The sequence below is a fragment of the Theropithecus gelada genome, chromosome 2 (genome assembly GCF_003255815.1).
Source record: "Theropithecus gelada isolate Dixy chromosome 2, Tgel_1.0, whole genome shotgun sequence".
NCBI classification, from domain to species: domain Eukaryota; kingdom Metazoa; phylum Chordata; class Mammalia; order Primates; family Cercopithecidae; genus Theropithecus; species Theropithecus gelada.
Window position 1 is genome coordinate 40,286,055 of NC_037669.1, and position 72,089 is coordinate 40,358,143.

General features: G+C 43.7%; 1 protein-coding gene across 2 annotated transcripts; it reads right to left on the reverse strand.

Moving 5' to 3' along the window:
• Window positions 1-894: 894 nt before the first annotated feature.
• FSTL1 (follistatin like 1) lies at window positions 895-56,554 on the reverse strand. Of its 2 annotated transcripts, XM_025375891.1 has the most exons (11): window positions 55,854-56,554; window positions 55,642-55,704; window positions 20,316-20,420; window positions 17,670-17,799; window positions 16,782-16,814; window positions 15,386-15,516; window positions 11,556-11,674; window positions 10,100-10,212; window positions 9,666-9,776; window positions 6,466-6,542; window positions 895-3,602 (listed from the first exon to the last, which is right to left on the reverse strand). In XM_025375891.1, the coding sequence occupies exons 2-11, from the start codon at window positions 55,702-55,704 to the stop codon at window positions 3,558-3,560; spliced, it is 927 nt and encodes a 308-aa protein (XP_025231676.1). In that variant the 5' UTR covers window positions 55,854-56,554; the 3' UTR covers window positions 895-3,557. The 2 variants fall into 2 exon arrangements, with proteins under 2 accessions (XP_025231676.1, XP_025231677.1); XM_025375892.1 differs by lacking the exon at window positions 20,316-20,420.
• Between the last annotated feature and the right edge of the window lie 15,535 nt (window positions 56,555-72,089).

Below are 72,089 nucleotides of genomic sequence, written 5' to 3' on the forward strand. Positions count from 1 at the left end.
AAATGGCAGGTTGGAAAACATTAGTCATGTGTCCCCAAGATGGAGCAGAAGAGGTTTTAACCAGCCAACATTCAGCCCACTTGGAAATGTTTATCCCCATGGAATGTGTGTATCAAGGAAGTGCCATTAAGGTTATTTAGCCTGTGCCTGGCAATGATTCCATGTTCCCTGTACTACCTTCCCATGTTTATTTGCCTTCTCACAGGCCACTGCAGTCAGCCTCACAGGATGCCATTTAGTGTCCTAAATCATATGGGGGATTTGGAAGTCATTTAATTTAACATCTTCCCAATACAGGAATGCACCCTGCTATGGTTTGAATGTTTATGTCCCCCCAAAATTCATGATAACATTGAATCCCCCAAAGCAATGGTATTGAGAGGTGAGGCTCTTGGGAGATGATTAGGTCATCAAAAGTTTAACCCTCGTGCCCTTATAAAAGAGGCCTAAGGGAGTTTGTTCACCCTTTCCACCATGTGGGGATGGATCAAGAAGGTGCATTCTTTGAAGCAGACAAGCTTCAACAAGCCCTCATCAGACATTCAATCTGTTGGCACCTTAATCTTAGGATTCCCAGCCTTCAGAACTGTGAGCAATACATTTCTGTTGTCTATAATTACCCAGTCTGAGGCATTTTGTTATAGCAACCTGAAGGGACTAAGACACTCTCTGACTTGTCATCACCTTCTACTCCAGACTCACTATCCATGATCCTTTCAAAGAAACTTGTTCTGCCAGTCCCCGAGTAAACTTCCCATCCAAGCTGCAGTCCCAGGAGAAACTCTTCAGTCCTTTGTAAGGCTCCTGAAACTTCAATCCACTCTTAGGAAGTAAATGGGTAACGTTCTCACAACTTTATTTGGCCTTAATTGGGGGAAAGGAAACCAATAAAACTATCACTTTAATTTCTTTATTCATCAATAGTATCCGAAAAGAAAGAATCAGGAGTTACAAAAACAAGTTAAATGCAATATGGAAGCCTACTAAATACAAGTTCACAAACACATATGCAACAGAAACTTGTTTAGATTGTTTCTTGAAGTTTGACTATTTAAAAACATAGGTGTAAAGGAAAGACATTCAGACTGGTCCACGTGGGCTTGTTAGCAGGCAGAGGAACCCTGCTTTCAAAAACTGAGAGTCCAGAGTCACGGCATGTGGAAAGGTTTCCATGGACACTGGATCTTAACAGATGCTATAGTGTTTACAAAACTACACACAGAGAAAGCCCAAGGAAGCCTGCAGGCTAAGCCCTATGCCTTTAGAGGGCTGAAGGAACCAAACCTGATTTAATCCTGTTTGCTTCATGCAAAACTTTATGCAAGACTTCCCAGACTAGGCTATTTAGCAGCTTTCCATGAATGGTCCTCAGATCATGTGACTCTATGGCATAGACAACAGCTGCCCTATTTACACAGAAGCAGAGGAATGTGGATTTGCTCTTGAGAGTTCATTGTTGCAGGATAGAGTAGTCTTGGATGGTAACCACTGTTCTAAATATGACTAGTGAAGAGACACTGTGGTTTTCTTGCTTTTAACAAACTGATACTCTTGCCCTCCTCCCATAGTGTCCAAGGGCTGGCAAAACTTTTGATTAAGGCATGCTGCTGTGAGTTCTCCAAGGCACTTGGACAGGGAGCTGCATTTCAGACTGAACAAGTGGAGTTTGAAGAGAGTTTTTAGATGGGATTGATACACAAAAGCTTAAAATGCTGAACAAAGTGGAATTTTCTCCTTTCAAATAAGAACAAGGAAAACTAGAAGGAATTATATTTTTGGCACAACGGTTTCTCACAGTTGCTTGTGCATTACAACCTAAATAATTTCCTTCTGATGGTCTTTAATCTACTTTCTACAAATGAGATCTTATGTCAAGGCTTTCATCTTTGGTATTCCAAATGCATCTTAAACAGGGTAGTGAGTGGGGTTAACTATCACAGAAGTCGAAAGACACAAGACTAACTGTAAATGACTGACCTCCCCAAGTCACAGTTTTAGGATTAAATCTCCATTTTCTTCCCCCTGTTGAATTACAAACTTTCTTTTATCCTCATCGCTAAGGGAATGCTTTCTATTTCCAGCCGGAGGTTAAACATGAAATGCAAATATGAAGACAGAGTGGGGTGGTTCTCTTTCCCACTCTCTTCCTGCTTTACCCATGAGGACTCTGTATCACAGTACAACCTGTAGCGTCATCAGGCTGAGATCAAATTTGGTCATCTTGTTTTTGGCCATCTGACATTTCTTGTTCTAACAACGAGATTTCATTTATTCTACAGAGAAGAAGGAAAAATCACAGGAACCTATCTCCCCTCTGGACCAATGTTCAGAACCACAGAATTTATAACTTATCAAATCAAAAGGCTAGTGCATTCTTACCAGCTCACTGAGGAAACTGAGGTCCAGAAAAAAGAAGAGAGACAGGGCCAACTCACTCTCCTAGTTAGTTGTAGGCCAATGAGCATATTGGTAGGCTGGGATATCCTAAGCCTGCTTGGCTGTACTTATCTCCATCCTTGGGAATACCGATTTGCCTGAACTTCTCAGAATAAATAAAAACAAATTAATGTTGGGATCTTGAAAGTTTTTTATGAAGATGCTTCCTCCCCTGGCTTCAGTCTAAGGCACCCCTTGCTCCTCTGGCAGATAGTAGACTGCTGGAAGCTGGGGGGTCAACTATGGGCTGCATCTAGTATGTGGCAGGGTGGGGGCATCTGGGTTATTTGAGCCCCTGCACCAGGAAGAACCCCAGACTCCTTCCACCTATGAAGTGGTGGGACTACTGAAAAATAATAAAAAAAAGCTTAATACCTAGTCAAGAAAATAAAATATTAAAAAACAATAATATAATGATAATAATTGAAGAATAAAGTCAACTTGCCAAAAAAAAAGTGTTTTACAGAGAAATAGCACCTTTGGTAAAAAGTATTTTTAAAATTTGGTTAGGTTGCCAAGGGCCTCAAAGTATACAAGTATCTGCATCATTTGGGTGTACTCTCCCAGAAACTCCATCTAAGTCTGAGGGACACTGGGTTAACTAGCAGGATGGCTATGTATCTAGAGGCAGTAATTGGGACCAAGAGATGCGTGGATGCTGGAGGTCTGTCATGCTGACGGCAATGGAAAGAGGCTGGAAGCAGAGAGCGTTCCTCTCTGTGGAACTTCCCAAACCTCTCCTCCAGGGACACCCTGCTAAGTCCTCTCTGGCATTGTGTGCACTCCCTGTAACCTGCTGACAGATGCAGTAAACTCAAAAGAGGTTCAGATTTGGGTTTGTTCCTCTTTCAATCGTGATGCAGTTTCCTTACTAAACGGCCCCAGAGCACCGTTTACAGTTTCTCTTAAAGCACTCCTAGAAATGAAGGCTGTGGCCCTTCCCCTCCTTGCCAGCCACCTTCATCTCCTTTATTGCAAAACAAATAAACAAAATAAAACTCATTGCTATATAAGCAAATACTGGTGATTTGGCGACTGTAGCAGACACTTGTGTATACTGGACTCAGCGCTGAAGTGGAAGAGAAGATGCTGGGCTCCAGACACTATCCTGTGCCGCCTCATTAGATCTCTTTGGTGCTCACTCTCTTGGTCTTTTCAGCTGTTTCCTTTGAGATGTAAGAGAAAATAGGCGTCATGGAAATATTAAACAACTGTTGGCATTTATTCTTCAAGACTATATAACATTGGCATTTACAAGCTTATGCTGAATTTTAGTTGTTTACTTGTCTAGCTCCTCCGTGGACAATGAACAACTTGAGAACAAGAACTATGGCCTATTCATGATATGGTCATGCAGGGGCTGTCTACTGAATTAAGCTGACGCCATTTGGACTCCTATGAAACAAGCAGATCAGACATTATGGTTCCCATTTTAAGAATGAAGAAAATGATGTTAAATGGAAATGCTACAAGATGTTCTGAATCCAACAAGTCCAAAGAAGTGTTAATAAAGTACAACAGGTTCTGGAGGCAGACTGCCTGAGCTTCAACGGGCTGTGCTACTTTTTGGGTGACCTTGGACATATTGTGAAATCTTCTGTGTCTCAATGTCTTCAACTGCAAAACCACAGTAATAAAGTACCATCTCTTACAACAGTGCCTGGCACAAAATGGCCAATAAGGACATACGAAGATGCTCAACAACATCATTAATCACGTGGGAAATGCAAATCAAAACCACTTCACACCTGCTAGGACAGCTAAAATAAAAAATAACAGTAATAAAACCATTGGTGAGTATGTGAAGAAATTGGAACTCTATGGTGAAGATGTATAATGGTGCAGTAGCTTTGGAAACCAGTTTGGCCATTTCTCCAAAGGTTAAACATGGAGTCACCGTATGACCCAGCAATTCCACTCCTAGGTAAATACCCAAGAGAGCTGACAACATGTATCCACACAAAAACTTGTGCGAAAATGTTCCTAACAGCTTTATTTATCAGGGCCCCCAAATTGAAACAACCTAAATATTCATTAAATGATGAATGGGTAACACAACATGTGGTATATCCATATAATGGAATGTTACTCAGCCATAAATAGGAAAAAAGTACTGATTCATACTGTAAGAATGAACCTTGAAAACATTATGCTAAGTCAAAGACCAAAAAGGCTATACTGTTGTATGATACTACTGTAATATGTCCACAACAGGAAAATCTATAGTTAGAAAGTAGATTAGTGGTTGCAAAGGGCTGGAGGAAGATGAGAATGGAGGGTTACTTCTAATGGGTATGGGATTTCTTTCTGGGATAATGAAAATGTTCTGGAATTAAGATAGTAGTGAGATGACTGACAATCTTAGGAATATACACTTTAAAGGGGTGAATTTTATGCTATGTGAATCATATTTCAATTAAAGAAATAAATTTTAAAAAACCTGACAACAGTGGCTGATATCTAGCAGACACTGCTGGGGTTCTATCCATAGCCCCTTTGTGTTTAATGTTTCGGTGTACACTGGCATGACTTCCTACCTATTGCCAGCACCTGCATCTCTGCCTGACGCCTTTCTCTGGCTGCTGTAGCCTACTCTGTCCACACACACTGGTAGGCCACAAATGCCAGGGAATTATTGTTTCCCAGTAGAAGCCCTCAGCCAGTGGCTGATGGGAGTTCTTGTAGAAACAGCCCAGCTTCATCCCTACTCAGGCACTGTTACTCCATTCCCAGAGATCCCCAAGAGCATTAAGAGCCACTTGTTAACAGTGGTAACATGCCTGAATACACACTCTTTATTACTTCCTTCCCTTCCTGGACTCATTTCCCAAATCTCCCCCTGGTGTTTCCTGGCATTGCTTCCCAAATAAACTATGTGTACTTGCATCCTTGCCTCAGTATCAGATCTGAGGGGACTCACATCAAACACAGAAACTTAAACATATTAGCTATTATAATTCACTCCGTACTGTCTGATAACTACTCTATCCTAGACGAAAGTAATTCCTATGAAGTTTTTTTCTCCTTCATGGGATTGAACTCATTTGGAGACTCAAGACTGGTGAAATCTGAAAAAGCAAAAGTCTAGAAGCTTTTGCTTCTGCTTAAACAACTGACATGAGATTTCTATACTATCAGTAACAATGATGACAAAATGCACATCGAGAATGATTAATAGATATGAGCAATTACTATTAATAGTAATAGTTCTGTTTGCTCATGTCAAATATTTCATATCAACAGTTTAGCAGTTCTTATGACCATTACATTCCTTAAAAACTTCTATGTCAGAGAGAAGGCTAATACTACTACATTTGGTCTACAGACAGGTAATGGAAGGTGCAATATCCTGTATTAAGACTACATAATAAGCCAGTAGGAGGATGGGCCAGGAGTTCAGCAGTTCCACAATATGTCAGAGGATCACTATTCTGCTAAGAACTCTTTCCCCAAGGAAGCCTTTAACTTAATGACATAGAACCTGAACAATGTTCTTATTATCTTCTTGAGTCTCTGGGAAGGAGACTCTTTGTTAACCCCAGGCTATTTTCTAGCTAGACTGATGTTGAACTTAAATCCTTTCTGCTGTGGCCCCAATCCACTACTTTCATACTCACTGAGTGCTGACTACATACCAGGCCCTGTGAGACTGCGAGGGTACAATGATGAGCAAGTTATAGAGCCTGCTTTCAGGAGCTCACAGTCCTTGGGTCTGGACACTGGTCATGACAGGATACACACTTCCTTAAACCATGCTCATTTGCAAATGACCACCTGCCTGATTTTGCCTTATGTAGCCACTCACTGAGCTGTAACCTATACCTGTCGAGACCTACTGGGCCCTGTGAGGACTTCATCAGGAAACTGTCTGTATCAGTTTGATAGTACAGGTGATGGGGTATCACTCAAGATCTACTGTATTGAACAGAGCGTGCCTCCTTGGTCTCCTGGGGCACTGGGCAGTGTTTGAGTGGTATAGGGCCTGATGGCAACAGCAACACCTGAACCAGCATGGAGGCTACCATTCACCTGATGCTTCTGGAGCTCCTGGACGTATCTGGTCATCTCCTCCTCTGTCTGAGTCTGGGCCCCCTTCTGATTCTTTCCTGCAAGAAGAACCAAAGCTCAGAGCAGTAGCAGCTGTGGTAAGCCAGTGAGGAATCCGCCAAGATCTACCTAGAGGCTCTCAATTCATCTCCCATTTAACCTGCGGAAGGAGAGGTGAATTACCCACATTTTCTAAGTATGAAGGCATGAAGGGGCCCTGTGTAATTGATACCTCCAAGGTAACACACTGTAACAAAGCAATCTATCCCAACTGCTCTCTGGCTTTTGTTCCTTTAACTGCTTAGCACATCCCTGCCAGAAGCTGGCCCTGCAAAAAAAGTTATGGTGAAAACCTGGATCCTGACACAGGAGATTCCTCTGAGACAATGACTCTCAGCCATTCACATACCATCAAAATGTCCTGGAGAACATTTGAAAAGATAGCTGTCTAGTTCCACCTTCAGAGATTCCGATTTAATTGATGTGAGGTGGGACCTGGACACCAGTACTTTTTTTACAAGTCTTTCTGGTTGGTTCTAATGTGCAGCCAGGGTTGACAACCATTTCATCTAGCAATGTTTCTCAAACTTGCAGTGATAAACAGAAACGAAAACTACACAGGTTCCCAAGCTGCTCTTTTGCAAATGCTGATTCACTATGTTTAGGATGAAATCTCTATGCTTATCAAGAAGAATGTTGACCATTAGGAAACACTGCTAGGACGTATCTTCCAAACATTGCTATCAACCTTCCCCTCACAGCAGTTTCCCTTGGCTCTGCCTCCACCTGGCTTCACATCTTGATGCCCCTTTTTGCCCGTCCCATTTTGATTTGTGATCTAAGATCAGACTGCTCTCAGGTACTAACCTGAAAATGCCCCAGAATGCTGGCTCCACAAACTCCTCTCAGATCCATGGCCTACACATCCATACATGCTTAGACCCCTGGGGCACCACCATCTAACATGGATTGCTCCATGTTATACCCACACAGAGTTCTGGACTTGGTCATCCAGGGAGGATGAGCAGCCCACAGCTGAGTGGCTGTGGAAATGGGCAGTGTCCCATGGGGCTGATCATTTGAATTTTGTCTGATGCATGTGATAGAGATTATTAGCCAAATGACCACGCTTATTCTGTAAGCCAACTGCATACCAACTGCCTGCACCTTAGAAATGGAGGGCTACCTTTACAAAGCCAGAACAGCAGCAGTTAGAAGTGGAGAGGTACTGAATGGAGTTTAGGGAAGACAAGTATAGGATGCTTCATGGTTGAGGCAGGCTAGGCCACTGACTGTTTTGAGATGTTTTTTGTTGGTTTCAGTAGCAACTCTGTGTTTCTTCTGGAGATCCTGGCTTGGTCTTGACTTCCAGGAACTTGTAGGAATTTCTAGTCTCTAAATAGCCTCTTCCTGTTCTTTCACCTGTGCCTGGAGTTACATTGGTTTCCTGTCTTTCCACACCGAAAACAGACTTGGTCCTGGGCAGTGGTAGGCCAGTGATACCTTAGACAGTACTGGACCATTTATACTGTTGGTGTTCTCTAGGATCCTTGTCTAGAAGAGCCTCCTAGTTACCATTTAACCTGATCTTCCTGAACATGATCCTAGGTTCCAGCCAGTTCTTGACACAGTTAACTTTTTTTTTTTTTTTTTTTTGAGACGGAGTCTCGCTCTGTTGCCCAGGCTGGAGTGCAGTGGCGCAATCTCGGCTCACTGCAAGCTCCGCCTCCCGGGTTCACGCCATTCTCCTGCCTCAGCCTCCCGAGTAGCTGGGACTACAGGCGCCCACCACTACACCTGACTAATTTTTTGTATTTTTAGTAGAGACAGGGTTTCACTGCGTTAGCCAGGATGGTCTTGATCTCCTGACCTTGTGAGCTGCCCATCTTGGCCTCCCAAAGTGCTGGGATTACAGACGTGAGCCACCACACCCGGCCGACACAGTTAACTTCTTCAACTTTTTTTTTTTTTTTTTTTTTTTTAAAAAGACAGTCTTGCTCTGTTGTCCAGGCTAGAATGCAGTGGTGTGACTACGGCTCATGGCAGCCTCAACCTCCTAGGCTCAGGCAATTCTTGCACTTCAGCCTCCCAAGTAGCTGGACTACAGGCATATGCTATCACACCTGGCTAATTTTCACATTTTTGTAGAGATACGGTCTCGCTATGTTGGCAAGGCTGGTCTTGAACTCCTGGGCTTCCCACCTTGGCCTCCCAAAGTGTTGGGATTATAGGCATAAGCCACTGCCCCTGGCTGATATAACTTTAGGTTTACCCTAGCTGGTGAAACTTTTGGGCCTGGTTCCAACTGACCTTAAGGCAACTCTCTGTCGCAGACCTAGCTTCGACACCCTTCTCTGTCTTGCCTCCACTCTGAATGTCCCTGGTTCTTTGCTAGGGCTCGGCTTTAAGAGTCCCTCTTGATCTCTGGCATCACTGTAGCCCAGGACCCAGATGGGACTCCAGTGGTTCCAACATAACCTGTAGCCTTACACTGCCCCCCAAACTCTCAGATTTCTCTGTCTCCCCAGACCACCCTGCACACATCTCAACTAGCTCAACTTTCTCTTTTTAAAAAAGATTACCCATCTCTGTTAGTTGAAGAGGGTCTACAAACATTTTTTCTTTTTCTGCTGGGTGTGGCAAGGAGAAGTCATTTTGTCTTTCAACCACCGGAGTCTTTTGCTATTTCCTAAGGTGTTATAAGGATCAATGGGTTAATATGTAAAATGCTTAGAAGAGAGCCTGGCAAATGGTTCTTGCTGAGTAAGTATTTGCTTTCACTGTTACTATTCCATTATTATTATTTTTAATTATTATTAAATAATTATTTTTATTTTAACATTTTAATTATTAATTATTATTTTAAATTATTATTCCATTATTACTATTTCCATAATTTTACTATTCCATTATCATTTACTTTTGCTCTGGGTCTTGGTCCTCTCTTATTCCAAGCCTCTGGAGTGACTTTCAAACTGAATGCCTATAGGATAAGTGCTCTGCCCTCAAAGCTCCCCACTTGGGGCTCCAACCTTACAGGTATGGGTCTGCCAGTTGCTCCCTGGGTTCCTTGCTCCCAGCCACCACCCTCTTCTCCATCATCCCCACCCCAACTTCTCTCATGCTGATTTCATGAAGCTCTCTCCTTGCTGTTTTTTCTTTCTTTCTGAAGCACAGCTCACCGTCACAGGTCATGGCTGTACAGACCCAGTTTCCACAGGCACAGACACAGCGGTTACAGTCCACCTCAGTCTCAGCTCCATCTGCATACGTTTCATCCTCCAGGGCACACTCTGTTGGGCCAGAAATGTGGGGCAACAGTTTAGTTGTGAGGGTAGAACAGGGCATCTTTGCTACAGTCTGTGCACCTTACCCTTTTTTCCCAGGCAAGACCTGCCTGTCACTCAGAAGCACTGTATCTGAGCAAATGCCACCATCAACCTAAAGAATGTGGGGTCCTAACTTCACCATGGGAATAATGGGCTGGGGCCCAGTTTAGAATCATGGGAGGGCATTTTCTCAGCTAGCTCTAGAGAGTTCCACCAATCCTCTCTATCTTGGCTCCTACAAAATGCCTCCATTCCCTACAGCTCTCTATGTCTTAGGTTAGGCATACTCTTCTCAGGAGGGTTGAAAGATGGGTTGAGGCACTTGAGAAACTCTTGGAAGCTGAGTTTCCAATCAGCATTTTCATCAGACAGTTCAATGAGAGCATCAACACAGAGTCCCCTGAAACAAAACACAGGATAAATGTGTTACCAAGACCTTAGCTTCACTCAGAAGAAGGGAAGTAAGCATCAAGACCACATACACCCAGGGCTTCCATAGGAGGCCAAGAAGATGAATGCTAACTGTAACAGCCTCTCTCTACACTGACCCAATACAACTATTATCCATCCTCACCAGTGCAGGCATCTAACCTTTAGTTTGTTATACTGAATGTCAGATCACTCCGGCTGTTCAAATGTTCCCCTTAAGATGACTAAAGTTTCGTGAACGGTTTTGTCTACTTTGATTGACAAATGTTTTCACTGCCTGCACACCTTCCACTAGCAATTGCCTTTCCCCATGGTATACACATGTCAAGTCAACCAAACTAGGAAAATCAAAACAGAAGAGATATGACAGATGATATGAAAAGAATATAGGATTTGAAAGAATATGAAGTTCAAGCAAGAGTCACCATTATCATCATTCTAGAAAGAGATTTTCAGAAAAGCTTCTAGAACTCAGCTCCATTAATTCTTCCTTGGGCTGGATTTGAGGCCTGGCTCAATCACTTACTACTCAAATGAACTTGGGCTAGTTATTCAACTTTTCTGAGCCTGTCTTCCCATCCGTAAAAGGAGGTCAAGAAGCCCTCCTTCACTGAGATATCATGAGGCTCAAACGTTGAAATTGTAAAACATTATGTAATTTCAGATTATCAAAATGTGAAGGATTTACAGAACCTATACTTTAAGGTCATAGACTATTATTAAAGAAGAATCCTTCTAGAAACTGTGCAATGTACTTCTTTTGAAAAAAAGAGATGCTTTTCCTATTTTTAATTCTTACTGATGCTGAAACCACATCAAAAGTTTCTTAGCAGTTAGTTTTTATTAATATTTATTCTGGAATAATACCATAAAAGTAGATGGGCATATATCTGTAACAGTCAGGGCAATCGACATGACATAGCACTAATTACCTAAAAATCAGAACAAAGCTACTTTGGACCTACAGTTAAATAATAGATTAATGTAATTCCTTCAGAAAATTAATCAGTAAAACATCACCCACAACATTCAGAAACAACTTGCCCTGATGTGCCCTTGGCAATTTATTTTAAAATTATATTCTTCTATTCCTTGCAAGTTCTGACCAAAAACAATAACTATTTGATTAGATATCAGTGGTACTCAATATATTAATTCATACTTTCATAGAATAGAACAGGACAGAATTCTCATTTTGCTTTTTACATGACATTCTCTCACTGGTAGCTCTTTTGCAGGTGGGAAAGGGTTTAAGTCCCCTCTCCTAGGCAGTCTTCCCTTGTGGATCATTCTCTGACCCCTTGTTCCTCTCACCTAAGCAACTTGTTGTTCTCCTGGTCTGGATACGTGGTAATATTGATGGCAGTTTCATTCTGTTCCACAAACTTCAGGAATTCGCTGGAGTCCAGGCGAGAGTCACCATTATCAAAGTTCTAGAAAGGGCATGACGAGATCATTCCGTAATGTTTTGCAGAACCCCTGTTCCATCATTGCTCCACTCAGCTGACCCGCCTCTGATTCATCTTATTCTTAATACATTCCAACCCTGCCCTGGCCTCAGAGGGTCATGGCAACAAATGCTCTAATCCGTGGGACATGCAGAGAAGGTACCTGTGCCCAAGATGAAAGAGGAGAAGTGCCTGGGGGGAGGAGGCAACCTGAACAGAGGCCCCTGGGGTCCCTAAGCACACTGTGTGGCCCTATCTCTGACACTGCCCTGTAGACACTTTTGACTGTACCTTTGGGTACAGACCAACCTCCACATCATGTTCTCAAACCCTGACGAACATGTAACAAGAGTTTAAAGTTGCAAGCTGTGAATCAGAATCTCTGTAGCAGGTCCCAGAACATGTTTCTAATGAACTGGTCAGGAACAGCAATGCAGATAACCCTCTGAGCTCACTTCGGACTTATAAGATCATTTCTTGTTGCTTGATTCCAGCCTCCTTGTCCTGTTCTCGGTGCTTAACTTTCACCTTGGTGCCCGTAACTGATCACATCAGTGAGAACTCAGGCAAAGCCCTCAAAGCAATAAGCTACAGACAGGGGTCATCATGCAAAGTTCCTGCTCCTCTGCCCTGTGGGGCCCACTGCAGATGTGTGCACAGGTCCTCAGATCACCCAGCTCAGGCTGTCCTCATGACCCAGCTGGCATCCCACGAGCACAAAGTGAGGGGTGCAGTGAGCTCACACATTGTTCTCTATGGCAAGATGCTAAACTGAGACCTCAGCCATCTGGGACCATTCAAGATACCTAGGCACTAGCTGCAGGAGGGTGTCAAAATCAAGACTGATCAAATTCCAAGTTGCATACTGCTGCTCTCCTAACAAGTTTCGATAGCATTTTCCCCTTCCCTCCCAAATCCTTTCCCTAGGCTGCCTCATGCTGCTGCCCTGGGAAAGGATTAGCTTCCCCATATTACTTTCAAATTGGCTCCCCAGATGGTGCAAGGGATTCTGGAAGAAACATCTGTCCAAATTTCTAGATAGAAGGGCAAGATGTAGCTAGCAACTCTCTCCCGACTGCCACGTGTCACAGGTGTTCCACTCTAATGTTGTATAATGAAGGTGTGCATGAAACAACTATTAGGCCTATGCTTAGTACGTACTTACTATTCTTGTCCTAATTCCCAGGAACAGGTCTCTGATGTCCTTTATTCACTATACAATTTTCCCTGAGAAAATTCCCTAAGTGTTTACCTTGTGAGGTCTTGATTAAGTAATCGAAAATAATTAAATAAGTTTGGCTGGGGGCCACTGTTAGTAGCACAGGACTTTCTTGAGTTCAAATGCTGCATGTACTGGGCAAATGGGAGCAACCCTCAAAGACCCCAGTGTTGTCAGGGCCTGATGATGGAATGAGTGTAGGGAGGGGAACCATCCAGCACTAGCTGCAGACCCAGTGCCACATGGCCCAAGTGGGCACCATGAACCTGGCAACCACAGTCCAGCTCTCAAAAGGCAGTGCTGTGTACACACACTTCAGTAGGACTAGAATCAGGCCTGCAGCTGGGGGAAGGTCCAGCCCATGTGCTTTCTCAACTCATGAGGGCCCAGGGCTCAACTCCCCAGGCCAGAGCTGTATATAGAATCCACAGAACACAGAATTCTGGTGCCTGCCCCAGAAATAGCCTGGAATGCCTGGGGGGTCTGCCTGTGAGGTCCTCCTAATCATGGACCATGAACCAACCTAATTCATTCAGCCTCTCTTCAGTCAGTCAGTTACAAAGACCTAGTATCTCTCTGTGCCTGTAAGACCTCTCACCAACAGGCAGCTGCTGACCTAGGAGGAGGCAGTCTTCCTTTGAAGACAGCAGCACATAAGACTCTGATAATCGTCAAAAAGTAGAAAATGAAACCTGTTTTCTCCTGGAAGACACTGCCAGAGTGTCTGGGAAGAGGGGATTTTATGTCTGTCAGTCATGATCAAGCTTTCTTAGATGCTCGGGTGTGAGAATGCCCTAGAGAAGAGCTACTTTCTCAAAGGGCCTTACAGCTTTCAGAAGGGAGCCTGTAAAAGTGAGTTGCTGCTGGAGGAGATGGAGATGTGTTGAGGGGAATGTGGTCTAGGTTTTTGGGAATCAAATCTAATAGCAGGTGTCAGTGATGCCCGAGGCGGAGTGCCATCGAAGGGCCACTAAAAAATGCTTACAAGGTCCCAAGTGGCCCTTGGAAAGGAGTGTCCTGGGTCCCATACCTCCTATGCTGTAATTGTAGGGCAAAGTCACTGCTCACAGCAGGCCCTGCAGGTACCTTTGCCATTCACTCAGCTTTTGAACAGTCACTTTCTTTACATTACTTTTTGTTCCTGTCCAACTCTCCTGGCTCAGCACTATGATGTGTTTTTCTGTAGAAGAGGAACCATTCTTGCCCTAAGGGCTCCGTAATGTGGGAGTGGTTGAGACAGAGGACAGAGCAAGAAAGGCTGTGCTTTTTCATCTGGGTATGATCTCAAAAACTTGAAATCCAGAGACTTAATATCTGCCATAGAGGAGAGAAATCTCTATATAAAAATAGTAACACAAGTGAAGTCTTAACCAAATATCCATTTGAAGCCAACACAGTACTTCTTCATCTGTAGGTTCTATAGTGTCAGAAAGAGAAATCCACAGACTATACTGGCATTGGCCACGTTAGGTGGCCTCAGAGCAGCCAAAAAGTCCCTCATGTGTCTGAAGTTGCTCCCAAGTCCCAACTGGGTTGGGCCCTGGAGGTATGTGAGGGAGTAGATGGCTGGGGCATCTACCTAGATGTCTGTAAGTGAAGAGGGCTTTGGTGCTTGCATGGAAATGTGGGTATCTGAATATGTCTGCGTGTAGGATGTGTCTCCGTGTGGCATGTGAGTCTCTGTATGTGGTGTGTGTGTGTGCGTGTCTGCATGTTTGAGTTTGAGTGTGTCTTTGTGCTTCTGAGTGTGATGCGCCTGTGTGTGTCTGTGTTCTTGTCAATCAGCTGTAAGAATGCCCTTAATTGCTGCTTCTAACTCTCAAGTTCTGTGAAAGATCTGCATGCCATGATAGCCCGAGCCATCACTAAATATTATAACCTCCTTAATTTCTCTTTGTGAAAATAGCATCTCTCCTGCTCCCAAGTGGAACACTCTGTCTCTTCAACTAATCATGATAGGGAACAGCAATATCTTTAAGTTCAGGAAGAATCTCTGGACCCATGAAATGCCAGTCCATTGATTCTTCTCAGATGAAGAATCTCTCCAGGCCATGGGCAGTCAAGGTAATGACTTAGAGAAATGTCAAACTAGGCAGGAAAGAGGCTGAAGTGGTCCCGGTCTGGGTGCAATCAGAGGGTATTTTGTATTAACAGCCAGCTCCATAAGGTGTCATGGGGAGTAGGGGACAGAGCTTGGCCCTAACTGACAGGTTCTCCAAGACCTTTGTGGCTTTAACTGCCTGAAGGCAGCAGCACATGTGTGTTAGATCCCAAAGACTCCACTGCTTACTCCCACTAATAAAGCTGGTGAGAAGGCAACTTTCATGGCTTCATCAATGATCTATGATGAGGAAACTCAGGGAGTCTATACAGGTTTACATTTCCTGTGGTATGGGAAGATGTGGGGATCAGGCAATGGGAGAAGGAAGCTTCCCTTTCTATGGGCCTGAATAGTCTTCCTCCTACCTCTGGATTACCTTAAAATACTTGTCTAGGATTTCACTGTAGTTGCTGCCTTTAGAGAACCAGCCATCTGGAATGATCTCAGCTTCCAGCCACTGGATGATGCGACGTCGGAGCTCATCACGGTTGGACTGATAGCAAACAACTGCAGGAAAGTGGAGGATGTCAGCTGGAGCAGTCAGGGGAGGACCCCAATGATATCTGGTACCCACTGTGTGGGAGGATCAGTGCCCACGGAGACAGGATTAGCACATCCAGGGTACACAACTGGAAAAAGTCTAGCCCAGGATTCAAGCTCCCATCTCTAAAATATTTGTAAAGATTGAGAATATTGAAACAGAGAGATTTTGCTGCTTATGTGAGAAATAACTAGAGCAGAAAAATAAAGGATACTTTCATTAACTTTAGGAAGCTGAAGGGGAAAAAAATCAATAAAGCAGCTCTCTTGACTCAAAGATGAGCTGAAATACATGAATAAATGAGAATATTACAGTTTTTTATGCCACTAGATTTCTGATTTTCTCCAGTTTCTCCCTTTCTCACCAACTGGGTCCATCCAAACTTTCCCCCACTTACAACTGTATACCACCTACATCGTCCTTTATTATGAACAAGAGAATGTGAAGCCCAGCGAGGGCCATGTCGAAGCCATGCTCTGGACAGCTGTTTTCCACTGGAAATAACAGGGGGTGCTGACAGTTGAGTGGATGGGGAAGCAGAGGAGAAAAAGCTTTGGCAAAAGAGAATTCCTGGAAGACAACACATGTTGCGGGTGAAAAGGGCACTGGGCCAGGGGAATGAAAATCTGGGAGTCCTTCCCTAGTCTGCCAATTACCAGCTGTGTGATACAGAAAACTCACTTAGCCTCTTCCAGCCTCAATTTCCTCATCTATATAGTAATTACAGTACAATCTACTTCACAAAGGCTACTATGAGAATCTAAGGAAAGTATGCGCAAAAAAGTTCTGTAACTATAAATCATGATAAAATTTTAGTGATCACTAATAGAAAACCACAGAAGTCTTACAGGCACTTCCAGTTATCTATCCCCTTTCAAAAAGAGTTGTGCCTTCTATTTGCTAGTCCCATAACATGAGCATGTCTTACAGGATGTTGAAAAACGAACTCAGTGGCTGTCCTGTTCATGCAGTTCAATCACTACTCAGGAAAAATGGGAAAACACAGTCAACATTCTGACCCAACCAGCTGCTTCAATTGGCAAACACACACACACACACAAATGTAGTTTTGCAGCTTTTCTGAGCTGTGTTGAGGAGTGGCCAGTTCTAGGACACAATTCTGATGCACAGAAGATCTTATGAGCTTGGTAGGGATTGTGGAACACAGTATTTCTATCATGAAAAGAATGTCCTCCCCGAGATGCACACAGTAGAAAAAATAGGCACTCACCTGGGCTGGCAGATGGACTTACGGATTTCTTCTCTGCAAGACAAAAAAAAGAAAATGTGTAATGCAAAGTGAAGAAAAAAAGAAAATTTTTCTGTATTTCTAGGATTACAGCTGCTCCACATGTAGAGGACTATTTGTAACCTTTTCATCATTTTGTATTGAATCCTTTCCTTCTTCTAGGGCCCAGGTATGAGGATCTTCTGTTTCCTGCTTTGTCTGACAATTTAGGGCCACTGAGTTACCCTTCTGGTCTCACACCTCCTCCTGTTGCATTGAGGGGTCACTGGGATTTTGAGAATTCAAATGGAGAATCATTCTGGATAGGGAATGGAGTGGAGACAATCGCCTGGGAAACAGCTTCTTGTTTCTTCAAGGAAGGGCAAGGCTGAGAGCGGCTGGGCAGGGCTATGGCTTGGCAGGGGGCTGGTATCTAATTAGCAACAAGTGTGGGACTTCCTTCTTATTCTAATGGCAATGGTTTCAGCGCAAAATAGAGGAAATAATACTGAGAGGTGCCCAAATTAAAAAGCATGAGGAAAGTGAAACTTACGTGCTTTCTAAAAAGGTACATAATTCATTTAAGGAACTTCATTATTGTTACTGAGTACTGATGGGGTCCACCGTATTTACTATCCAGCTGTAGAAAGTGCTGAAAACCCCCCTGGGGATCTGATACAGCAAACCCCGGGAAGAGGCCTGGGCCATCCAGGGCAAACCCAGCAGGCTCATGAGTGACAAGAGGATGCAACTCCAACCAACTGGGTGCTTTCCACAGCTCTGAGAGGCTGTGGTCATGGTAGAAAGACCATGTGGTCAGCCAGGCCACATTGCTCTGTTCCTCGGCTCCCATGGCTGAAGCTGCCTTGCAGTGGTGAGAACACACCTTACCTTTGCAGTGTCCATCGTAATCAACCTGGATTTTGGATCCAGTGAGGCAGGCATCTCGATGCAGTTCACAGTGGTTGAGGTAGGTCTTGCCGTTACTGCCACATACAGGCCTCTTGTGAGGTTTGCATTGCTGAAACAGACCCAAAAGAGAATGTTTGTGCAGTTATGGATATCGACACACAGACACACACACACAGAGCCATTTTGTAAGGGGACTCTCCACCACCAGAGATGGTGCTTCTATCCTACCAGGGCACAGGCAGTTACAGTTCTGGCCAACTGACCCTGTCTCAGTTGCCTATGGCCCTTAGTGCCTATCCCGGTCCAGGGTCATCTCTTCTATTCAGTGAAGAAAGAGACACCCTCTATGGTTTGAATGTTTGTGATCCCTCCAAAATTCATGTTGCTACTTAATCCACAATGCAAAACTATTAAGAGGTGAGGCCTTTAGGGGGTGATTAGGTCATGAGGGCTCCTCCCTTGTGGATGAGGTTAAGAAGTGAATATATCAGTCTTCCTACAGCATTTGGCCCTTTGGTCCTTCTGCCTTCTGCCATGTGAGGATGCCACATTCAAGGTGCCATCTTGGAAGTTAGAGACCAGGCCCTCACCAGACATCAAATCTGCCTGCGCCTCAATCTTGGACTTCCCAGCCTCTAGAACTGTGAGAATTAAATTCTTTTTATTTATTATTTACCCAATCTCAGATATTTTATTATAGCCACCGAAACAAACAAAGACAACTGCCTTACCACATCAAATTAGCAGAAAAGGCGTTCTATTAAAAATCAGAAATTTGAATTCTCTGTCACTTTGGAAAAAGTCATTTAATGTCTCAGAAGATCTGAGATCCCTTAATATTCCAACATTCAATGACACAAAACAGCCAGAGCTGAGAGCTGGGAATGTGGAAAGACTGATAGGCAGGCAGGCAAACACACACACACACACACACACACACACACACACACACACTCCAATTCTTCCACAGCCTAACTATAAGGATCTCTTGCTTTATATACTATTTGGGGGGCTACTTTGTTTTCCTCCTAATCTCAAGCCTTTGTTGTGAAGCTAGGAGTAAGGTTGTCTGGGTCTTTGTGAAGTACTACAGAGAATCATTATGGACAGGGAAATGGAACAAAGTTCATTTGGAAACTAGCTTATGCTTTGGCTGCTGAAGGTACCAAGATCACAGGCAAACTCAGTTTCTTTGGACTTCTATGGTTTTTAAGGGGGAGAAGTAGGAAGCAAGTTTAGCTCAGATATAATAAAGAAAGGAAGTGAAACAAGAAAGAGCAGATGGTAAAAAGAAGCACAGAGCACTAGAAGTGGATGGCAGCCCAACCTCTCCAGTTTTAGTTGAGAATACCAAAAATACAAATTTCAGTGAACCAATATTTATTATGGAGTGCTCACTATGTGCTGGGAAATGGACAAAACCAAATGTGGTCTCTGTCTTCACAGCATCTCCTGAAACCTTAGGTTTGGTCCCAGCTCACCCACATCTAGTTGTACAATTTTTAGGATAAGGTTTCCAGATCATAAGGCCAGGCTTATGCCACCACACTGTGGCCAGGTACACTGCCAGTGAGGACCTTCCAGAGCTAACGGATCCCCAGCAGGATCTGGCTTTTAGGTTTCTGAGTTAGAAAACTTCCTTTCTGGGGCAACAAATCAGGATCCTTAACCTGGGGACTAAATTGGTTGTATTTAATTTGCAGACAGACGTGTTTCCAGGCTATGAGTTGGTTTGACAGAAAAGAGAATGTCCAGGGTATTTATGTTCACTTTGGTGGCAGAACTTGTCAGAATCTAGCCTACAGAAGAAGTATTTATCAAAGGCTCTCTCTGTTTTTTAAACATCAAAAAAAACCTGCATCTCATCTACTGTTTTTAAAAATTTGCGTATCCTCTGACCTAGCAAGCTCTGGTGTCAATCAATGCTACAGAAATAAAGGCAGTAGCATGTAAGGGTATTTGCACAAGGATGTTATTGGTTATAGCGGTAAACAACCCATAGAACCAACTGAATGTCCATTTATGGGAAAATGATAGAATAAATCTAGTTCTTTTGTATTACTAAATATTATGCCACTACAATGAGTTAAATGAGTTAAAACTACATGTGCTGATCTAGAGTGTTATCCCTGATAATGAGTAAAGAATATAAACTGTATATATCTATATCTGTATCATGATCCCATTTTTGCATAAAATAGGGGGAACCATTATGTCTACAGTACTATATAAACCCTAAGGCTTATAGTAACATAGAAAAGAAAAACATGTGGAACAACATGTACCAAATTGTTAACACTGGTTACTTCAGACTAAGGGATTGAAGGGTTATGGGGGAAGATTATAATTTTACGTCTGTGTAAATGTCTGTACTATTTGACTTATATAAAACAATTCTTATTTTTTAATTAAAAAAATCTTATAAAGCTAAATTTAAAAAAAAGAAAAAATATCCATGCATTAAAAATCAGGAACCTGGAATAAAAATTCCATGTTTCTCAGAGGCATGAGGTATGCTTTTATAAAGAGACTGAAATCATTGGCACTGCCTGCTAATGGGTGGCTCCGCAAGGTAGCCACATTGGCCTTGGCCACTGTTCTCTGGCTCCTGACATTAGGACTTACCTCAATGCAGAGACAGGTGGGTTCCCCTTTCTCTGTGACTGCACATTCCCGGCCAGCTCCACAAAACACATTGGCACAGATCTTGGATTTGCTCCTTAGCTCTTCCTAAAACACACAATCATAAAGGAAACCATGTGACTGAGATGAACCCACTAAGGGATAAGCCCATAATGAGATTATCTTTCAGGCTTGGGCTTTGCTCTGGAATCATGGCTCATGGTCTTAAACAGCTAGATGTTGGGTCTTAAACAGCTAGACGCTGCCTCCAACAGCGAGTGCCCTACTCCCAGACACTGCTTCAGCCCAGGTTCAGGTACTTCTGAGTCCCTAATATGTTTCTCAAAGAGCAAGAGTTCCTTTCTTGCATGCTTCCTTTCTCATAAAAATGCTTATTAAGCACCTATCTTATGCCAACACTACACTAAGGGATGGAGATACAAAGGACAGACCCTGTCCTCAGGAAGCTCCATGACTCTCAGAGGAAACTCACAAAGAAAGAGACATTTGGAAAACAACACAGGAAGTGCAAGAACAGGATCACCAGGGAGCTGGAAGGGAGGGGGAGGGGAGGGGGAGAATTTTTCAGAGGATACTTTCTGAAGATACTAGGCCTTAACTGATTCTTAAAGGATGAGAGGAGTAAGTCAGGCAGAAATGGAAACATTGTGGAGAACTATGACTATGTGAAGGACCCAAACCTGACTGAATGGTGTTCAAGGCATTATCATCTCAAAGGGCAAAAAGAAGGATGGCTAAACCAGTGGAAACGTGGATTTGCTATATTTGCTATGGTCCCATTTAGCCTCTGCCCATGTCTGCCACTGGCTTCAAGATTAAGAGGGCTAAACTGCCTGATAGCAGAACTATTCTCAAATCATTTGCTAGTCAGGCATTTCCCTGTTCAGACATGTGCAGCAGAACTGACAAGGCAGGGAATGGTCTCGGTGTATGCACCTGAGAATGTGGGGGTATTGATAGGCACTGATCTGTTGGTGGCTTATCCCTTCCCTCCCATTCACTGGTGGCAGAAAGCCAGCCCCACCTCATTCACCACTCAACCCAGGGGTAGTGGTGGTTACATGAAGGAGAATGTGATCTCCCCAGCTTCCCATCCTGACTGGCTGGGCAGGCAAAATCATGAAAGACCTCCAGGCCCAAGGCTACTGGGCTAGCACTGGCTGTGACAAAACCAACAAAGACTGCAGGAGGCACAATGGGGTCATCGGGCTGGCTGTGGTGAGGCAGGGATGGAACCCAACAGTCCACCCTCCGGGCCATGTCTACTACATTATGCAGAGAACTCACACCCACAAGTCTTGTAACAGTACAATTCTTATAGTTGGTGAATGTTTCATATTCAAGATTAGGGCAAAAAAGGCAAAAAGAAAGTACAGGCTTTCGAGCTAAGGTGCTGTATGCAATACAGCTAGTCTGCTGCCACCCAGAGGCTGCTCTGCAAACTCCAGGTTATTATTTTCTGTCCCAAGCCTGCTTGTGGGTCATGCAGGGCTCCCATTGGTCTAGAAGCCGTTCTCATGCTCACATTTCATTGGTTCACATGCTGTGGATAAACCAATTCTTTTTTGAATGTTGCTAAGGCGAATTCAAGAAAGCTAGCAGGCGGGGAAGAAAGAGGAAGTAATTCCCAGAAGTCTGCGGGGATTGGAGAGCTGTTGTTTTCCTAAACAGAGAGTGGAGATAAAAATCAAGGATATTCTCCGGGCAGGGCCATCTTGTGGAAACTGCCTGAGAATGTAAGGCAACACGAAAAAGGAAGAGGAAAAGGTTTTTGCTGACGAGTTGTAAAAAACCTCAGATATGTTTACCTTCTCCTCTCCCAAAAAACGACACTGTAGCCAAGGGATACAGACAAATATGCACCCCCCTGTGGGTGTGTCCCATGAGTTATGGACACACAAATGCATAAAAAAGCATGCTCAGACACATGCCTGCACTCAAATACACCCGCACACAGCTCCACAGGCAAACACCCACAAACCTCCACTCACTAGTCTCTGTCCTTAACTAGTAATTTTCATTCTTTAAGCCTCACATGTCCTCATCTATAAAGTAGGGGTAAATGCCAGCCCTGCCCTGTGGACATTCAGTGAGATACATTTGGAAGTACCAACTGTAAATCAAACTGCCTATGAAACCTGTTATTCATGGGAATGCCTTATAGAGCTGTTGCAGAAAAGCCTGTGGCATGTATGGAACCTCCTTTTAACTTATATTGGTGTTTTTAGTAAGTATCAAAAATAGATTGAATTCAATCAAGTCATTTTTCAGGAATAGTTCTCAACAATCCATTTGAAGAAACATAACTTTTGAGTTATAACAACTAATATTTGAAGAGTACAATTAAGATTTACGAAATGTTTTCATACACATGATTTCATCTTACAGGGAAACCCTGCAAGAACAGGTATATTATTATTAACCCTATTCCATAGATGAGGAAATTGAAGACCAGAAAGGTCGGATAACTTGCCCAAGGTTCCAAAGCTAGAAATGAGAGGAGCCAGGATTCCAACTCATATCTTCAACCACTGATAACTAAACTCCCATTTATAAATACCCGGCATCCTACTAAGTTATTTTTATTATATGTGATTTAAGCTCCTCAATAACTCGCTAAGTTAGACATCACTAGCCCCATTTCACAGGTGAGAGGGCTGAGCCTTAAATAACTAGAAAGTGGCAGAGCTAGAATTCTGCCCAATCTAAGGGAAAGTAGTTTATATTTGATTTATTTTCATATCCAGATGACATAAGGAAATTATGACGGGGGTGTGAGTTGCATAATTAGCAAGTGTTGGGAGAATGTGCGTTAAGAGTGCGTCAGAGATTTAGATTTAAATTACCCACATCCCACCTCTATTCCTTACTTGCTGGTCGTGGGCCAGGTGCTCTCTTTAAACCTCAGCTTCCTCAAGTGAAAACTGGGAGTACTGATTCTTAGAGGGTTGTTGTGAGGATTAAATGGGATGTACCGCAGGCAGCACAGTGCCTGCCACACAACTGAAAGTGGCTATTACTACAATGGGCAATTTATTTTCAGACAACTTTCCCACTGAGATGCTGTCACTACCACCTTGGGCTGTCATGTCCCGTTTTTCCCTGTCCTCCCTTGCACTGCAGTGGTAATAGAGAACAGAAGGACTGACTGAATAGAAAAAACAAAAGGCCCGTTTGAAGAGCACACAGGGAAGAGGGGAGCCACTAGTTACACAATCATGCCTCTTTGCAGGTGATACGTCTGTCAATAGGTGGCAATCTCTCTCTTTGTCTTGCACAGCCCAGTGCCGCAATGCAGAAGTGCAGTGTTGGCTCCTGCAGCTCCACCCAGCTCTGTCCTCGGAGCCAGAAGTGGTGCAGGAGGTAGAAGAATAGGGTGGCTGCCCCACAAATACGGGTAGGGTGATCTACCAACGTGGGAGAGGTCTCACTGGCAGCCTCATAGCCCTCCCCAGTGATCCCCATTCACAGGCATGCTTTAATGCAGAAATGAACAATGAAGAAAATTTTCTCCAGAGAGATAGCTTTTGTGCCATTGAAAACCCTTCTCCAAGCCTCATCTTCTCTGGGAGTGGGAGTGTCAGGTGCATCCCTGAGGTGCCTAGAAAGTTGCTTAGGGTGGTGGGTGGTCTTACCCATCTGCTGAGAGACTGATTCGGAGTGGGGGAAAAGAACACCTTGAGAGGGGTTGAACATTCTCATGGGTTGGAGTAATAGCTGCCTGGTGGGGAGGGCTGTGGTGAGGAATAGGGAGATGAACAGGGTGGCAGGTGATGGTGGGGAAAGGGGTGGCGCTCGATGGCTGACCCGGGGGGCTCTCCACAGCAACTATGAGCAGTGAGAACCTTGGAAGGTTTGGGATTGGGTAGGTAACATGATGGATATGGTGATTTGGAATGTTAATTTGTGTCGGGTCCTTTCTGAAATTCTGATTCAAAGTGCGGGGCAGCCTGGATGGAGAGAGGCTGCAAGCAGGAAAACCGGCCAGGTTTAAGACTGTAATCTAGTCGGGGATGACAAGGGCCTAGGACCGAAGGCCAGTGTTAATTTTAGCACCTTCAGCTGAGTGAGGCTCTGCAGATATCTCTGTCCTCACAACCTCTGTGCAGGTCTCTGTATTTTTAGTCCCATGTAACAGATGCAGAGGCATTGGAGAGTCAGAAAAGCTCTGTGATGCATGGAGGCCACATAACTAGTGAGAGCTGAGTCAGGAACAGAACAAAGGCCAGCCGGATTCCAGAGCCTCAAGGTTCCCTCTTGGGGTACAATCAAGGCAGTGAGCTTTGGGGAGGGGGGACAGTTCCAAGGGCTGACACAGGGTGAGGTCACAAGGTACAATGCAGTTCTTGTAAATAGAACTATTTGCTCTACCACTGTAATGATTTTAGGAATGATGTCCCAAATCAGTATGAGGATTTCGTGTATGCACAGATGACCACATTGGCACATGGATGTTCTCTAGGAGTATGAGGTTATGGGCAGGTCCAATATTACAAAAGTATTAACCTATAAGTCTAAATGTACCTGTGAGAATGTAATTGATTTGAGTGGGGGTAGAGGGTGTGTTCTGGAAGTGTGGACACTCAGACATATTGATAAAAATCAACAAAATATCTGCCTGCAATGGAGAAACATCAGATTTCTAGCTTTATCCTTCTGCATCGTCTTCCTGACTAGTCTCCATGTTGTTTTCATTTCGTGTGTTGCAAGCCAAGCTCTGGCAATTTGGTCTCATTAATTTTCACATTGCAAACTCCCTTTGGTAGAACACAGACTGGGAACATTCCCGACTTTTTACTAGGTAGAAAGTATCTGAGCAACCATTGAAATGGCAATAATGATACTTCATACTTGCACAGCAATTTTGGTTAATCTGTAATTTTTACAGATAGGCAGGCAGGGGTTACCTGTGAGGCCCTTCCAGATTTAAGATCCTATGGTGAAAATAAAACTGAGGCTCACAGCTACATGTGACTGGTCCAAGATCTCACAGTTGTAGAGCTGGGGCCTGGCCCTAGGTCTCCAGACTTTAATCCAAGCCTCTTTCCACTAAACCACTCTACCTCTTTACAAATCAAAGCTAGGAAAGGTGTTGTCTTGAATCCAAGGTCTTAAAAAATGGAATTATTTTTGCAATCAAAAAAGATCCTTTGCAAGCAAATGGAGAAAGAAGTTATTTACAAAAGCACCAGTAGCGGTGATCGTGTATCTGAGTCTCTGGGCCAACCAGAATTAAGTCTGAACATAAAACACACGTTGAATGTTTAAAAAGAAGTCTTCTGAAGTAAAACAATTTCTGGAAGAACAGTGTGCTTTGGCAGGGGAGGAAGCTTATAGGCAAAGCCATAAAACTGTCAGCTTAATATACCATCATTTCACTAACATGAAGTGGGTCGGCTCTGTCCCCTCCATACTTTTCCTCTTTCCAACTCTTTTAAAAAAGAACAGCTCTACTTATGCCAAGGTGGAATTTTGGCTCCACTTGCCACTATTCTGTGACAGAGTGGCTTTGTTGACGTGAGAAAAGCTCTCTTTGCTTTGCCAGAATTAGTCATGGAAACTTCACAGGAACACCAGGGCCCCTCAGATATACACAGAGTACCATGGAGCTGGGGACAAAGGAATTCGCAGAACTGGGAAGAGCAGGGGGAGGTCTGCAGTGGGGCGTATGGGGTGAGATGCTGGTTGCTCCCAGGCAGCTCTTCTGGAACCCAGTAGCACAGGCCTGAGAAAAGCAGAGGGAAAGAGCGAAATTGCTTCAGGACCTTGAAATCTTGCTGGAATATCTCATGACCTTGCTCAAGTCTCTCTGATTATTTTTTCTGGAAAGTAATGTGTTGGTACATCCTGCATATGCTATGGACAGACAAGAGGGACTGGTGATTTCTAGCAGTGGTTCTGATGTGTGTGGGAGGGGGCACTGCATGTGTGCAGTCCCTGCTATAAGTGTCCCTTCCTTATATATGTTCACAATCAGTCCCCCATCTCAAGGTTAACGCACCAGGGCCAGATCCAGGTTTTGTGGGGCTTGAAGCTTAAATGGTTTTGGGAGGGCTCTATAAGAAAAAGAACATGCAATTATAAATGCAAATTGGGTACATGGCCTGGCAAGGCCCTTGCAAATAAAAGGTCTGAAATCAAAGCTTAATTAGCTTCATGGTAATCCAAGTCTCCATTTGCCCTATTATTTTCTTCATAAACAAGATCTTTCCAATAATGGCCTTTGGGTCCTTAGTCTATTAGAGACAGTCCTAGTCAATATTTGATGCACATATGGCTTATCTCAAGTAGACTGTAAGAGCCTTGCACACTTCAGCTTCCCACGGACCCACCACAGTGTCCTGCCTGAGAAAATGCTCAACAAATGGTTTGTATATTAAATGCCATTTGGGGGTACAAAGTTCCAGTTATGCAAGATGAGTAATTTTTGGAGATCTAATGTACAGCATGGCAATGGTAGTTAATAATACTGTTTGTATACTTTTAATTTGATAAGAGGATAGATCATAAATTAAATCTTCTCAACATGCACACACACAAAATGGTAACTATGTAGAGGTAGTGAATATGTTAATTAGATTATGGTGAACATTTCACCATATATACGAATATTAAAACATTAAAACATTTGTACACCTTAAATATATGCAATTTTTATATGTCAGTGATATCTCAATAAAGCTGCTTAAAAATAAAGAAAAATTATTTTAAAATGTCATTTGCAGTCTCTTCAGGTTAGTGCAGCAGCCAACAGTGGCACTTAGGATATTTTTGGGTCAGTACGGCTGGACTCCATGACATCCAAATAAGAGATGTATTGCCCAATGAAGATTAGCTTTAAGATTTTAAAAAATCTACTATGAAGCTGTCAGTCAAGAATTTTTTTTTTTTTTTTTTTGAGATGGAGTCTGGCTCTGTCACCCAGGCTGGAGTGCAGTGGCACAATCTCGCCTCACTGTAAGCTCCGCCTCCCGGGTTCACACCATTCTCCTGCCTCAGCCTCCCCGAGTAGCTGGGACTATAGGCACCCGCCACCACGCCCTGCTAATTTTTGTATTTTTAGTAGAGATGGGGTTTCACTGTGTTAGCCAAGATGGTCTCGATCTCCTGACCTCGTGATCCACCCGCCTCAGCCTCCCAAAGTGCTGGGATTACAGGCATGAACCACTGCGCCCGGCCTTTTTTTTTTTTTTTTGAGATGGAGTCTCACTCTGGTGCCAAGGCTGGAGTGCAGTGGTGCGATCTCAGCTTACTGCAACCTCCGCCTCCCGGGTTCAAGCGATTCTCCTGCCTCAGCCTCCCGAGTAGCTGGAATTACAGGCACACACCCCCATGCCTGGCCAATTTTTGTATATTTAGTAGAGATGGGGTTTCACCATGTTGGCCAGACTGGTCTCGAACTCCTGATTGCAAGTGATCCGCCTGCCTCAGCCTTCCAAAGTGCTGGGATTACAAGCCTGAGTCACTGTGCCCCGTCAATCAAGAATTATTTAATTACCCTTTGATTAATTTCTATGATTAGCCTCTATCACAGCTTATGGGATATAACACGTTCCTTTTACTACTCATTGCATATTGTGTGCCTGGAAATTACTACATTCAGATTTCAAATGGGACAGTGCTGTTTACCTCAACCATTTTCTTTATTATTTTACAGATTCTGTCACATTCTCTAAGTATTTGTCTTTTCAGACTGAAGAATCTAGGTTGGCTCAGGCCACCTTCACAAGGAAGCCTCTCCCCTTCGCTGCTGCTCACATGTCATCTCTGGAATGCCTCATGCTGCCTATCCTTAGGGCTTTCTTGAAGTGGCCCAGACATAACATAGCACACTAGATGCTTGGTTTCTAAAGAATGATCAGTTCCTGTGTTCTGCAATGGTCTTTTCTAGTCATAGCAGAAGTATAGCAGTATAGTAAGCACTTACAGAGCTAGAAACATGTTAGGCCTGTTTATATAGGACTGAAAATCATCTCACAAAGATCTATGAGGCTCGGGGATTCATCCCTGTTTGCACTGAGGAGACTGTGACTTCACGAGCTGGGCCATGACTGCGGTAAGAGTCAGACCCAGGTGGCTCCAACTCTGGTACCTGAGAGAGGTGCTTCTGTTCTCACGTCCACAGTGACGAGTTGGAGAGTCTCCCCTGTGACATACCACACCGCCTTCTCAACACAGGAACACTCAGTGACTCCACCGCTACTGACGGGGTCTTTCGGGCTCCCCATTATGAAAGCAACACTCCTCAGAGTGATTCCTGGGAGTTCCCAAGATATCTCGTCACTCTTCCTAAAGACTGTTTTTGTAAGGCTGCCACTAGTTTCACAATTTCACCCTTCAGTTTCTTAGGAAAGCCCAAGTGGAAGTTTCTAATACAGACCATTTATCTGTCCTGAATTAGCTTGTTAGGTTTGAGTATGGTTCTTATTTTCTCCTCTCCAATTGTCTACCTAAGACTTGTCCACTTTGACGGCCAATATGGAGAGTATAAATCCTCCAGTCTTCTTCAGTAACAGCCAAGGAAAATGACTTAAACCCATCAAAATGCATATTTGATGAATGCCTGTAACGGCAAAACATAAAAGAGAATGGTCTGTGATAAGCATGGCGCAAGCTCTGTGGCATAAACCCAAAAGGGAGGCCCGGGTGAGGTGGCTCATGCCTGTCATTCCAGCACTTTGGGAGGATTACTTGAGCTCAGGAGTTCCAGACGAGCTTGGGCAACATGGCAAAACCCTGTCACTACAAAAAATAAGATTAGTTGGGTGTGGTGGCATGTGCGTATAGTCCCAGCTACTCAGGAGGCTGAGATGAGAAGATTGCTTCAGTCCACGAGTTTGAGGCTGCAGTGAGCTAGGATCATGTCACTCCACTCCAGCCTGGGTGACAGAGTGAGACCCTGTCTCTAAAAATAACAACAACAAAAAAACCCAAAAAGGAGCAGAGGATGTGGCTGCCCCTACCACAGGAGTGTCTAACCTAGTTGGGCTGATGAAACAAGAATACAGGCCAATGCAGTCTGAAGTAATGGGGCCAACTCCAGGAGATGGGACTTCATAGAAGAAATGGGACTTGAGCCGAGCTCTTTAAGAAAGGTAGGATCTGGATGGAAAATCTATAGGTTTTTGAGCAGGAGAGTGTTAAGAAGAACACTTGAATAGTGGCACATGGCAAGAAATGGGTAAGGCGGAATTGGGGGCAGAAGGAAATCAGTTGGAAAAGGCCTGGGTGATGAGAGTTGCATCTACACTAGTGATGGATGGCATGGTTACAGAAGGAAGGGATCCAAGAGAAATCTCTACAGAATAACGAGGTCTGGCAACATGCTGAATAGAGAGAGGAAGGAGACAGTCTGGGGGGCTGCCAGATCTTTGGCTGCAAGGGCCGGGAGGGTTGGCGGTGTGTCTCTGTCAGAGATAAAGCCTGGGAAGAGTGTCCCTTGAGGGTGGGGTGGGCAATGATGAGTCAATTATGGACGTGTGTCTCAAGGGACAGTGAAACATCCCACCGACAGCTGCCAATATTGGCTAAAAATGCATTTCTGGGCGCCATCTGTGTAAAGGTGAGAAATGGAGGCAGAGGAACAAATGAGCTCAGGAGGAAGGGGTGGTCATGGAAGGCTGAGGGCGGCTAGGGCGTGGAAGGAAAAGGGGGAACACAGAGAGCAGGAAGAACAGCCCACAAGGGGTCTCTGTGTAAATCAGAAAAGGCACCTTCCTCTCCAGGGAGATGCAGCACACCACCAGGGTATGGGGCTTGGCTAGCAGAGCGCAGCTTGGATTTCAGCCCGTCACCTCCTCATGCAATCAACAGCCTGTACAACGGTATGACAACTCTGACAGCAGAGCAGCCAAGAGAGTAGAGTAGGAGCATTCAGAGAACTGGGAGGAAAACCAGGAAGCCTAGACAGCTCCCAGAAGTGGATGATGAACGCCATGTACGAGAAATCATTTGGCAAATGTTGAGATAAAACAGTCAAGGGAGGCTGAGGCAGGAGAATGGCGTGAACCCGGGAGGCGGAGCTTGCAGTGAGCTGAGATCCGGCCACTGCACTCCAGCCTGGGTGACAGAGCGAGACTCCGTCTCAAAAAAAAAAAAAAAACAAAACAAAAACAGTCAAAAAAAAAAAAAAAAAAAAGCTTTTAAACTTCTGCTGAAACCTGAACTAGTAACCCAGAGTGTAGGCCTGGCAGAGGCAGTGATGTCCTGTGTAAGAAGAATTAATGCAGGAGGACTGAAATGGGCCCTGGACATATCTCTCCCTCTAACATATGGTGTGACATGGGGCAAGGTGCTTGACCTCTCTGGGTCTCAGTTTCCTCAGCTATAAAATGCAGAGGTTATAGGTGATGCCTAAGTCCCTTAAATTGTAAGAATTCTATTAATTAGAAAGCTCAGGAATTTACCACTTCAGATGTCCCTGAATATCAAACTTCACCCACCCAAGGAAGCTAACCTATATGGCCAAACTAAAGAAAGTGGTTATGTATACAGTCACATGAGGGTGTTTCAGGGTTTTTGCTGGGTTCTGAAGGGGGGATTAAAGTTGGCTCTCATAGTCAAAGGATTCTCATAAGCAATGCCTTTTCATTCCCTCCCAGATCATGGCAGAGGGAATCAGGGAAGCAGTAATGGGACCCCAATTGAGTGTTCTGATTTTGTTTCTAGTGAACTGGCTGGAACCCTCTATGCCCCTAGAATGCTACTAATAAAGTTTTTATTCTACTTGCATTTGCCTTGCAAGGAGAAAAGGGAAGAAAAGAAAGGAGAGAAAGGCTAAAGGAAATTCACATGAGATTCACAATTCTTCATTCCTGCCAAGAACCTGTCACTGAAGTATGTCTGGGGCTGCCAGGGCTCACATTTACTCAGCATTCATGCTCTAATTATTTCCACATGTAGTTCAAGGAAAATGGTTGATCAAAAGTTTAAAAAAAAAAAAAATTCCACACACCTAAATCCCAGTACCTTCAACTGAAAGAAGGGAGAAAGCTCTAGGACAGCTGTGGGAAAATTCTCAAGACAGGAAGTTTTAGAAGCATCCCCTGCAGTGCCTGCCACATCTGGGCCAACATCCCTGCACTTTCCCATCCCTCCATCCCATGCAAGCCCACCCTCCACCCACCCCAGCTTCCCAAGCCCTGAACCTATTAGGATTTGCATTCTTTGGAGTTCTAAGTGGAATGCAGGATTTACTTCCCTGATACAGTGGAAGGCAGATGAGATGGATATCGCTTAAGAGGTATCTAGTTCTCCTCTCCACCCGTTTTGCCTTGGGTGCCACTGAATTTAAGTAGTCCCTGGGTGGTTCCTGATACCATGTACCTGCTGGGAATGGAATCCACTGTGGCAGAGAACTTGTGTGCTTCCCTGAGCTGGAACAGTCCCCTCATCACTTCTGTGGCTGCTTTCCATTACCCTAATTTGCACATGATTCCCCCTAAACCTGCAAGCTGAGCCACTATTCTCCAAGGTGGTCCACATTGCCCTGGCACTGAGTTGCATGCCCGACACTATCACCTACTGCCTTCTACCTGGGCACTGTTAACAAAGTCTTTGGCACATGGCACAGCGTGTTTTTCCTTTCTCCTGGGTGACTTCATTGTTCACGTAGCCTCGAGATCCTTGGGCTCCTCACTTCAAGCAACCCTCCACTTCTTAGGGACCCTGGCTACTGAGAGCTTTGGGAAGTGTCTGTGAGCAGAGCAGGTAGCCACAGCAGATTTAAGCTGTAAGTGGACTAAAATTAAAAAAAGGGTCTAGGGCTCCCAAGGCTCTATGTTTTCAAATGAGAACTCATTGGCCGGGCGCGGTGGCTCAAGCCTGTAATCCCAGCACTTTGGGAGGCCGAGATGGGCGGATCACGAGGTCAGGAGATCGAGACCATCCTGGCGAACACAGTGAAACCCCGTCTCTACTAAGAAATACAAAAAATAGCCGGGCGAGATGGCGGGCGCCTGTAGTCCCAGCTACTCGGGAGGCTGAGGCCGGAGAATGGCGTGAACCCGGGAGGCGGAGCCTGCAGTGAGCTGAGATCCGGCCACTGCACTCCAGCCTGGGCTACAGAGCGAGACTCCGTCTCAAAAAAAAAAAAACCAAAAAAAACCAAATGAGAACTCATTAGCCTTTGAAAATGTCAGCATGATGAGGAATTGTTAGATGCTTCTTTAACCTTCAGATGGGCAGAGAATGTCCCATAAGACCACCTAAAAAAATAATGTCACCAGCTGGGAAGTCTGATTTGTTATCTGGCTTGCCCAAATTCTCCCTATCCTTCAAGGCTTGGCTCAAGTTGCACCACTCCATTCTCAGTGAGCTTTTACTTTCTACTGGTATGAATTCCCCCTTCCTTCTCTGAACTTTGATTCCTTTGTATGAACTCATTTTGATCATTTATTTTTTAAGAAATAGAATTGATTGTGTGGATTTTGTCTTTCTGGCTGACCTATAAGCTCCTAGAGGACAAAGATTCTGTTTGTCCATCCTTTTGTAGGACCTAGCATATACCTTGTGCCACTTCATTAACTTTTGTTGAAAGCAAAACAGGATGGATTGAACCACACTGCCCTGGGGACTTGGGATAGGGACAGAGAGGAACAACATTTGTGCCAAATCTTTTCGTGGGGCTGCTGCCTCCCAGAACTGGTCTTTTTTGAGGAAATACCCTAAAGACCCACCCTCCACCACCAGGTCATACATATTCAGCCTGGATAATTAGAGATTGTCTTAGGCCCACAGAAAGACACTAAAGAGTGTGTGCACACGTGTGTGCATGCATATGTGTGTTAATGAGGTAGACAGAAGAGCAACGGAGGTCTAAAATGGCTTTCAGTCATTTCCTTTGTCCACAGTTAATATATAACCTAACTGAGACATGCTGAGAGAAGTAAGAATTTGGTGAAGAGGCACATAAGGTAATGTGGGAATGTGGGGTACGTCAGAGCAAAGCAAAATTGGGTGAGACTTCCGAGTATAGGGCAGGGGCAGCCAAAGAGCTGCCTGATACCTTGGGGGCCTATACTAGGGGGAAGTAGAGATGAAGAGAAGCAAGTGAGAAGAAGGCAGGAGAAACTGCAGAAATGGGATTATCTGAGGCCACTGCTTTTTGCGTGAACCCTTCTGAGGAACCCCACCCTTACACTGTCCTCTGAGGTAGAGGGAGGCAGGCTGGTCAACATTCCTAGACCAGGAAAAATGCTTCTTGCCTTGCTCTACCCCTCCTCCACTCCCAAAATATTCTGGGGATCTCTAACTGTTCCCCTCTGGTTCATCCACTAGGCTGACCTTGCAGTGGGGTGGAATACACTGAAACACGAGTTGCCAGGGGACAGCAAGGCCTTAACTGTGCCCACGTGATTTATCTCCCCTTGGATTGGGCACATTAATAGGAACTGTGATGCTCAACCAAGAGGTGAGATCATCTGATACAATGGTGGAGGCTGGGGGGATAGTAGGGATGTCAGGGTTGACAGAAACAAAATGGAGCTGGGAGATCCAGCATAGCAGAGTAGCACCAGTCTCCACTTTAAAAACAAGGACAGGCCGGGCACAGTGGCTCACACCTGTAATCCCAGCCCTCTGGGAGGCCTGGGCAGGTGGATCACTTGAGGACAGGAGTTTGAGACCAGCCTGGCCAACATGGTGAAACCCCCTCTCCATTAAAAATACAAAAATTAGCTGGGTGTGGTGACTTGCACCTGTAATTCCAGATACTCTAGAGGCTAAGGCACGAGAACTGCTTGAACCTGGAAGGCGGAGGTTGCAATGAGCCTAGATCGCACCACTGTACTCCAGCCTGGGTAACGAAGTGAGACTCTGTCTCAGACAAAAAACAAAACAACAAAATCAACAGGGACAAAGTCCTGGGAATCTCTGGGGGTAGTGTGGCTGCAAAGCAGTTAAGGCTCCAGCACCCTGGCAATTATTCTCTAGCCTAAGGATGCAGACAGGGTTAAAACCCGCAAGAAACTCCAAGCTAAATGAAGTCTCCATATGTGTGGCGCAGTAGGGTTCTAGGAGAAGCAGACAGATGTAATTAGAAGTTCTCAGACATTGTGTTGCCACAGCTACTGCTGGCCAGGAGGAAAGTGGGGGAAACCTGGAGTCCGAGGAATACAGTCTTCCAAGGAAATGCCAGTGGTGTTCATCATGCTTGGGCTTCGGCTTGCCCATGCCCAGGCTCTAGAAGGCCCTCTCCCTCAAATTCCTCCTCATCCCCATCCCCACCCCGGAGCAATTCCAAATGCAAATCAAGGGCTCCCTTCAGAGGGCACCCAAAGGAAGGAATGAGGAACTCTCAGAGGAGAGTTTGTGCAGAAGAGGCTGTTCTTCCGAGTAATCTCTGGTCCCTGGGGCTTTCTGGAGCTGAGTGAGGATCAGTCAGGGAGGCTGCAAGTTTAATTTATGCATCACTCTGGAGCAACCATGAGTGTGGCCTTCAGCCATATATTTTATCATCCAAAAGGGGACATTTGAGAATTAAAGGAAACCTTTTAAACAGACACACTTGGACAACAGGCCTAAACTGTGACACATGGTCGCCTGAATTACTAGGCTGCCTATGGGATGGGAAAATTTGTGGTTTTTATTTTAGAGAGTGAGGATGCTAACCTGGTATCTATGGACCCCCAGAAACCCAGCCATAAATTTTGAGACTGGATTTTCAAGGGGGCATAAATTTTTCCATACTCAAAAGACCCAAACCCAATAACCTACGAAAGACAAACCCTAATTTACTGCTCTGGGCATGAACTGCCTTTTGTAGCCTTAATCTCCCTTGATTCAACAGCCACAAGAAGATTTTTTGGGGGTTCTGCTGCTGGGAAGCTGGGGAGCCTCAGCAGATGGGACTATCTTTGCTTCTAAGTCTTGATCATTACAAATCCTTCCAACTACTCCTCTTAACTCCTCTTCTTTAACATCTGAACTGAAAACAGTGGCACAGGGATCCTGCAGTCATGAAATCAGGGAAAGGTCAGGCTCTCCCAGGGCACCAGCAGAAATGACTATGTTTTAGGCATAAGATAGCCAGCCTAGATATTATGAGCATGTGGTTCAGCCACAGACTCAGTTACAAAATTGTAGGATGTTGAAAGGGTAAGGCCCACCCAGTGTGTGTCTCCTAGAATTTTCTCAAAGACTCTGAGAATCACAGCCATTTGGTAGGAGTTCCTGACAGTTATTTAATGACTGAGGCTGGTGGTGGCCCTCTTCTCAACCCTGGTTTAAGGCTGGGAGTCCCTGGGCCAACATGCCTAATTTATTGCACCTATTACTCAGGTCCTGAAAAGTAGAGCACAAGTTTCTGAGCTGAGTTTGGAATTTCTCCAAGATTTCTAGGGTGGTCAGGAGGGGCTCCTTAAAACCTGTAAGCATCAATTTTAACACCATTGTTCTCTGCTAGGCATGGGTGTCAGGAAGTTCTGGCACCCTCTACAGGTCCCCTGGATTTTAATAGTCCAGTTTAGAGGAACGTTAATCTTTGTGGAACAAATTAAGAACCACATAAAATCAGTTCCTTTGAAAAGAAAAGCAGCAATCCAAACACAAATTAATCTGCATTTCCTTATCATTATCCAACACGGAAATAGAAGAAACCAGTAAGTAATACACAGGACAATCAAACAAAAAAATACCAAACATCATGCCAAGTGCTGGGGGCTCAAGGAAGAGTAAAGCACAGGCTGTGTCTCTAAGGAGCTTGTAGCTTAGGTGAGGAGCTGGAGGAATGAATATATGCAATTTTAAATAACAGAACAACACAATCTAATAAGAGATAAGTCAATGTGTGGTTAAATGCAATGCATGGTTAAGTGACAACTGTCTAGAGCAGTGCTATCCAACAGAAATAGAATAGCCGTCTCATATAGAATTTAAAATTTTCTAGTAGATACTTTTTTTTTGAGACCAATCTATTGCCCATGCTGGAGTGCAGTGGCATGATCTCAGCTCACTGCAAACTCCACCTCCTGGGTTCAAGCAATTCTCCTTCCTCAGTCTGCCAAGTACCTGGGATTACAGGCACCTGCAACCATGCCCAGATAATTTTTGTGTTTTTAGTAGAGACAAGATTTCACCATGTTGGCCAGGCTGGTCTTGAACTCCTGACCACAAGTGATCCGCCACCTCAGTCTCCCAAAGTGCTGGGATTATAGTTGTGAGCCACTGTGCCTGGCCTCTAGTAGGTACATTTTAAAAACTCAAAAGAAATAAAGTGAAATTAAGTGTAACCACTTATTTTAAGAAAATATATCCAAAATATTACCATCTCAACATGTAATCAATAATATGGAGATATTGTACACTCTTTTTTCACACTAAGTCTTTGGAATCTGGTACGTCTTTTACACTTACAGGACATCTAAATTGGACTAGCCACATTTCAAGTGCTCAATAGCCACTGTAGCTGGCAGCTGTCAGCATCGAATAGCATGGTTCTAAACAGTTATGGCTGGATGCAGTGGCTCACACCTGTTATCCCAGCACTTTGGGAGGCCAAGGCGAGACAATTCCTTGAAGCCAGGAATTTGAGACCAGCCTGGGCAATATAGCAAGACCCTGTCTCTTAAAAAAAAAGAAAAAAGGAAATAAAAATAGTTCTGAGTTCTGACCTCACTGCGTCAGAGGAGGAGGGTCTGAGTAGAAAGAGTAAGACCTTCTTTAACTTGGAATACTTTTGAAGTGATTATCTGAACATACAGGCGAGGCAGCATGTCAGGCTGCATCTGGGACCAGGATACTGAGTAATGAGGACCTAGTCCTTTGAGAATGGGCAGGCGTCATGGGCACTCAGGCTGAATTCTGGCTCTGTTTTCAATGCCTGTGGACAAGTCATTTCACCCTTCTGGTCTCCTCTATAAGAAAGGTAAAATGTTTGGTACTTTCTCTCTGTAAGACTTTCTATGGCTTAGCTCAGAAACAATGACAAAAGGGCTAATTAAGTTGTACATATTTGGAGCCTTCTCTTAGCTACATATGCTTTTTTGGGGGCATACAAATCGATGGACAAATTTGGCAATCAGATAGATATTATCTTTTCAAAACCTTTTTAAAAATTTTTCTTGGCTTCACTGCTAAACTCTTTTGCTGCCAGCTTTCAATATTACACACACACACACACACACACACACACATAGTTTCAGTGCCTTGAGATTAAAGTCAATGAAAACATGCACATTCTATTCTTCTTGAGACATTCCTGCCTTGCATTCTTTCCTTGAAGCAGTTGGGATGTCACAGCTGGGGGGAAGGAGCTGTAAAACCTACTTATCCTGGCCAATCAGGCCTTGGCTGACAGGAGGCCCACCAATGAGGGGCTGCCATGTATTCTGTTCCACTGCAACAAATTCCCCCCTATTTTTTCAGAAATTAAAACCCTCTGGGACCCTCAAGCTGTACACAATGCACAAAGACCTCCTTTTTTGTTCATTCTGTCTTTCCCCAAGGACTGCATTAGAAACTACACAAAAACGTACTAGCTTAGTCGCTATGGATAGATTATCATTTGTGGTAAAAACACTTCCAAGTATCATGTAACAATATTGTTCTCACAGCTCTGGTATCCTTCATTTTAACTGTGTAAACACTGGAGAAATGCCACATATTTAAATGTTTGGGGTTACCCTGAGGAACCCCCAACTCCACTGAAAAATGAAGCAGTATGCTAAGTCCGGGAACTCTGACTTAAGGAGTTAAGGCCACAGGTAAGTGTGTGGTGGGTGGTTCCCCGGGGCTTCACCCAATGCTGACCACTGTGTTAGTGGTAGAACTTTCCCCAGAATGAGACTTCACCTCTGAGATCTTAATGTGTAAATCCAGTGACACTGAATGCCTTTTTCATTGTTTTATCCATACTGGAAATATCACAGTTGCTATTCAAATGAAACCAGAGAGAGTAAGAGTAAGAGAGTAAGATCCAAAAAAAGTAAAGGTTTCAGCAAAAGTGAGGTCAAAAGACAAGGGTGACTAGTGACTTTGGGCAAAGAATTACCAACAATATAATTTAATGCTTTATTTTATATTCCTTGGGACATTCGCTTCCTCTGGGAATGGTGCCAAGTTATATTAAAATTGCTGATCATGGAAGGAAAGAATAAAAATATTTACTATTCAGCTAGCCTCTGCTTAAATTCCAGCTTCACCTGGGGCTGAGAGAATTAGAATCCAGGTGTCTGATTAAGCAAGCCCAGCACTACTGTCATGTCCAAGATTAAGCGAACTGTTGACAGGCAAGTGCTGTCAACCATCTTCCCAGATGCACAATATTCTTGCAGAATACGGCACAGAGATGACTATCATTAAGATACAAAGATTGTAGGCACCTCTTCATATTACATATGAGACATTTGGCCTTATTAATCCATTTAGCTAGTGGATTAATTCAACAAATATTTACTAAGCATCTACTATACACTAAGCACAGCTGGTTCTAGGTATCAGAGATCCATTGGAGAATGAGAGAGACAAAGCCTCTGTTCTAAAGGAGTACACGCTCTAGAGGGAGGAAGGTGAATAAACAAAAATAACAAGTTCATTTCAGCCTGTGATCAGTATATAGAGGAAAATAGAGTATGTATGACTGGGAGAGAGGGCACAACTTAGATTGAGTGGTCAGGGAATGCTTTCCTGAGCTCGGACCAGAAGGATGAGAGCAATTCAGACAGAGAGAAGAAAAGTGCAAAGGTTCTGAAGCAGGGTGGAATTTGTTACATTCCTGGAACAGAGAAAAGGCCAGTGTAGCCACATCACTGGGTCCAAACGGCAAAGCAGCAAGAAGTAAGCTGGGAAAAGCTGGCAAGGGGTAGAGCTTGTAGGGTCTTAAAGGTACTGATAATAAGTCTGTATTTTATCTTAATGCAATGGATACCACTGGGGGGTTTTGCTCAGGGAGTGACATGATCAGATATGTGTTTTATAAAGATTACTCAGGCAGTCCTGTACAGAAAGACAAGGTTGCAGGAGAGAGAAAGGGGAGAGCAGCTAGGTGCTATTGCAATAGTCCAGGCACAATAATGATGGCAGCTTGGCTAGGGTGGGGACAGAGGACAGTCAATGGAGAGGTGATACATTCTGACAGTTCAGAAGATGGGACTTTCTGACAGACTGGGTATGAACAGGGGAAGTGAAAAATCAAAGAGAAAATTCCTGGGTACATAAGTTGATATCCAAAAGCCCAGCCAGTTCTAGGTAGATGTGCACATGGCCATGCTGATGGTCCATTTTAGAGTCACCACCAAGAGGATCTTCTCTGAGACAGGCTCTGGGTCCAGACAAGTCCCACGTCTTCCTGAGGAAACTTAGTTTATGAAGTGAGTTCAGCAAGGCCACTAAGACCTGGGGTCACATATAAATAGATCCTGTTCATGGGAAGTCTGTCCATGGAACACTAGCCTTGAAATATTTATGGCTTTTTTTGAAATCGTGTTCTGTGGTAAAATGTTTGGGAAACATTACTTATTATACTTCCTTCCTAGAGTCATAAATGCACATGAACTTTGTAAAACTCTGGAATGTCCTCTAACTAAAAAACCATTTAACCTAGCACATATATGGACTTCACTCACTACACACTTTGGGTCTAGACTCTTCATGTCTCTCCCTATGGTGTTACTGTTCCTTGGAATTCAAGCCATAACAACAAGGAGAACAATAGCAACTACTATTTATTGAGTACTTTCCTTGTGGGAGGCACCTTTGTAGACGTCATCTCCCTTGCCACATACTATGTAGAGGTCCTATTTTAATTTACAGCTTTAATTATCATTCGTAAGTTTTGCTTACAGACCACACATTTAAAATACAAAAATTAGCCAGGCGTGGTTACAGGCACCTGTAATCCCAGCTACCTGGGAGGCTGAGGCACGAGAATTGCTTGAATCCAGGAGGCGGAGGTTGCAGTGAGCCAAGATCCTGCCACTGCACTCCAGTCTGAGCAACAGAGCAAGACTCTGTCTCAAAACAAAAACAAACAAACAAAAAACAGTGATATATCTTTTCTGATCATATATATCTGCAGTGTTCACTCACAGTATTTTCTTATGAAGCACTTAAAGAATAGAAATTCTTCACTCAGTCGCCTCATCTGCATTTGCTTAACCCACTAAAATTAACGGAGTTTCCCACGTGCATCACCACCTCCTTTCTCCCAGTCTTCCTCATCCCTATTTTCCTTCTTCCTATTTGTTCCACCAACTTCTAGGACAAGAACCATTTGGGGACAGTTCATCACATGCTTTGAACACTCTTAGGCTTAGAATTGCTAACTTTTGTCTCTCTCTCAGAGACTGTCATGACTTTCTGAATATGGCTACTGTCACATCTGAGCCCACAGACTGGCAGTCTAGAGCCTCAGCTATCTAAGCGCCAAATACATGCACACACTTCAGCCTAGGCAGAGAACATACTTTTTCCTGGAGTTAAACAACAAATCACTGGAGAATGAGGAAGTCTTTACATTCCAGGCCACTGTTAACATGAATAATTACGGTCACTACACGACAATGCTATTTAGACTGGGCAAAATAATGATAGTATTACCTGGAAAATAACCCAATCAACCAACGGAAACACAGCCACTGGGGAGGAACCCAACTTGCTCTCTAATCCACACAGCAATTCCATGGAGCAACTTAAAGCAGGAAATGAAGAGACTTCTATTTGATCAAATGTGTATGGGGAATTTGGAGGAAAAACGCAATTACCTAAGCTGTAAAATGACCAATATAGTGGGGTTAGTCATCCTCAAGCGCTGGTTGTTTTTACAGGACTTCATATCCCTTTTTTATTTTTGTCAAAAAAAGTACCTAAAATAGGACATGTAATAAACAAAACAACCCCAACATGGTTTCTTATTATCTAGCTTATATATGTTCTTTTGGAGAAAATGAAGAAACACAAAGACTCTTCAACTGCATCTGTAAGAGGAAGCGGTTAACGTTGTACCTATCCTTTAAAACAACATGGTCCACAAGTAGCTTGGGGAGTTTTATTAAGAAATAAGCCTGCAGTGAGTACTGAAATTATTATACCCAACATTTAGCCAAGACTTGAATGTCTGGCCTCTACTCAAAACACTTCCCAGTCCCATTCTCCCTTCTAGTTCCATCTCCCAAGAAAGGAGACTGAGAAACCCAAAGTGGACTCACACCTGAAGTGTGTTCCTACTGGGAACTGGGGTTTTCTTTGATCATTATCAAGCCCTTAGTGCCACACAGAAAATTACCCTTCTGTGGAACAGGAAGCAGACGCCAATTAATGCATAAAGTGAACGTCTTTCTCCTTAAAATAAATAGCTAAACCAGAAAATCTGCATCTCTGCATGTGGCTGTCAGCAAGACCAAGGCCACACAGGATAAGAAAAGAAAGAAAATAGAAAATGTCAAGGAGGGAATACTAGAGGAAGGGGAACAAAGCATAGACAGATACATTCCTGAAAGACTGTTGGGACTCTCGGGAGAAGCCAGGTGAATTTCCTGCTTCTGATGTAGGCCTCGGCCTGTCCCTATAGCATCAGAATTATAGCACACAGTGCAGAACCAAGGATGGTGGTGCCCTGGGAGAAGTGAAGCTGTGTGCTCCGAGTATTTGTGAATGACTGGCAAGCATACATCTGCCTCCATCCCAAAGCAAGTTTTGTGAGCTGGGCTGGGCCGCCAAGAAGCCATGCTGGGCCCTCCTGGTAGGGACCCTGACAATAAAGAGAACTCAGTATGTCTGAGTCTTTGCTGAGGGTGAGCGTCTGCATTTCTGTTTCAATAGTGTTTAGCCTCTCTGATAGAAATTCCACATGTATCAATTTCACACTACAGTTTAGATGAGCCAGGTATCTGTGTGAAAGTGATCAGAAATTTCTTGGACCATCTTTGAGGTCCCGTCCATTTTCTATTTCTCTGTCACAAATGTTATGCCACAAACTACAAACATGGGCCTTCTCAATAGCTAAAAATACATGTAATTAGCCCAACCCTTAGAGAAGCTAATAGGATATGTTGGGATTAGGGAGGGAAAACCTCTTATTGTTTGGAATATGGTAGGGAATGAGTGAATAATGACATGCACTTATTAAATTCATTAACAGGCCAACTTCGCACCATAAAAATAAGCACTGTATCTATGTGTCCAGGCTTAGAAAGAAATCAGGGCAGTATAACAGAAGTCAAACACGAAACTAAATTAAAACAAAACAAATTCCATAGGAATTTTTGTGAGAAAAGTCTCACTATTTGAGCTACAGGGAGATGGCCATGTTCTCCTAGTGGTGAAATTTAAGTCAATGTCTATCTGTGTGTATGTGTGCATGTATGTGTTTTCTGTATGTACACAGACACACACACACATATAGTCTACCCTGGGGCACGGCCAACTTTAATTCCTAATCTGTACTGTACATTTACTAGGAAGGCCACCTCCAGTATTGAGCTGGCTGGCTCCCCAGTCAGGATCAATAGCACGATTTAGCACACTGGGATTTTCTAGTGAGATTTGGGAACTGGAGTACAGGCAAGGTACCAAGCATTTCAGTAGGACTAAAACATCTGCATTGGCCTCTGCTTCCTTATGTGTTCACCGTAACAAGTCACTTGATTTAACCATTGAGTCAAAGCAAAAGACCAGTGCCCATGGGCTGTAGTAAGAGCCCTGATCTGACCAGAGATCAGGGCCAGGGGAGCAAGGCAGGCAATTCATTAATACTTATTCAGGAGCCCCTGGATCCTGACCATGGGCCAGGCAACATGATGAAAGGTAATAAGAAGTATTCCAGAAAACAAAATCAGGGTCCATGCAATAGTTTCAGACAACTATTTCTGTAAGCCATCTGCAATACTGCATCATTATTTTTAAAAGAAAATGTGAACATTTACAGAAGTGAGAAGAAAGTTTTGTTTGCTTTTGTTTTTCAAATAAGTTCAATAAATCTCAAATTGCACACTCTGAATTAGGGGTTGTCTTCCCTTTTTTGCCCCCAAAATTTCTTGATCGACTACAAGGAGACCCAGGGTTCTTCATTTCTTCCCCAGTGTTGTTAGTTGGCTTCTGAAGTGGAAAATCAAGGGATTCCTTTCTGTAGAGTAAACAGCATTTGGGATTCCTGGGCATGAAGACTGTTCAGGTGCCATATGCTGTACTGTTTATATTCCACTCACTACATGGCGAGAGGAAGTAAAGGACACAAGATGCCTCCTGTTTTTATTCACCCTGTTTTCTCATTCTTGAGCCAGCCTATCTTTCAAACTGTTCTTCGCTAGGCTGTAAATCACGGTAAGAGTTAATCCCAATTCCATTAAGTAGAATATTTTGATAATCCAGCCTAGAATATCTGCCTCCTTTTATATGAATAGGATTTCAAAGCTGCATTTTAGAGCCCACCTACTCTAACCCCCCATATTTGGCAGTTGAGGAGTCAGGTGGCTGCTCATTACCTGGGGTGCCACTATCTGTCCCGAGTTATTCGTCCCAGCCCATCCCTGGCCAGTAAGTGGAGGTTCATTTGAAGCCAGCTCACACCAGGGATGTCTGTAAACTCAGCCACAGTTTCAGCCAGCACTGCTGCTATCTTCACTCTGAACCTTTCAAGGCAGTTGAATGCTGACAGTCTCATAAATTCACTCACCTGTTTCCTATGTGTGCGGCTCGTTGCCAGTCCCCCGAGACAGTTTAAGGCTGACTAGGAAAACTGGGGAAACGAGTGAGGACAGGCAACCAAAGTAAGAGCTGCAGAACCGTGCGGATTGTGCTAAAAAGGCACAGAGCCAAGCAGACAGTGTCTAGACTTTAACTGGCCTCTCCCAGCGGAGAGGCGTGCAGGGAGGAGGGGAGAGCAAGGCCGGAAAGCCTGCTCGGTTTTTGTTCAGCTAATGCAAACACATGACACAACCTCTGACAGGCTCCAGGCTGGGGGTTCACTCTAAGATATTTCTTCCCAGGGGCTGGAATTCAGCTGGAGGCCGGGGAAATTCTGCTAATCCAGCAATCAAAAGGAAGCTGGGAATACTTGTTTTAATTCCTGGGAATCACAGTTCCCAAACTAGACTGAGTGGTGCAACAGCCCAAAGTAGCACACTGTGGGTACAAGAAACCAGATGTTTAAGATTTTCATGTCTATCATCTCTGCTTATCTATGAGGAAAATCTACAAAAACACAGAACTGGCTTTTGATGGAGGCCTAGTACAAAAACTTTGCAAGAGTCTGAACAAAATCAATTTATAAGATGCACAAATGTAGAAATGACCACCACAGTCTAATAAACATCATATGACTCAGAGATAACGTTGGGTTTGGGGAGCTTTGCACATCAGTTAGAAAAAAAGGTGCCCCTTCCTGTGGGTGGGCAGACAAGCCCTGTACCACACACAGGTACATGACACATTTGTGCAGTGAACAGTCTGTACAACCCTACCTAGCAACTCAGCTGGCGTTTTAGAGCTGTCTTGCCATTTGGCCTTATTTAATGCGGAACACTTGTGAATACATCTGGAGAACAAAGAAATTGCCTTAAAACATCTCCCAAGGCTGGGCGCTGTGGCTCACGACTGTAATGCCAGGGCTTTGGGAAGCTGAGGAGGGAGGATCACCTAAGCCCAGGAGTTAGAGACCAGCATGGGTGACAAGGTGACTCCACTAAAAACATAAAAATTAGCTGGGCCTGATGGCACATGCCTGTAGTCCCAGCTACTCTGGAGGCCGAGGTGGAAGGATTGCTTAAGCCAGCATGTAGAGGCTGCAGTGAGCTAAGATTGTGTCACTGCTATCCGGCCTAGGCAACAGAGCAAGATCCTGTGTCAAAAAAACAAAACAACCACCACAAAAAAATCCCCCAGACTCCTAAGTCACTGATCATTAGGCTGCAAATGCTCCATTGTAAAAACTGCATTCCAATGTGACTCAGAAGTAACTGGACCGAATTCCAAATGGAAGTCATGCCTGCCATGTCTATGTGGCCAGAATGGCCAAGTCTGACCCGTCATTCCAGACACATAGCCATATAACAAGTGATGTAACCAGGAAAGTTAAATGATGGGCCTCTACAATGCTGAGTGCATGTTACCCAGCACAAGTGTCTTTGGTTTGTTTTCCAACTTCCACAAGTAAGACACAGTGACTATCAGTCATTTTTCAAAGCTCAGCTGGTGGGTCACTTCCTCCTGGAAGCGCTCCTGAGCCTGTTATGCTGGGTTAGGTTTTCAGCCCTGTCCTAATACTTCTCACATTGCATCACTTTGAGCCTGTGTTCCTGTCTGCCTCCCCTCTGGACTGCAAGCTCTTTGCGCACAAGGTCTCTTATACACCAGCGCTAACTCAGTGCCTGAACAGATTTGCAATACCTTTTGCCTTCCTCTTTTGAGCTGACTTTGAAAAATTTTACTTTGTCCCAGATGAGTGATGAAAAATAGTGTACTGAGACTTTGTGCAGTTTTATCTCTGCATCTAATGTGAACATGGTGGTTCGTGAATGTTTGGCAGCTCCTACTGCGGCCCAGACACTTCAGGATGACCTCTCTGTGATGGTGAGAAAAGGAAAATAGAGGAGAAAGATGAAGCAAAGAGCAAAGAGCAACATAAGGAGTGGTAAAGAGAGCTGGCTCTACGGCCAGGAAGGGGTGGGCATGTGAGGCTGGCATCGGACTGGCTGCAGACACAGCAGCCCCTCCCTAGTGGGACTCCAGGTCTGTGTGCAAAGTACCAGAAGCTGTGGCCTTGGCTCCCAAAGGGACAAATTCCAGCTTGCTCCAGGAATACTTCTTACCCTGTCTTTGAGAGTAACTGGCACTTATTTTTGAAATAATGAAAGCAAAGGATCCTATTCCTTTGCATTATCACATTTTCCGCACCAACAATTTGGAATTTATTGCCTGGTAACAGGTCATGCTATGAAGACCACAGCAAAATGAAAATGACCACCCAAGATATCTGTTTGCTACCTCCATACATACATCTTTTTTTGCCTTTTCTTTCTGTTTTCTTCCCAGTTATTTCCATTCACTCACTCTACCTTCAGGAAAACCTATGCTGGCTTCCTATCCTACTGCCTCTGCACAGGAGATGCTCCATGAGTACTTCAATCTCTTCCTGGAGGAATGACAGAACTGTGGCTTCACAGAAGCAACACTATATAGAAGTTTAAGGGCAAGATTAGGTCAGTAGAAGCAAGGGTTCTGATAAAAATTCTGGGCCTTAAAGCATCCACTAAAATAAATATCCTAGTTTTCTCTTTAAAAAAGAAGGTGATACTTAAATCTCTGGAGAGGGAAAAAGCAGCAAGGAGACTTCTGCATGCCATGAGCACACATATACACATGCGTGAATGTGTGCTCAAACACACGTGTACACATACACAACATACACACATATACACATGCGTGAATGTGTGCTCAAACACACGCGTGTACACATACACAACATACACACATATACACATGCGTGAATGTGTGCTCACACATGTACGCACATACACAACATACACACAGGTACACACACACACACACACCCCATGGCTTTTGGAGTTCATCCCATAGAGATGTCATGAGGATGATAATACCAACTAACACTGCACACTGTGTGCCAAAACACTCTGCTTTACATGTAAGAGCTTATTTCATTCTCACAACTAACCTATGGGGTAGATACTCTGGATTAAGCACATTTTAGAGATGGGGAAACAGGCTCAGAGAGGTTTTAAGTAGTTTTCCCAAGATCACATGGCTACTAAGGGCAGTGCTAGGATTTAATCTAGCTTCCAGGTCTGAGCACTAAGCCATTATGTTATACTTCCTCTCAAGGTTAAATCAGTATCAGAGTAACAACCTGAGCCAGCACAAAGGCTATGCAAATAAAGACAATGCCTAGTGGATGTTTACTTGTATATTGAGAATTCTCTTGGTGAAATCATTAGTCAAAAACATTCTTTGTCCGTGCCTCGTAGGGACTGGTAAGCGGCCCTTCATTTCTTGCAAGTATTTGTTTTTGGTGTTGACTATATACCATGAGTGGAGGAGATCTTTTCCATGATCTAATCAAGTAGACAGGCAGAGACACGGAATGATTCCCATTCTACTGGTAAGGAAAGTGACTTCAGGGAGGTTAAGTAACTTGCACAAGGCTCACAGCTAGACAAGGCCAGAATTCAAACTCAGTCTACTGCCTCAAAGCCCTCGCTCTTAACTGAAGCTACAAGTTAGAGACATTACATGACTTTAAAAAGGTGCCCAGAAAAGGGCAGAGCAGGATTTCTAAGTGAGACTCTTTCATTGTGCTACAATGTTGCTCTTAATAACAAAATGGGTTTGTTACAGAGTCTGTGAAAAAGACAGATTTAGGCCTGGCATCGTGGCTCACGCCTCTAATCCCAGCACTTTGGGAGGCTGAGGCAGGTGGATCACTTGAGGTTGGGAGTTCCAGACCAGCCTGGCCAACAAGGTGAAACCCCATCTCTACTAAAAATACAAAAATTAGCCGGGTGTGGTGGCAGGCGCTTGTAATCCCAGCTACTCAGGAGGCTGAGGCAGGAGAATCACTAGAACCCGGGAGGCGGAGGAGGTTGCAGTGAGCCAAGATGGCACCACTGTGCTCCAGCCTGGGCGACACAGCGGGACTCCATCTCAAAAAAAAAAAGAAAAAGAAAAAAAAGCAGACTTGGAGACACCCAGAAATTAGAACAAGAAAAGACAAGGAAAACGGGAAGAGAAAAACAGCAGACCCCCGGAATGGTTACAAGGTAAGATAAAGTTCCACACAAAAAGCTGCCATCTACTGGCCATACTGATTAGGTGGACAGGCTGAAAAGGGCCCCAGCTGCCCAAGTGGAGTCTTTCAAATTCCGAGAGGGCAGGGGCCATCTATCCCACTGCCATGTTTCAGGATTTTCTGAAGTAGTGGCAAGAGGTGAGGAAGGGGAATTTCTGCTAAAGCCTTACATCTGACCCCTAATGGCCAAGAAGCTATGGTGGTAGCAGCTCCTTCAGAACAGGGATCTGTATGGTAAGGCTTTTTAGTCCGACACTGTTCCTAATAGTAGCATATGTGCAAACTGACTAGCATAATGCCTGACACTTCTGTAGATCAATAAATTACACTTATTAACTGTCATTGAAGGATAAGAGGAAAGACAGGAGAAAAGACAAATTTTGCCTCAGACATAGGATTTTAAATCTTGAAACAACAAAAAGTATAGAAAGACAGAGAGATGTTTTCCTTACATCAATTCAAGCCAATATCCCATGACATACACACACACACGCACACATGCATGCACGTGTAAATCTGGGCCTGCAACATGTGATAGCTTTTGTCATGTATCACATGACTTGTTTGGCAACAGCTTGGCTGGTCACAAATAGTGTCCAGGATTATTCAAGGGATATATGGGGGTCATACATTCAGACTTAATCCTGGGAATAGTTGATTGGTGATGGCTTCCAAATGAGCATCTAAAGTCTACGAAAAGATTAAATGGAAATCCTCCAACCAAAGCAGGAAATGAAGATTTATGGGAATTATTTTGTACTCCAAATACCCAAAGAGCATTCTATTAGCAAGTTACCGCCAGGCTGCTGCTAATGCAAAAGCTGTTATCTGTGACAGCAGCAGCTCTTAGAACTTTAGCAGAGCAACTGTTTACTTCATCAGAATAGCCAAGAAAATTCTCATCATATTTTGTTGATGGGGACAATGTTAGAGGGTCTGGCTTATTTTAAGGTGTTCAGATTCATCCAAAGAGCTTAGAAGCTTGGGCCAAAATCTGGTGTAAGTGCTGTTTTCCTGACATTTCATCCATTTGCTAACCCAGTTCTATCACCTATTACCCCATGTTGTTTTTGTCAGTTTCATACAGTCCCAAACTCTGCCTTCTAATTATCTTAATTTTGGCTAAAGATGTGTCAATGTTTGTCAAATTGGACTGATTTTTCCAGCAGGGATGGTAAATAGCTTTCATCTCATATAGACTCTCATTGCTAGTGGCTACCTAGAACATTGCTGAGTAGGATTTTCAAACCTTCTCCAAGTTCAGTAGGAAAGAATTCTACGATTGATTAGAAATGTGTGTCATGGGTAAGGGAGAGGGTAGTGGTAATATGTATGTCATGTCTGTGCCATCTCTGAAAGGCCATTTACCACCCCACCTTTTTCTCCTTAAGCAATCCCTGAAGTCCTGCCCCTTGGATATTGCATCCAGTGCCTTGACATCGTGACGATTCTTGTGATCCCCTCCTTTCTTCAAGAGGAATTTTCCCTTCTCCTAACATGTGGTATTTTATTTAAATAAAAAAGTTAGTATGTTATTTTCTGATAAAATATGAAAATAAAATATGCTAATTAAAAGCTGAGAGAATATAGAAAAGACTAGGACAAAGAATAAAATGACCCATAAATCCACTACCTACAGATAATTCCTAACACATTTGTTTGTACTTTTCTATAAATGTTTACAGTTGTGAGAATAAAGCTGGGGGGTGTGTGCTTTCTAAATTAAATTATAATCATTTGCCAGAGCTTCAAAATGTTTTTGTAAATGCTTTTGGTGGCACATATAGCTGTTCCATGATTTATTTAACCCTTCTCCTATGGTTGACTATGTAGTCAGTGTTAAGTTTTTTCCTGTCATAAATAACATGACTGACATCTTATGTAGAGTCCTTTCAAAAGTAATAATGACCAGGGCAAAGTGGTCTAACAGAATGATTTGAGTTCTTTGCTGAATTTAATATAGATTACAGTGAGTCCTGGAATATCTATCCATCCACAAAACAGTCAAGAAAGCTCCCCAAAGCTGATCTAAAGTTTACTAAAACAGATTCATGTCAACAAAGGCTGTATTTCACTGTGTTTGCTGCACATCCTTGTAGCTAACAAGGAAAGCCATCTATTGTTAACGAGTTAAAATGTTAAAAATAACATCCAAATAGTAAATCTCATATAGAGGGTTAATTTACCTTTCATCAATTATTGAAGGTTTGCTGTTGTTAAAACATTGATTAAAAACTTGCCAAATCTTACCTGGGCTAGACACCAAGAGAAGAGACAGATTAAAAGATGGTTGTATTTGGGCACAGAGTCATGTACCCTAGATCATCCCTATCCCTCATTTTCTTCATGGTAACTTTTCTGTATGTAACTTCACGGTAACACACAGGTTCATAGCCTCCTTTCTGTACCGACTCCCTCCGTCTTATTGGATGGTGCCAACATGGGCCAGATGTAAAAGTTCATGAAGCTATACATGGAAGATTTGTGCATTTTGCTACCATAAAAGGATCTTACAAAGGAAAGCCCTACATTAATGTAAATTTAAAAAACAAACAGCAATAATAAGTATAAAACTGCTAGTTACTATATAGTTATAATAATATAAACTGTAGCTGCCACGATTTAAAGCACCTGGGCCCACCACTAGATGGTAAATAATTTGAGGGCAGAGACCATGCCCTGTGCTTCACTGTGACTCAGGTCACCTGAGTACCAGGTGCGCTCAGCTGCAGGAGGGAATAGGCTCGATGAGGACAGTGAAGGGAAGGCCACGCCATTCATGGCGTCCTCTTAGAGAAAGTGCCCCTTGCCAAAATAGCAGGAGTCAGAATAGAGCATCCTAGACAAAAAGTATGCATTTGCCTTCTGAGGACATTATTCATCTGGCTTACAACATGAACCTATCTAACTCTACTTTTCCCTATTAACTGGTATCATTAAGCTAATAAAATTTATGTCTGTTAGAAACATTCTGCCAGACGTCCAGTTATTTGAAGAGGACTAAGACAAAGAATTCATGACATTTTCAATTCTCATATGTGATCACTGGTATTTACAGCTCATCCTTTACTTCCTGTTCTTGTGGCAGCATATGTTGCTCTGCCTCACTGACTTTGAAGACTTTCTTTTCATCTTTGGGGCACTTCCTCTGGGATCATTACATCCACCTCAGCCCACAACCAGATTGTCACCTCATGGTTCCTCTCCAACTTGCTTCTGTGAGCCTGGGGATGGAGTCTTGGTTTCTGTCACCCAATCCAGAGAGTTCTAAGAGAACTGTAACGTGTCCACCTTCTAAAGCCACTTGCAATGGCCAGGGCCTCATATGCTGGGTGCTTGTCCTTCTGTTCTGGCTAGTCCGCAGAATCCCTGCTATGTTTTACACCCCAATTTCCAGCAGTGGTCTCTAGAATTGCAACAAGTAGCTTATTTGCCAAAGGATAAACAAGCAAGAGATCATTTTAGTGATCTCTTTAGCTTTGTTAATAATACAAGTTGTGGCTCCAAGAAGATGCAGTCAGAGATACGGGTTAGATGCAAGGCTTACTTGAGTCTACCATCAGAACAATTCTAAAGAACACAGAGGAGCTCCCGAATAAAACCCCTAGTGGTTAACTATATGCTGATAATAGGGTACAAATGAGGTTAAGAAACGTGGCCTCAGAAGGACAAAGCCCTCATAATCTTCTAGTATTGCATGTCTAGAGCTAAGTGAAGTACATCTGTTTGTAGAATTGTTACTGTTCTCTCTTAGGTAAAGCACTCAAAGTTCATGGGTCAAGCATGGATCCCTTACTGGAACGAGGATTCTGAACTACAAATCAGTCAACTGTACATGTGACTTATCATAATGAATTTCTAGACCTGGAATGCTGGGAATCATAGTGACAGCAGAGACATCCACCAAAGGAGAGTTGGGATATGCTTGGGTACTTGCCAGGGCTGTCTTCCTAAAGCAGGCAGTTGGGCTCACAGGGTTCTCTTCAGCCCGTCATGTTAGAGTGACAGATAACCACTGACTGAGCTTCAAGGGCACACACACTACCGCCTGTGTTCTTAACATTTTCCCAGGCTCCGTACCATGCATCCACCATCAACACTTCTCAATGAACTGCAGTAATTCCCAATGTGAAGGGGATGGGAAAGGGTTGAAGAGCAGGCTCACACAGGCCCCTCCCCAGATAATCTAGAAAAGGCGTATCTGTGTAATTGTTAGTGGAGGCATTCCCTCTGCTGCTGCCCTCTCTGCCTAGTCCATTCACATGTTAATCTACACACATCTAGAGACATACGCTGCACCCAGTACCCTCTTTCAAGCAGACTACAGAGTGCATGGGTGTGTGTGCTCAGGTGGATGTGGCAGAATCTGGAGGGAGGCTGGCTGAAGGTATATGCTGCAGACAGAGTAGTAAGAGAGTGAGCAGGTAAGAAAGAGAAGCAGCAATGAGAAAGCAATCACGAGGTGCCAAGGAAGTAGGAGACCATGAAACACATTCAAAACAATATGACACTCTGCTTAATGAGTTTGTTTCTATTTTTTTAAATACAAGGTTTCGTTCTGTTGCTCAGGCTGGAGTGCAGTGGCACCATCATGGCTCACTGCAGCCTCAACCTCCTGGGCTCAAGTGATTTTCCTGCTTCAGCCTCCTGAGTAGCTGGGACCCGAGGCGTGTGCTAACATGCCCAACTAATTTTCTTATTTTTTGTAGAGATATGGTCTCACCATGTTGCCAAGGCTGGTCTCAAATTCCTGGACTCAAGTAGTCCTCCCATCTTGGCCTCCCAAAGTGCTGGGACTACAGGCATGAGCCCCTAAGCCCAGGCTCCTTAATGACTTTTGTTAATAATTTTGAGAATCTAACCAAATGGGATTGACATAGACTGGCATTAATACTGATGACAATTACCTTTTCCCAAGTGGTGAGCAACTCTGATTCTGAAGTTTACTACAGAGGCTCTGGCTGCTTCAAACATCAACATGATTTGTAAAGCGATTAAAATTTTTTAAAAATATGCTGAATTAAATATTTACGGTTGCAAAAAAGCAAGAAAGCACCAAGACACCTCAATTTATTTTCTAAATTTCATTTCTAAAAAGTTCAACAATATTCATACAATTTTAGCTGATTTAAAGTTTACAATAGATTCCTGTCAATAAAGACTGTAAATATCATGATGTGACCATTTCTGCAGACCGTCCCTAGAGTTAACAAGGAAGACATTTAAACGGCAAGCACCACTAACTACAAGATAAAATGCTTTAAAAAAAATCCAAATTTCCATTCCCAGAGGGAGAGGGTTAATGTACCTCCTCATCAATAGTTAAAGGTATATTATTATTAAATGGATTAAAAACTTGCCAACTGTTACTTGGCCAGGCACCAGGAAGTTGGAATAATTAAAAGATAATAATCCTTAATAACCTGGAGCCATGGAATGTAACCTAGCTCATACCTACCCCTCGCTCTTTTCATTGTGACCATTTACACACACTGAGTTTACAGCCTCCTTTCTCCACCAACACACTCTGTTTTTACATCTCAGTACTTCTCTATTTTGCCTTCTTCCCTGTAGAGTTTGCCTGGGAATTCTGTGAGAGCACTGGATGCTCTTCTACCTCCAGCAGGAAATTGCTGCTGGGGGAACTTCCTACCAGGGATAAGTTTTCCCTGTGAGGAAGGGGGTTGGGAGGGGTGTGTGTCTTGCAGGCCGCCTAGAATAGATCCCAGAACTTGGGCCACACAGCCTGGTGAGTGAACCAACAGCCTCCTCACACCTCATATTTGCATTCCAGTTCACTGAGTGATTTCACACACTGGCTGGCAATTCTTAAGCCTGCTGGAAAACCAACCAGGGATCCACCTCATCCATCACTGGTCTGCAGCTGCCTTTTGAGGGCCACAGCAGGGGATGGAGGAATGTTTCTTAACCAGGGCTACATCAGCCAGTGAAGGGGAATACTCCCTCAAATGTAAACCCTGGAAACCAAATGGGTAAGAAGCAGACATGGAATTCAAGATGGGCTCCAAAGATAGACAGGTGGGCTCAGATCCTGCTTCAGAGCTAACTAGTTGTATGACCCTGGGCAAGTTACCTAATCTCCTTAAACCTGTTTCCTGCTCTGTAAAATCGGGATAATAAAACCTACATTATAGGGTTTGGGAGCTTTAAAAGAAATAACTGCAAGTAATGTACATAGCCCAATGTGTGGTATACAAAAATGTACTTGGTAAATGTTAAACCATTGTGCTTGGAAGTGGTGTGGTCTAGTAGTCAAGAGCCTTGGGTCCGGAGCCAGACTGTTTGGGTTCAAATCCCACCCTTAGCATTTAGTAGCTGAGAGCATTGGGTAACCTTCTCTGACTCAATGTATCTGTCATTAAAGTGGAATTCTATTACAACACAGCAGATATTTAATAAATACTAGCTACTTTTATTTCATTGGGAGTAAAAACAGTTGAGTTTCCACCTCAATCAACAACGTAGTAGTGAATTAAATGAGAATTCAGACCAATGCGTATTTTTTAAAAATTGTGAAGACCTTGTATGCATTTATGACTTTTTTGGGCAGAGTCAAGCTGCGATGCTAAGGGTGTGGTTAAACTGTAATATGAAGGAAAAAATTCAAACGGGGAGCATAAACCACCCACCAGGGAGCTATTTCTTTTGTAATGTGCATTCCATTTCTTCTCCCTCATGCTTTTTAATTCCTTCCATATTTCCTGCCATAATTATCAAATGTTTAGTTTCTGACCTCACTTTCCTGGAGACTGGAGCCCGGGGAATTTAGAATTGTTTATTTTCTGTCCATAAACCTTTGAGTTAATGGAGGGGCTTCTGAGCAAAGAGTTTGTTGGTTTGTTTGTAGTGTCTCAGGAAGGTCGTTAGAGTTGAAAAAATTGGTACAAAAAAACAAGCGCTGAAACGCTTTAACTGGAAACTCGAGCCCCCAAAGAGCAGAGCAATGGATTTTCTCTTACACTTGCGCAACGTTACAGGGAACATTTCGGAAAAGGCCGTTACATGGCCCAGATGATAACACATAACCCGAGGGCACTTCACAAAGAAGAAAATACAGTTCAGGGAATCATGATCTCACTTTAAAAGAGAGAAAGGAAAATTAATTTTGCCCCAAAAGAAGAATCCGGAGATTCCTCTGCCCCTGTCCCCCGGAGACAGACTTGAGAGGGAAAAGTCCCCAACTACTCTGTCTCCTCTGAAGTGAAGGAAGGAACTGAGGCGCCTTTTTTAACTCGCTGCTGCTCCAGTCGCCGCCTCGTCCCCGTCGGCCCAGCCCGTCCCCTCTCCTCCTCCCCGCTCTCCCTCCATGTTAGCCGCGTTGGGGATCCCGCTTACGGCCCGAACTACTTTTCCTGCTTTAGAGATTTAAGTTTCGTGAGTAGCATTTCTGTTCACAGCATTCCCCCAGCTCCACCCCGGCCCACCCCAAGGCCGGAAACTCGCAACGCCACCCCGGGAAAGCATCCCCAGGATGCGCGCCCACCCGCCCAGCGCGCAGACCCAAGCGGCCCCGGGGACCGAGTTCGGACTCCTCGGCCCCTCGCCTACCTCGGCGCGGACCCAGGCGACCGCCACCAGCGCGAGCGCGAGCGCGAGCCAGCGTTTCCACATCTGCGGAAGAGAGAAGAGAGCGGGTCTGAGGCGCCGGGCCCCGCGCGGACCTGGGAAACTTGCTCGGGTCCCGCAGGCTCGCTCCCTCCGCCCGAGCACCCCCGGCCGCCCGAAGAGTCCGGCCTCCGCGCCTCGCGCCCTGCGCTCACCGTGGTACGGTCCAGGTCTCCGAGGGCACGGGGCAGGACGGCCGCAGCGAGCTCTAAGCGGAGGTTGGAGCTCCGCCGATCGCCAGCCTCGGAGGAAATCCGACCTGGGCTCGCCGCCCCTTAAGACCTCTCCTTCCCCGCCTGCCTGCCCACCAGCTCCTCCCCATTCTCCTCCCCCTTCTGCTGCAGAGGCCCCCGCGGCTCCCGCTCCCCCTCCTCCCGCCCCCTGCTCCGGGGAGCCCGCGGGAGTCCTGGCGCCGCCGAACCCCTCTCTCCGCACGGCCCCTAGTACGGCACCCCTTCGTCCCACTGGACGTGCAGCGGAGGCAGAGGGGGCGTCCCGTGGGGCCCTGCCACAAAGGGGGAGGGGGAGGGGAAACTCCACCCCGGGAGGGGCTGCTGGCTGGCGGCCGCCCGGGCGGGCTGCGGCTGTGGCCAGGTGGGCGGTGCCGCGGGGGGCCCGGGAAGGGCCGGGACTGGAACCTGGAGGTAAAGACGTCCCGCGGCCTGGGAAGCGGAGCCGCCCCCCAAGGCTGAAGGGGGAGGCCCAGGGAGGCAGAGGAGACCCCGCATCCCGGGGTCGAGGGTGTCACGGCAACAGGGCAGCGGGGCACCGGGAAGTGGGTGCAGGGCCGGGAAGACCGCCCGGCGTGGGGAAGTCTGCTGTGGGTTCTACGGTGCATTGTCCTGGGTGAGGTGGCGGGCGCCCTGCTCTGCTGGGAAGATCCTGAGTCCAGCATTTGCCGGCAGCCTCATCCCCTCGTTCCCTCGGGCCCGGGAGTGGTGTCCCCCTCCTCTCCGCCCACTCACTCATCACCTGTGTCCCTCCTCCCACCCCTGTCATCCCAAGTAGCCTCTGTGTTCAGGCTTGCCATCTTCACCACCTTCGTCCCACCCCTTGGCCTTCGAAAGTGTGCTACCTCTTTGACAGGGTTAACTCCCTAAAATGCTCATAATTAAGGCGCCTTTCCTGCCATAACTGGTGCGGAGAACAGATCCACTTAGCAACTCAGATTTCACATGCCCAAGGCTAAGCCTCACTTCCCCCAGCTTCAGGGCCTGCTCATCTACCTCTTTCAGGGTGGTTGCCTTCAAACCTATCTCCTTTTCTCAGAGCCGGCTTGTACCCTTAGCCTGGCAGTTTACCCGCTGAGATCTCATATGCATCCCCTCGCCTCCGTTCACATGTCCACTTTCCTAGGCCAGACCTTCATCCTCCCTCACTCAGAAATTCTAGAAACCTCCTTTCTTTGTCCTAGGGCTCCAGTCTCTTCCCTGTAGTCTCTACTGCAATCCATTTTCATATTCGTTCGCTACCTTATTTTAAACACTGTCTTCCTAGTGTTCATGTTCTTCCTCTACTCAGAAACTTTCAACGCTCTTCTTCCCACATCAAATCCAAACTCTGCCCTTCTTATAAGCCGTCCATTACTGGGCCCACCCTGTTCATCTAACTTCTCTTCAACTACATCGGCGTACTTCCTCCACTCAAAGCAGGCCCATCTCCTCATTGTCCTCTGAACTTGTCATTTTCACTCTGCTAGTTTGTTGAGTGCCCACTGTTGTGGCTTTAGGGGGCTTCAAGATAATACCCATGGTCCCCATGTAAGTTCAGAATCCATTGAGATAGCAGCAGGAGTCAGACTTATGGAGAGCAAAATGTCAGCTTTGTCTCTGCTAAAGGCTGGAATGGCAGCCATGACTTTAGATCTGAAGGGACAGTGGGCCCAGAATTGAACATGTCCACTCAGTCACAAGCAGAGCTGGAAAACCTGCCTGTGTAAAAACTAGACTGACTGCATGGAAGAGCAGAAAACATGTGCCTCCTGGGACATGCCTGCTCCCCAAACTTGAGGGGATAGAGTGACACATGCCCAATTCTTTCAAACTCGCCAGACAACTTACTCCTGCTCCCCTGTTAGGATAATAAGATTAGGGAATAAATGTTCCGCACCAGATACTCTGTCTTGGTCACTGTGTGAGGATTGAAGGGAAGTATGGTGGATAAAGTTTTGCTGCTGCCCTCGAATAACTCTCAATACATTGCATCCCTTGCAGATCCACTGCACTCTCTCAGAATCTGGCATGATCTTTCCTCCCTTCCTCCTATCTACTAAAATGCTTGGGTTGGTTTGTTTGCTTTGTTTTCAGGAACCACGTCAAGTTTCATTGCTTCCTTAGTATCTTTTCTGACAACAGCTTGGCATAGTAGAAGGCACAGGAGGTTTGACGTCAAAGCACTCTGGCTTTCCATCCTATCACTGCCATTTACTAGCTGTGTGGCCTGACTTTCATCAAATAATAAGCCCTCTGAACCTAGGTTTCTGCGTCCGACAAATGGCAGTGATAATGCCTTGCAGGGAGTTGTGAAATTTAAGCAGATACATATAAAAAGTGCCTGGCAGGTAGTAGACCTCCAAACATGATAGCCATTATTATCTCATTGATCTGTTTTGCATCTAAATTGTAGTTGGTACTATACACCAGGTACTATGAGAACCATTCAACATCTCTTATTTTATTTAATTATCACAATAGATGGAAAGGAGCCTGGGCATGATGGCTCGCGCCTTGTAATCCCAGCACTTTGGGAGGCTAAAGCAGGTGGATCACTTGAGGCCAGGAGTTCGAGACCATCCTAGCCAACATGATTAAACCCCATCTCTACTAAAAATACAAAAATTAGCTGGGTATGGTGGTGGGCAACTGTATTGCCAGCTGCTTAGGAGGCTGAGGCACCAGAATTGCTTGACCGCAGGAGGCAGAAGTTGCAGTGAGCCGAGATTGGGCAACAGAGAGAGACTCCATCTCAAAATAATAATAATAATAATAATAATAAATAAAAATTTTAAAAAATACAGTAAATGGAAAGGTCTTTTTTTTAATTGTTTCCGTTTTCCAAATAAAACTGAAGCTCAGGAAGATTTAGATACTTTCCCAAGTTTATACTGTTGGCTACTCAGCCTTACAACTTGGGGCATCATATTGCAGACTGCTATACAATGTTTAACACTTGTTCTCATAGTTGTTCTTGATTCTCCAGCTACTTTTAAGTTGCTTAGAGCATAAACAGTGTTTTTCATATCTTTATCCTCTCTACATTTGGAACACAATGAATGGATTTGAGTATATAAAAATGAAACAAAAGATTCCTGTTCAACTAAGGGCACCATAGACAGAATGATAGAAGGAGGTATAAATATCTAAAACTGACATGTAACTCATAACACACACACATACACACACTCTGCAAATCAATAAGAAAAAGACAGGAAACCCAATAAAAAAGGGCAATAGGTATGAACAGGCAATTTCCAAAAAGGGAACCCCAAATGGACAATAAGTAAAGACACTCAACATCACTACTATCATTTAAATTGTACAACAACTGTCTGAAATCAGTATTATTTTATTATCTCCAATTTACAGATGAAGAAACAGACACAGAGTGTGAGTAGTTTGTCCAAAGTTACACAGTAAATTATAAATGTCACTTTACACTCATCACAATGGCAGCAAAAATCAGACAGTTGGACAATATCAGTGTTAGCATGTGACTAGTGTAATCTTTGCAGTGTACTGTAGCAATTAAAAGCATGGGTTTATGAGACAGACTGCCTTGGTACAAAATTGCCTTGGTAGTAAATCTTGGCTTTACTACTTATTATGTAACCTTGGGCAAGTTACTTAACCTCTCTGCATCTCAGTTGCCTCATCTATAAAATCGTGATAATAATTGTACTGATTTCATAGAGTTATTGTGCAGATTAAATGTATCAATATGTAAAGTACTTAGAATAGTGCCTGGTACACAGTAAGCATGTAATTAAGATGCACTGCTATGGAAATAATTCACTAGAGAGATCTTACAGATACTGATCATAAAACTGTGCTATGGCGTATGGTTAACTCTGCAATAAATAAAGCAAAAGATGAAAATAAGTAAAAATCAGAAAACAAACTGCATGAGAGGGCTGACAGTTTATATTAGTGAGGGATTTTTTTTGTTTCAGGTGACAGAGAAACCAACTTAAATGTGGTTTATACAATTAAATGGAATTTATTGACCCCTACAGCTGTGAAGTCCATGGATAGGACTGGATTTAGATAAGCCTTCATCCAGGAGCTCAAATAAGGTCACCAAAGATCCCATTTCTTGCCTTCTCTTGCCCCTACCTTCAGCAGTCTCATTTCATCCCCGAATGCCACAGTGTGGCTCCTGGAAACTCCAGTCTATGCTATCAGGGTGGTAAACTAGCTGCAGTGCTGGCCAATTCACACCCTTGGACTATACCATGTGGATGAGGGACATAGTTTCTTTTTGGAGCTGCTACAAAAGTCCTAGGAGGCTGGGTGTGGTGGCTCATGCCTATAATCCCAGCACTTTGGGAGGCTAAGGTGGGGGGATTGCTTGAGCCCAGCAGTTTGAGATCAGCCTGGGCAACATAGGAAGACCCCATCTCTACAGATTTTTTTTTTTACATTAGCTGGGCATGGTGACATGCACCTGTAGTCCCAGTGGCTCAGGAGGCTGAAGTGGGAAGATCACTTGAGCCTGGGAGGTTGAGGCAGCAGTAAGTCATGATCCTACACTACACTCCAGCCTGGGCAACAGAGACCCTACCTCAAAAAAAAAAAAAAAAAAAAAGAGTCCTAGGATATCCTGTTTCGAAGTCCAAATTGAGTTTCTTGACATCCCCAAACTGATGTCAAGTGGAACCACCCGAAAGAGACTCAGGCTAGTGTTGGCTGGAGAAGCAGGGAATGGATTCTGGGAGTATCCAATGTCACTACAGTAGTGAATCAGCCATCCTACAATGAAATCTGTGCTCTCAAAAGTGGGGTACAGCATCCCCAGGAGACAGAGGAAGAATATTAGAACTTCTATTTTTACTTATTTTCTATATGAAAATAGAAATTGACTTTGTGAATATATAAATTGACTATGACACCAGTATTTCGTCCGCATGTCAGACAGTCATGAGTTAAACCCCATTTGCCAAATACTATGAGGGGAGAGTGGACGTTTTCCTACACAAAGGGACCGACAACAGCTAGTTCCCTTTAACACATTGTGATGTACTGCAGTGTGCCCACCTAACTGGATTTACATACTATCTAGTTTTCACTAAACTAGATTAAAAACATTTCAACTACAAAAACTATACTTTGAGAATAAAGCTTTTTCTTATTTATAGGAAAAGGGCAAAACTGACAAGTTTCTTACTTGTAAAAAGAGCTCGATGTCTGCCACATTAACACAGTGACAACAATGACTGAGACTGAAGACAAGTCAATCGAAAAATTCAAAAGTAGCCATAAGGCTATTTGAAATACAGATTCACATTCATTATCATTAGTCACATCCTCATCCTAAGTATGCTTTGAGATATTGATTAAAAGTACTTAGGATTTGCAAGACCTTTAGAAACCAGGTGTTTGGAACATAAAGACAAATCCTTTCATTTTTTTTTTCAGTGATGTCTGAAGACATGCAATACTCAACTTAGTACTTTAGAAAATTTCACTCAGTTTAATATTAAATGTTTAGAGACTTCCTTTTAGATTTGTTAGTGACAAAAGACATACCTTGAGGAAAATAATTGTCTTATTGCTTAATCAGAAATAGTAGAAATAGTACATGGAAAACAATGTGATAACAAGCTAAAATGCATTCTTTGGTCAGAACACATCCTTGGGACTGACAAAGAAAAAATTATATATAGATATAATTCCTGAGACCAGCTGGGTTGGGGAGACCCTAACCCAGCGGCGCTAGAGGAATTAAGGACACACACACAGAAATATAGAGGTGTGGAGTGGGAAATCAGGGGTCTCACAGCCTTCAGAGCTGTGAGCCTCGAACAGAGATTCGCCCACATATTTATTAACAGCAAGCCAGTGATAAGCATTGTTTTTATAGATTATAGATCAACTGACAAAGAAAAAATTATATATATAATGTGTTATATATATAAAATGTACTCTACATATAATGTATTCTCTATAAAATGTGTTTTATATATATGTATTTATATAGCTGAAGATTAGCAGGAAAACAAAAATGTATTAGAGTAAATTATACCATGTGGGAGATTTGCTATGTAGTGAATGAAAATACAAAACTCTCGAATGTTTCTCAGATTATTATATTGACTAGATTCCGTTTCAATAAAGAGATACACAAAGAACTGCTTTTTTGTGAGCAACTAAAGAAAGGTATGCTGGAAAAGGTTTATTCTTCTTTTTTTTTTTTTTTTGAGACAGAGTCTCGCTCTGTTTCCCAGCCTGGAGTGCAGTGGCACAATCTGGGCTCACTGCAGCATCCGCCTCCCAGGTTCAAGTGATTCTGTCACCACAGCCTCCAGAGTAGCTAGGATTACAGGCGCGTGCCACCACACCAGGCTAATTTTTGTATTTTTAGTAGAGACAGGCTTTCACCACGTTGGTCAGGCTGGTCTTGAACTCCCGACCTCAAGTGAGCCACCCATCTTGGCCTCCCGAAGTGCTGGGATTACAAGCGTGAGCCAATGCACCTGGCTAACATTTATTCTTAATAATAAATTATTTAATGAAAACAATATTTTCTGGAAGAACTGTGTAAGTGAAGCCGCAGGGCAATGACAGTTTTGAACGGAGTGGAAGGATTCAGGGTAAAGTTTCACAGCTATGCTCACACATGAAATCCTTCACTGCACGATTTATGGATAAACTACTGCAGCAAAGACACTGAGGTCAGAGCTACATAACACGTTATAGGAAGTCACTGATGTGGTTAATTTTCTAAATTTTATCATTGAAAATATAACAGAGTATAACACAGTAATGGCTTGGGAAGTGACTCTGAATATGTTTTATACCTCACTATGGCTCGTAGTTGTTCTCGGGACAGAGGCCTTAAATGTTGTTGAACTTGAAAACACACATTTTTGTTAGACATAAAGACAGCTGTTCCTATTTTGTTGTCTTTTTATGTGATAACAAGTAGAATGTTACCTATCTGATTTTTTAAAAAATCTACACACAATCTATCCCTTCAAGATAAAATGTGATGCTAACAATGAGTGAGAAAATAATTACCTTTTAAAAGAACTATGCAGTGGAGAAAATATTTTGAAATGGGATGCTTGGAAATGTCTTATCATTAGGCTATTTTGTTATCCAAAACAATAAAAGTGTAGCACCATAAAAACTCTCGTGTATGCACATTTTAAAAACTTACACAAAATTTTCTAACCTGTTTAAAAACCTTCAGACAGAATTCCAGTGGTTTATTTACTCATTTGTTGAAAATATAAAAATAAAATAACTTGGGCCCGGCATGGTGGCTCACACCTGTAATCCCAGCACTTTTGGAGGCTGAAGTGGGAGGAGCCCAGGGATTTGAGACTAGCCTGGGCAAATATGGCAAAACCTCATCTCTACAAACAATACAAAAATTAGCTGGGCATTGTGGCACTCCCCTGTAGTCCCAGTTACTGGGGGAGTAGGGAGGCCAAGATGAGAAGATCACTTGATCCTGGGAGGTGGAGGCTGCAGTGACCTGTGATGGCACCACTTTACTCCAACCTTGGTGACAGAGAGAGACCCTGTCTCAAAACAAACAAACAGAAACCAACCAACCAGCCAAACAAACAAAAAACCTTTTAATTAATTTTGATTTCCAGAGCAGATGGGAATTTATGATACAAGTTTCAACAACAACAACAAAAAACACCTTTGCATGAATGGTTTATAGCACTGGAAAATGAGTCATTTGGTGGGTGAACCAATGGTATCTGTAGAAAGTCAATGTCATGATATTCGGTAGACATTGATTCCTTTCGCATCCAGCATGCTTTCGCCACGCTTCAGGTAACAATACCCACCTTCACTCTAGAGTACCATTCTTCTTCCACTCTTCAAACATGTAAATGGCCTGGGATAAGCCAGTCACCACATTTCAACCCCTTGACCATAGTGATTAAGAGTAGGAATTTGACCAAAGTCAAGCCAATAGAGCCATATTTGTGGGTGCTCTCATCTTCCAGGGCTGCCATAAAAGTATATCACAGACTGGGTGGCTTAAACAACAAGAACTTATTTTCTCACAGTTCTAGAGGCCAGAATGACAAGAATGAGGTGCCAGCAGCATTGATTTCTTTTGAGATCTCTCTCCTTGGCAGGCAGATGACTGCTTCCTCCCTGTGTCCTCATATGGCTCTTACCTAGTGTCTCTCCCTCTTCTTGTAAAGACATGAGTCCTATCTAATGTGGACTCTGCCTTTATGACCTCATTTAACCTTAATTATATCTTTAAAGGCCGTATCTCTGAACAGTCACATGGAGGTGCGGGCTTCAATGTGAATTTGGAAGCAGTCAGTTCAGCTCATAACACTGGGTTAGCTTTTTCAGCTCTGACAGCTATAATACCAAATATCAAAATAAACTGGATTTAGAATCAGACCTTCAGCTCTCTGTCACAAAATGTTAGGCAAATATTTTCCTTTTTTTTTTTTTTTCCTTTTTGAGACAGGGTCTCACTCTGTTGCCAAGGATGGAGTGTAATGGTGTCATCATGGCTCACTGCAACCTCGACATCCTAGGCTCAAGCGATGTTCCTGCCTCAGCCTCCTGGGTAGCTGGAACTACAAGTGTATGCCACCAAGCTGATTAATTTTGTGTATTTTTTTTAGTGACAGGGTGTCCCCATGTTGCCCAGGCTGGTCTCAAACTACTGGGCTCAAGCAATCTGCCTGCCTTGGCATCCCAAAGTGCTGGGATTGCAGATGTGAGCCACCATGCCGGGTCTAGAAAATATATTCTAAATGAAGTAATGACAACATGCTCACTAAATGTACTACTATTTTTTTTCAATGAGATCATAAAGGTATTTTCACCATTGATAAATAAAATAAAGAATGTTAATTATTTTAGGCCAGGCGCGGTGGCTCACGCTTGTAATCCTAGCAATTCCAGAGGCTGAGGCAGGCTGATGACTTGAGGCCAGGAGTTCGAGACCAGCCTGGCCAACACAGTGAAACTGTACCTCTACTAAAAATACAAAAAATTAGCTGGGTATGGTGACATGCCCCTGTAATCCCAGCTACTTGAGAGGCTGAGGCAAGAGGCAAGGGGCAGAGGTTGCAGTGAGCTGAGATTGTGCCACTGCACTCCAGCCTGGGCAACAGAGACTCCATCCCGAAAAAATAAAAAGAAAAAAGAAAAAAGCATGTTAATTATTTTATCTTTAACTCATTTTATATTTTACATGTTTTTAAATGTATATATTAGCCTCATTGGTGGTAATGTGTAACTACAAAGTTTGAAAACTATGGCTACAGAAAATCGAATCACACACTGAGGCCAAAAGAACACTTTGAGAGTTGAGTACAATGTTTATTATGGTTAATTGATCATGTTCAGGGTGACATTTATGTAATCATTGAGAGCATCTGTGATAAGATGGTTTCATCAGCAACTTGGGGAAATAAAATATCTATTAAATATTTGTGTTTATTGACATATCCAAAGTAATGCATAATTTGAATGTATGCCTATTTTGCCCTGTCTAAAGGTACTAAACTCACACGATCTCCTTCAAATTAATTTGGAAAATTCTGCAAGTTGGTAATATACATTTTTGTATTATATTTATAAAAGTATGATTTATGATAATCCATCTATTCATTACAAACTTGGCAGACCTATTCATTTGGATAAATAAATGGATTTTTTTTTTTTTTGAGATGGAGTCTCACTCTGTCACCCAGGCTGGAGTGCAGTGGTGTGATCTCAGCTCACTGTAAGCTCCGCCTCCTGGGTTCACACCATTCTCCTGCCTCAGCCTCCTGAGTAGCTGGGACTACACGCGCCCACCACCACACCCGGCTAATTGTTTTGTATTTTTAGTAGAGACAAGGTTTCACCGTGTTAGCCAGGATGGTCTCCATCTCTGACCTTGTGATCCGCCTGCCTCAGCCTCCCAAAGAATAAATGGATTTTATAAAATTTTTTAATGTCATGGTATTCAATACACATTGATTCCTTTCACACCCAGCATGCTTTCTCCACACTTCAGGTAACAACATCCACCTTCCCTCTGGAGTACCATTCTTCTTCCACTCTTCAACCATGCAAATGGCCTAGGATAAGCCAATCACTACATTTCATCCTCTTGACCATAGTGATTACTTTGAATAGGAATTCAACAGAAGTTAGACCAATAGAGTGAATGAAATCCAATTCCAAGACTTGTTTACTCATTAGGGAGGCTGACTCTCTTTTCTGCTGGCCTGGCTACTGGATAGTGTGACTCTGAAGCCGCAGGGAGCCACTGCCTGGGCCTGAGATACTGCCAATCCTGAAGAGGCAGCACCCGGAGATGGAGTCCAGTGGCATCATTAGGGCCTCAAATCAAGCTGTACCTGATATAGCCCTAGACATTTTAGGTTTGTTACCTGCTTCTTTTTGCTCAAGCCTCTTAGGTTGGGTTTTTTAAATCACATTTGAAAGAAATCCTTAAATGATCATCAAGCCATAAATATAATTACAGGGTATTTAAAAAATAAGATAGCATAAACAAATGCAATAGTCCTTTAAGCTTAATATTTGCAAAGATTATGAAACAGCAGAGCTGGGAAAGGAAAGTGATTTTCCCAAACACTCATGAAAGAGCAAATGTTCTGTCTACTGCGCCTTGCTATTTCCTCCACTGCCCAGCCTGCTGCAGACATAGGGATGTGTGTTATTTAAGACACCCTTAATACAAGTGACTGAACCCATTCATGCTAGCCTGGGCCAGGAAGGAACTTACTGGCTGATGAGGAGTCTACTGTGGTGGCTCATGGGGCTGAAGGAAGAACTGTGGAATCTAAAGTCTTGGGGACTCAAATGGGACTTGTGATAGGCTAAAAAGCATACCCAAAACAGAGTCACTTCCTGGAACTTGTAAATTTTACCTAATGTGGCAAAGAGCGAATATTATCTTATATGGCAAATATGTGATTAACTTAAGGATCTTGGGAGGAGTGATTTGTTCTGGATTATCATTGGGTGGGGTGTAAATGCAATGATATGCATTCTTATAAAAGAGAGGCAGAGCAAGATTGGACACAGACAGGAGAGAAAAGACACACAGAAAAGAAGGTGATATGAGGATGGAGTGATGTGGCCACAAGTCAAGGGATGCCAGGAACTGCTGGCAGCCATTGGAAGCTGGAAGATTCAGGAACAGATTCTCCCCAGACTCTACTGAGGGAGTCCTGCCCTGCTGACCCTTGATTTCAGGCTTCTGGCCTCCAGAGCTGTGAGAAGATAATTTCTATTGTTTAAATTACCAGAGTTAGCACTAATAAACTAAGGCATAACTCAATGCTGTAAGTTTCTCTCTCTCTCTCTCTTACACACACACACACACACCCACCAGACTCTCAGCTTATTCAGCTGTTTTACTTTTTCCATGTGGCTGAGAAGATAGCTGGTGCAAGCCCTAAAATGCCATCCTTTCAGCCTTGGCAGCCTAGCCAGAAGAGCATCTGTTCTCCTGGGCCATAGATCCAACTCAGGGGAGGGTTCTGGTTGGCCCTGCTTGTGTCATGTGCCCACCCCTTGGACGAAGCACATTGTCAAGGGGGCAGTCCTGTGGTTGGCTGTGTTTGGGTCATGATACCATCTCTATAGCAGGCTGCACACTCTTACTGATAGCTTCACAAACCACATGGCACGGAGGAAGAGATTTCTCCAAAGAAGGGACCCTGGGCAGACTAAAACAACCACTGTCCAGGTTCCTGGCTCTTTCCCGGCCTGGGACATCATGAAGACATGTAGGATTTGGACAGAAGAACCACAGACTTGTTCCTGAGCACAGGGCATTGGATATTCCAGACAGGGCTAAACAACTGCCTTTAGAATTTATGAGGAGACTGGAGAGGCTGCTTGTTTGATCAGAATGATGGGCCCACCTTCCTGTAAGCTCCAGTTAGAGTAAGCCTGGTGGGACTGATGAGGGGATGGCCTCAGGGCAGCATGAAGTATAACCGGTGGCATTAGGTTATGGGTGGGGTTGAGCACTTTTCAGAGGACCCCTGGGGATGGGAATTTTTCACGGCCAGAGGCTCAAAGCTGAAGCAAGCTTTTGCCTCATTCTCTGACCACTTCTTTTCCTTCTCTTTCCCTCCTTGTAGTCTGTTTCCTTCCTATACCTTCTTTCTTCTTACCCACTCCCTTGGGAGAAGAGGCAGGATGCTAAAGCACCAGTCATAGGCTTTACAGGAAGCAGTTCATGCTTCCCCCTCCTCCTGAAAAGAAAATGCCTTCCCTTGCATAGTTTTGGTGGACCACTCTATTATCAGCATAATCACTGACATTTATCATAAGACCTCATAGATTGAGATTCTCTCAGGGTCTGGGCTACTCCCCAGGAGTAAATCAGGCACTTTTGAGCAGTGACATGGCTTCTTTCAGACCCTTAGGTATTATTTTTAATGTGCCAGCAAAACCTAAAAATGGAAGAGAATAAATGCAGCTGTTCAAAGGAGCTGACCTGCACAAAAAGGTCATGCCGTGGAAGAATCTGGCTCATTAGGAATGTCTGAGTGTGACAGAAAATGCTCATTTTAACCAGCTTTTTATGGTAAATAGCATTGCTGCCACTAACCGGCTGAATAACCACTCAGAGTGAGCCTATCAGATGGCAGCCTCCTCCAGCTGGTTCTTCCCCTTGATGTCTTCTCTTTGCCCTCATTAAAGTTTTAGTCTCTTATGGCTACTTCCAAAGAAAGCTGATTCTTTCAAGTTCCCGACTTAAATAGCGGTAATGAATGTATAGCTGTAATTGAAGGCAGAGAGGGGCAATGTAATGTCTCTGCAGGGAAAAGACTTGTGGTTCCTTTTTTAAATGTGAGGAGATAGGCTACCCCAATACAAATGAGAATCTGTGGATATGATTGGCTGTGTATTGGGGTCCCCAAGACCACTCCCAGGTTCAACGGTTCACTAGGGGGACTCCCAGGACTCAGCTTATAGTTGTGCTCATGGCTATGATTTATTGCAGTGACAAGATAGAAAGCAAAATCAGCAAGGGGAAAAGGCATGTAGGGCAAAGACCAGTGGAAATCAGGCACACACTTCCAAGAGTCCTCTCCCAGTGAAGTCGCACAGGATGCACTAAATTTCTCCAGCAACAAATTGGGACACCACGCGTCAAGTGTTGTCCTCCAGGGAAGCTCATAAGCGAGTCAGTGACCAAGGCTTTTTGTGAGGCTGATCACGTAGGCACCTTCTTTTTATCACGTGCCAGAATTTCAGACTCCTTGAAGGAAAGCAAGTGTTCAGCATAAACCATACTGTTTACACAGGCAGTTCTGAGAGTGGTGGGGACTCTCCTTAAATCCAAGTTTTCTGATGCCAGCTGTGGACAAGCCTTGCAATCAGCACTTACTAAGTCCAGTAGTCTCAGCTCTGCCATGTTAACACTTTTCTGCACATGGTGACAGTGAAACTTTTCAATTCTTTAATCTCTGCAATTTACCAGCGGCCATTGCATTTCCTGCACTTAAGGCAACTCTGAAGTTATAAAACAGAACTTACTAAATATAAATTAAAAGACAGGCTATGCAGGCTGAAATTTCTGTCATGCCCCCAGCTGTCTTCCGGATGGTTCTCATATACTATGTGCTTATCTTGCTATCCTGGCCATAAATGATGGAACAACAGATTTTTTCCCTTGAGTCAAAATCTAATAGGTACAAGTTGGACATGATTGAGACCAAGAGTCACAGAGACTGACCGAAAAGGGGCGCTCCATGGTGGGATGGTGACAAGCTGATTCAGTCCGCTGTCTTTGGGAGAATAAATACCAGATGGAGAAAATGAAAGTGGGTGACTAGAACTCAGACTGAGACAATGTGAAGCTATTGTTCTAGGTCTCTGTGAAACGTGTTGTGCTCCCCAATCTTGGAAGTCTATGGTTAGGACAGAGGTGATCGCCTCCCTGTGATACTGGCTCACTGCAACCTCCGCCTCCTGGGTGCAAGTGATTCTCATGCAGATTCAAGTGGCTCACATCCTCATGCGTCCTTGCACTGAACACATTTTCTTCCTTATTATGAGTGTGTCTTTTCCCAGCAGCCTGAAAGAGCCTAGTAACATAGAGGTAAATAATCCCTGTTCAAAAGATGCCATGACTAAACTGAGAATAGTTATACTAGAGGGCATCCAAGGAAATGTGAGAGTGTAGTTTAGGTCAGTTACAGGAAGTGGTAACTTACACTGCAGAAAGGAAGTTTTGGAACACTCTCAAAAGTAGAAAACAAAAGCAGAAAAGTAGAAAACAGTAGAAAAGTGGAAAAAAAGCTTTAAAAATTGTCTATGTTGTTGAATCATAAGGAGTTATTGATAAAAATTGAATATGTTCGGACTACTTCCTCTCCTATGAAGTGCAGGTCAGGAAAGTGAGTGATGTTCCCCTCCCCTATATAGCTCTGCTATCCTTGTCATATGCAACCTCTTGATGAGGCTGCCAGCAGAGGCTGTAAAGTTGAGAATATCCCCTGAGACTTGAGCCCCCAAACTGCAAACTGAACTCAAACTGGGCTAACGCATCCTGATGGGCTCGTAAAGTGCCAATATTTGACCCTGACCTCTAACTTAGGTGCTGAGGCAGGAGTATGGTGTATTTATCAATTTGTGGATTAAATGTATCTTAAGAGTCGACATTTTGTGACCCTGTGAGGATGAGGGTAATTAAAAGTGCATTTGATGGACACTGCTTAGCCCAGGATATTGTGGTGAGAGGACCCTCACAGCGTACTGTTGGTGTGTGGGAGCACACTGCCTGCCTTCTGACCAACCACTGATGGAAACTCCCGCTGACATGTTGGCCGAGGCAGGAATGTAATTAGGATAGTTTCATTCCAGCACCATCATCTTCTTGAGGAAAGGGTAACCCTTCTTTATCTGGCATGTGGCCTTTTAGTTGAACTTGGAGTATTTGGGGATTGTTCAGAGACAGTGCTAACCGCACAGGAATACTCATTCTGTGTTGATTGTTCCCTAGGGAGCTTCCTGTAGTAAAAGCGACAAGGGTTGTTGCAGGCTATCCGGTTATAGCATTGGAGTCGTGTCCATTCTTTGTTACTAAAAATGGGCTCAAGTTTCTTTCTCTAGAGGCACAGGGGAAGATGAATAGCTCCCTTAAGCACTCAGGGCATGGTTATGCTTTTGGATACAGGGTGGTGGTTAATAATATAGCTTAAGGAGTATTAGAGACCTGCCACTTACTAGCTGGTTGGTTGCCTAAGCTCTTTGCTCCTTAGTTACTTCTTCTATAAAGAATAATATTGCACAGAGTTTTTATGAGGATGGAATGGAATAATGTATGTAAAATACTTAGCGCAGTGCCTAGCACAGAGTAAATGCTCAATTACTATTAGCTATTTAACTATTTTACTTATTCGTAGGTACTGAGAATCTTCTCATGATTATTTTATTCCTAAGCTTTCCAAGATCGCAGTTTCATTACTGGAAGTGATCAGCAGTAGAAAGCTGTGCAGTCATTTAGCAGGAATAGATTTGGGCTGTTTGAAAATGTTGTAGACGTTCAGCATTTGTAGATTCAGATTTTGCAGTTTCAGCTATTTATAGACAACCTCAAGGATTCATGACAGCATATTTTATCTGAAACCTTAATCTAAAAGAGATAAAAAGTAATTAGGATGCAGTAGAATCATTTTGAATATCTGCCCAGCCATGTCCTTCTCTGAGAACTGACCCCACCCAGAGAGGTGAACCCAGAAGTGGGATTGTGCCTTATAACCCCTGCACCATAGCTGAGTGGACCAGGCCTGGACACCCAGCCGAGGGAGAGCTAAGGTGGTGATTGAGTCAATTCAATTTTGCCTGCTGGATTATTCTTGTTTTTAGGAGACACCGGAAGAAGAAACTGGCAATAACATCTCATGATTCTGCAGTTTATTTTCAAATGGTTTAGAGAAAAAAGTGTATCTGTCTGTATATATTATACAGAGAAAGAGAGAGAAAGAAAGTAGACATCATAGAGGGCTAATAACTGGTAAATCTAACTAAAGGTTACACAAGTGTTCATTGTACTATTCTTTCCATTTTTCTTTGGTTTAAAATGTTAAAAGTTGAAAACAGCTTTTAATGGAAAATGAAGTGCCCCTTTAAAAAGATTTTCTTAAAAAAACCATTGAATTAGAAATGCACTCCAGAACCTATAACCATCTCTCCTGAGCT

Excerpts from the sequence above, each read along its gene's own strand:
- FSTL1 (XM_025375891.1), bottom strand. The coding sequence starts at position 55,704 with ATGTGGAAACGCTGGCTCGCGCTCGCGCTCGCGCTGGTGGCGGTCGCC. Across the intron at positions 15,517-16,781 it reads AAGTCCATCTGCCAGCCCAG|TTGTTTGCTATCAGTCCAAC; the intron begins GTGAGTGCCTAT and ends ACTTTCCTGCAG. Across the intron at positions 6,543-9,665 it reads TACAGCCATGACCTGTGACG|GAAAGAATCAGAAGGGGGCC; the intron begins GTGAGCTGTGCT and ends TTCTTCTTGCAG.